This window comes from Leptodactylus fuscus, chromosome 2 (assembly GCF_031893055.1).
Source record: "Leptodactylus fuscus isolate aLepFus1 chromosome 2, aLepFus1.hap2, whole genome shotgun sequence".
In the NCBI taxonomy this organism is placed as follows: domain Eukaryota; kingdom Metazoa; phylum Chordata; class Amphibia; order Anura; family Leptodactylidae; genus Leptodactylus; species Leptodactylus fuscus.
This window is the reverse complement of record NC_134266.1, coordinates 111,598,662-111,670,750: the sequence shown is the minus strand read 5'-3', so window position 1 is coordinate 111,670,750 and position 72,089 is coordinate 111,598,662. Positions and strand designations below refer to the sequence as shown.

At 43.8% G+C, this 72,089-nt stretch overlaps 1 protein-coding gene across 2 annotated transcripts; it reads left to right on the top strand.

Moving 5' to 3' along the window:
- The first annotated feature begins 25,845 nt into the window (after window positions 1-25,845).
- Window positions 25,846-66,882, top strand: ABHD10 (abhydrolase domain containing 10, depalmitoylase). Of its 2 annotated transcripts, XM_075264397.1 has the most exons (7): window positions 25,846-25,938; window positions 37,879-38,023; window positions 38,930-39,049; window positions 54,084-54,267; window positions 56,167-56,278; window positions 61,304-61,441; window positions 65,835-66,882. In XM_075264397.1, the coding sequence occupies exons 1-7, from the start codon at window positions 25,846-25,848 to the stop codon at window positions 66,174-66,176; spliced, it is 1,134 nt and encodes a 377-aa protein (XP_075120498.1). In that variant the 3' UTR covers window positions 66,177-66,882. The 2 variants fall into 2 exon arrangements, with proteins under 2 accessions (XP_075120498.1, XP_075120499.1); XM_075264398.1 differs by lacking the exons at window positions 25,846-25,938; window positions 37,879-38,023; window positions 38,930-39,049 and adding an exon at window positions 45,673-45,803 and having other exon boundaries at window positions 65,835-66,878.
- The last annotated feature ends 5,207 nt before the right edge of the window (window positions 66,883-72,089 follow it).

Here is a 72,089-nt window from a genome sequence, read left to right as displayed (position 1 = left end):
AATATATTGGGGTTACGTGCACCCACAATTTTTACTACTGGTATACAGTGCCATTGTCTGACTGGGAATTCAAAGAATATATTGGGGTTATAAATACCCTCATTTCTTGCTACTGCCATATAGTGCCAGTTTCTGACTGGTAATTCAAAGAATATATTGGGGTTACGTGCACCCACAATTTTTACTACTGGTATACAGTGCCATTGTCTGACTGGGAATTCAAAGAATATATTGGGAATACAAATACCCTCATTTCTTGCTACTGCCATATAGTGCCAGTGTCTGACTGGGAATTCAAAGAATATATTGGGAATACAAATACCCTCATTTCTTGCTACTGCCATATAGTGCCAGTTTCTGACTGGTAATTCAAAGAATATATTGGGGTTACGTGCACCCACAATTTTTACTACTGGTATACAGTGCCATTGTCTGACTGGGAATTCAAAGAATATATTGGGGTTATAAATACCCTCATTTCTTGCTACTGCCATATAGTGCCAGTTTCTGACTGGTAATTCAAAGAATATATTGTGGTTACGTGCACCCACAATTTTTACTACTGGTATACAGTGCCATTGTCTGACTGGGAATTCAGAGAATATATTGGGGTTATAAATACCCTCATTTCTTGCTACTGCCATATAGTGCCAGTTTCTGACTGGTAATTCAAAGAATATATTGGGGTTACGTGCACCCACAATTTTTACTACTGGTATACAGTGCCATTGTCTGACTGGGAATTCAAAGAATATATTGGGAATACAAATACCCTCATTTCTTGCTACTGCCATATAGTGCCAGTTTCTGACTGGTAATTCAAAGAATATATTGGGGTTACGTGCACTCACAATTTTTACTACTGGTATACAGTGCCATTGTCTGACTGGGAATTCAAAGAATATATTGGGAATACAAATACCCTCATTTCTTGCTACTGCCATATAGTGCCAGTGTCTGACTGGTAATTCAAAGAATATATTGGGGTTACGTGCACCCACAATTTTTACTACTGGTATACAGTGCCATTGTCTGACTGGGAATTCAAAGAATATATTGGGAATACAAATACCCTCATTTCTTGCTACTGCCATATAGTGCCAGTGTCTGACTGGGAATTCAAAGAATATATTGGGGTTACGTGCACCCACAATTTTTACTACTGGTATACAGTGCCATTGTCTGACTGGGAATTCAAAGAATATATTGGGAATACAAATACCCTCATTTCTTGCTACTGCCATATAGTGCCAGTGTCTGACTGGGAATTCAAAGAATATATTGGGGTTACGTGCACCCACAATTTTTACTACTGGTATACAGTGCCATTGTCTGACTGGGAATTCAAAGAATATATTGGGAATACAAATACCCTCATTTCTTGCTACTGCCATATAGTGCCAGTGTCTGACTGGGAATTCAAAGAATATATTGGGGTTACGTGCACCCACAATTTTTACTACTGGTATACAGTGCCATTGTCTGACTGGGAATTCAAAGAATATATTGGGGTTATAAATACCCTCATTTCTTGCTACTGCCATATAGTGCCAGTTTCTGACTGGTAATTCAAAGAATATATTGGGGTTACGTGCACCCACAATTTTTACTACTGGTATACAGTGCCATTGTCTGACTGGGAATTCAAAGAATATATTGGGAATACAAATACCCTCATTTCTTGCTACTGCCATATAGTGCCAGTGTCTGACTGGGAATTCAAAGAATATATTGGGAATACAAATACCCTCATTTCTTGCTACTGCCATATAGTGCCAGTTTCTGACTGGTAATTCAAAGAATATATTGGGGTTACGTGCACCCACAATTTTTACTACTGGTATACAGTGCCATTGTCTGACTGGGAATTCAAAGAATATATTGGGAATACAAATACCCTCATTTCTTGCTACTGCCATATAGTGCCAGTTTCTGACTGGTAATTCAAAGAATATATTGGGGTTACGTGCACTCACAATTTTTACTACTGGTATACAGTGCCATTGTCTGACTGGGAATTCAAAGAGTATATTGGGAATACAAATACCCTCATTTCTTGCTACTGCCATATAGTGCCAGTGTCTGACTGGGAATTCAAAGAATATATTGGGGTTACGTGCACCCACAATTTTTACTACTGGTATACAGTGCCATTGTCTGACTGGGAATTCAAAGAATATATTGGGGTTATAAATACCCTCATTTCTTGCTACTGCCATATAGTGCCAGTTTCTGACTGGTAATTCAAAGAATATATTGTGGTTACGTGCACCCACAATTTTTACTACTGGTATACAGTGCCATTGTCTGACTGGGAATTCAAAGAATATATTGGGGTTATAAATACCCTCATTTCTTGCTACTGCCATATAGTGCCAGTTTCTGACTGGTAATTCAAAGAATATATTGGGGTTACGTGCACCCACAATTTTTACTACTGGTATACAGTGCCATTGTCTGACTGGGAATTCAAAGAGTATATTGGGAATACAAATACCCTCATTTCTTGCTACTGCCATATAGTGCCAGTGTCTGACTGGGAATTCAAAGAATATATTGGGGTTACGTGCACCCACAATTTTTACTACTGGTATACAGTGCCATTGTCTGACTGGGAATTCAAAGAATATATTGGGGTTATAAATACCCTCATTTCTTGCTACTGCCATATAGTGCCAGTTTCTGACTGGTAATTCAAAGAATATATTGTGGTTACGTGCACCCACAATTTTTACTACTGGTATACAGTGCCATTGTCTGACTGGGAATTCAAAGACTATATTGGGGTTATAAATACCCTCATTTCTTGCTACTGCCATATAGTGCCAGTTTCTGACTGGTAATTCAAAGAATATATTGGGGTTACGTGCACCCACAATTTTTACTACTGGTATACAGTGCCATTGTCTGACTGGGAATTCAAAGAGTATATTGGGAGTACAAATACCCTCATTTCTTGCTACTGCCATATAGTGCCAGTGTCTGACTGGGAATTCAAAGAATATATTGGGGTTACGTGCACCCACAATTTTTACTACTGGTATACAGTGCCATTGTCTGACTGGGAATTCAAAGAATATATTGGGGTTATAAATACCCTCATTTCTTGCTACTGCCATATAGTGCCAGTTTCTGACTGGTAATTCAAAGAATATATTGGGGTTACGTGCACCCACAATTTTTACTACTGGTATACAGTGCCATTGTCTGACTGGGAATTCAAAGAATATATTGGGAATACAAATACCCTCATTTCTTGCTACTGCCATATAGTGCCAGTGTCTGACTGGGAATTCAAAGAATATATTGGGGTTACGTGCACCCACAATTTTTACTACTGGTATACAGTGCCAATTTCTAACTAGGAATTCAAAATGCGCAAGGCTCCCGGAAAGGGACGTGGACGAGGCCGTGGGCGAGGTCGGGGGAATGGTTCTGGGGAGCAAGGTAGCAGTGAAGCCACAGGGCGTCCCGTGCCTACTCCTGTGGGGCAGCAAGCATTGCGCCACTCCACAGTGCCAGGGTTGCTTGCCACATTAACTAAACTGCAGGGTACAAACCTTAGTAGGCCCGAGAACCAGGAACAGGTCTTGCAATGGCTGTCAGAGAACGCTTACAGCACATTGTCCAGCAGCCAGTCAGACTCTGCCTCCTCTCCTCCTATTACCCAACAGTCTTGTCTTCCTTCCTCCCAAAATTCCGAAGCTTTACAGAACAATAACCCAAACTGTCCCTGCTCCCCAGAGCTGTTCTCCGCTCCTTTCATTGTCCCTCAACCTGCCTCTCCACGTCACGATTCCACGAACCTAACAGAGGAGCATCTGTGTCCAGATGCTCAAACAATAGAGTCTCCTCCATCTCCGTTCGATTTGGTGGTGGATGACCAGCAACCCACCCTCATCGACGATGATGTGACGCAGTTGCCGTCAGGGCATCCAGTTGACCGGCGCATTGTGCGGGAGGAGGAGATGAGACAGGAGTTGGAAGAGGAAGTGGTGGATGATGAGGACACTGACCCGACCTGGACAGGGGGGATGTCAAGCGGGGAAAGTAGTGTGGATGTTGAGGCAGGTGCAGCACCAAAAAGGGTAGCTAGAGGCAGAGGCAGAGGTCAGCAGCTTAGGCGAAGCCAGGCCACACCCGGAATCTCCCAAGATGTTCCAGTTCGTACCCAGCCCCGAAAAACTCCCACCTCGAGGGCACGTTTCTCGAAGGTGTGGAGTTTTTTCAAGGAATGCGCCGAGGACAGATATAGTGTTGTCTGCACAATTTGCCTCTCGAAATTGATTAGGGGCTCTGAGAAGAGCAACCTGTCCACCACTTCAATGCGCCGTCATTTGGAATCCAAGCACTGGAATCAGTGGCAGGCAGCAACGGCAGGACAAAGGCCGCCTGCCGTTCACGCCACTGCCACTGCCTCTGCCACTGCCTCTGCCTCTGCCACTGCCACTGCTGACTGTGCTGGCGATGCACTCCAGAGGACGAGCCAGGACACCACTTCATCTGCCTCCGCCACTTTGTTGACTTCTACCTCATCCTCCCCTGGTCCTGTCTTATCTCCTTCTCCTGCACCATCAAAGGCACCATCAGGCGTTTCTTTACAACAACCCACCATCTCTCAGACATTGGAGCGGCGGCAGAAATACACTGCTAACCACCCACACGCGCAAGCCTTGAACGCCAACATCGCTAAACTGCTGGCCCAGGAGATGTTGGCGTTCCGGCTTGTTGAAACTCCCGCCTTCCTGGACCTGATGGCAACTGCGGCACCTCGCTATGCCGTCCCTAGCCGTCACTACTTCTCCCGGTGTGCCGTCCCCGCCTTGCACCAGCACGTGTCACTCAACATCAGGCGGGCCCTTAGTTCCGCGCTTTGCACAAAGGTCCACTTGACCACCGACGCGTGGACAAGTGCATGCGGACAGGGACGCTACATTTCACTGACGGCACACTGGGTGAATGTAGTTGAGGCTGGGACTGCTTCCCAAACTGGCCCGGTGTACCTCGTCTCCCCGCCTAACATTCCTGGCAGGGACACGAGAAGAACACCCCCCTCCTCCTCCTCCTCTACCGCCTCCTCCTCCGCCACCGCCTCCTCCTCCGCCACCGCCTCCTCCTCCGCTGTTAGATTGACCCCAGCTACGAGTTGGAAACGTTGCAGCACTGGCGTTGGTAGACGTCAGCAGGCTGTGCTGAAGCTGATCAGCTTGGGAGACAGACAGCACACTGCCTCCGAGGTGAGGGATGCCCTCCTCGATGAGACGGCAATATGGTTTGAGCCGCTGCACCTGGGCCCAGGCATGGTCGTTTGTGATAACGGCCGGAACCTGGTAGCAGCTCTGGAGCTTGCCGGACTCCAACATGTTCCATGCCTGGCCCACGTCTTCAACCTAGTGGTGCAACGTTTCCTAAAGAGCTACCCCAATGTTCCAGAGCTACTGGTGAAAGTGCGGCGCATGTGCGCCCACTTTCGCAAGTCGACAGTAGCCGCTGCTAGCTTAAAATCTCTCCAGCAACGCCTGCATGTGCCACAACACCGGCTTTTGTGCGACGTCCCCACATGCTGGAACTCAACGTTTCAGATGTTGAATAGAGTGGTTGAGCAGCAGAGACCTTTGATGGAATACCAGCTACAAAACCCTAGGGTGCCACAAAGTCAGCTGCCTCAGTTTCACATCCATGAGTGGCCATGGATGAGAGACCTTTGTGACATCCTACGGGTCTTTGAGGAGTCCACAAGGAGGGTGAGCTCTGAGGATGCGATGGTGAGCCTTACAATCCCGCTCTTGTGTGTTCTGAGAGAATCCCTGATTGACATCAGGGATAACTCAGATCACACAGAGGAGTTAGGGATAGCATCCGATCCGTCACAGCTGGAGAGTAGGTCCACACATCTGTCCGCTTCACTGCGTTTAATGGAGGAGGAGGAGGAGGAGGAGGAGGAGGAGGAGGAAGAAGAGTTGTCCGATGATGTGATGGTGATACAGGAGGCTTCCGGGCAACTTCGAATCGTCCCATTGTTGCAGCGCGGATGGGTAGACATGGAGGATGAGGAGGAAATGGAGATTGAACTTTCCGGTGGGGCCAGAGGAGTCATGCCAACTAACACTGTGGCAGACATGGCTGAGTTCATGTTGGGGTGCTTTACAACCGACAAGCGTATTGTCAAAATCATGGAGGACAACCAGTACTGGATCTTTGCTATCCTTGACCCCCGGTATAAAAACAACATCTCGTCTTTTATTCCGGTAGAGGGGAGGGCCAATCGCATCAATGCTTGCCACAGGCAATTGGTGCAGAATATGATGGAGATGTTTCCAGCATGTGACGTTGGCGGCAGGGAGGGCAGTTCCTCCAGTAGGCAACCAAGTTCTCACCGGTCCACACAAACGAGGGGCACACTGTCTAAGGTCTGGGACACCTTGATGGCACCCCCTCGCCAAAGTGCCGCCACGGAGGGTCCTAGTGTCACCAGGCGTGAGAAGTATAGGCGCATGTTGCGGGAATACCTTTCCGACCACAGCCCTGTCCTCTCCGACCCCTCTGCGCCCTACACGTATTGGGTGTCGAAGTTGGACCTGTGGCTTGAACTTGCCCTATATGCCTTGGAGGTGCTGTCCTGTCCTGCCGCCAGCGTCCTATCTGAGAGGGTGTTCAGTGCAGCCGGTGGCATCATCACTGACAAGCGCACCCGTCTGTCAGCTGAGAGTGCCGACCGGCTCACTTTGATAAAAATGAACCACCACTGGATAGAGCCTTCATTTTTGTGCCCACCTGTGTAAAGCACCCCAACATGAAACTCCATGTCTGTACTCAACCTCTCCAATTCCTCCGCATCCTCATACTCATCCACCATAAGCGTTGCACAATTCTGCTAATACTAGGCTCCCTCCAACATGATTTCCCCCAACTCTGCTGGTTAGAGGCTCCCTCCACCCTGATTTCCACCAACTCTGCTGGTTAGAGGCTCCCTCCACCCTGCTTTCCCACAACTCTGCTGGTTAGAGGCTCCCTCCACCATGAATTTGCCCAAACTGGGCTGTTTAGAGGCTCCCTCCACCATGAATTGGTCCAAACTGGGCTGTTTAGAGGCTCCCTCCACCATGAATTTGCCCAAACTGGGCTGTTTAGCGGCTCCCTCCACCATTAATTGGTCCAAACTGGGCTGGTTAGAGGCTCCCTCCACCATGAATTTGCCCAAACTGGGCTGTTTAGAGGCTCCCTCCACCATGAATTTGCCCAAACTGGGCTGGTTAGAGGCTCCCTCCACCATGAATTGGTCCAAACTGGGGTTTTTAGAGGCTCCCTCCACCATGAATTGGTCCAAACTTGGCTGTTTAGAGGCTCCCTCCACCATGAATTGGTCCAAACTGGGGTGGTTAGAGGCTCCCTCCACCATTAATTGGTCCAAACTGGGTTTTTTAGAGGCTCCCTCCACCATGAATTGGTCCAAACTGGGGTTTTTAGAGGCTCCCTCCACCATGAATTGGTCCAAACTGGGCTGTTTAGCGGCTCCCTCCACCATTAATTGGTCCAAACTGGGCTGGTTAGAGGCTCCCTCCACCATGAATTTGCCCAAACTGGGCTGTTTAGAGGCTCCCTCCACCATGAATTTGCCCAAACTGGGCTGGTTAGAGGCTCCCTCCACCATGAATTGGTCCAAACTGGGGTTTTTAGAGGCTCCCTCCACCATGAATTGGTCCAAACTTGGCTGTTTAGAGGCTCCCTCCACCATGAATTGGTCCAAACTGGGTTTTTTAGAGGCTCCCTCCACCATGAATTTGCCCAAACTGGGCTGTTTAGAGGCTCCCTCCACCATGAATTGGTCCAAACTGGGCTGGTTAGAGGCTCCCTCCACCATGAATTTCCCAAAACTTGGCTGTTTAGAGGCTCCCTCCACCATTAATTGGTCCAAACTGGGCTGGTTAGAGGCTCCCTCCACCATGAATTTGCCCAAACTGGGCTGTTTAGAGGCTCCCTCCACCATGAATTTGCCCAAACTGGGCTGGTTAGAGGCTCCCTCCACCATGAATTGGTCCAAACTGGGTTTTTTAGAGGCTCCCTCCACCATGAATTGGTCCAAACTGGGCTGTTTAGAGGCTCCCTCCACCATGAATTTGCCCAAACTGGGCTGTTTAGCGGCTCCCTCCACCATTAATTGGTCCAAACTGGGCTGGTTAGAGGCTCCCTCCACCATGAATTTGCCCAAACTGGGCTGTTTAGAGGCTCCCTCCACCATGAATTTGCCCAAACTGGGCTGGTTAGAGGCTCCCTCCACCATGAATTGGTCCAAACTGGGGTTTTTAGAGGCTCCCTCCACCATGAATTGGTCCAAACTTGGCTGTTTAGAGGCTCCCTCCACCATGAATTGGTCCAAACTGGGGTGGTTAGAGGCTCCCTCCACCATTAATTGGTCCAAACTGGGCTGGTTAGAGGCTCCCTCCACCATTAATTGGTCCAAACTGGGCTGGTTAGAGGCTCCCTCCACCATTAATTGGTCCAAACTGGGCTGGTTAGAGGCTCCCTCCACCATGAATTTGCCCAAACTGGGCTGGTTAGAGGCTCCCTCCACCATGAATTGGTCCAAACTGGGGTTTTTAGAGGCTCCCTCCACCATGAATTTGCCCAAACTGGGGTGTTTAGAGGCTCCCTCCACCATGAATTTGCCCAAACTCTGCTGGTTAGAGGCTCAATCCACCCTGATTTTCAAAACAAATGTTGGTGCCAACCTCAACTTACTACAAGGGCCAAATTCACTGCTGGTGACAAGCTCTCCTCACTGCAAGTGCCAAATACACATGTTTCAAGGTGTTTTCCTACTGTCAGAGAGGTGGTATTGAGTGTGTAAAGTGTGTAGTTGTTAGGCTGTGATGTTGGGGTAATAGAGGGTCTTTGGTGTGTTAGATGCCCCCAGACATGCTTCCCCTGCTGTCCCAGTGTCATTCCAGAGGTGTTGGCATCATTTCCTGGGGTGTCATAGTGGACTTGGTGACCCTCCAGACACGGATTTGGGTTTCCCCCTTAACGAGTATCTGTTCCCCATAGACTATAATGGGGTTCGAAACCCGTTCGAACACACGAACATTGAGCGGCTGTTCGAATCGAATTTCGAACCTCGAACATTTTAGTGTTCGCTCATCTCTATTAATAATGTCATTTCTTAGTACTCGATATTCTGGGTAATTTTGTGTATATGTATTTATGACGAATTTCTGTATGTTCATTTTGATCACAAATAGACCATGTTTCAGTTATAAATCATAATGACCTTACTCTTTTTTTTTTTTTGTCTTTCAGCTCCACAAGGTAAGTGTAATTTGTGAATTTTTACCAATGAAATTGTTTTGGTGAAGTAAATATGTTGTGAATACTACATTTTGCTATTGTATACGTGCAGATTTTTTTTTTTTCTGCTGTACCTACATGCAGATTTCACATGCACTACACTCTTCTGCACATGGATTCCATACTGAAAATCTGCAACAAATATACCATGCAATAAAAAAGGACATACATAACCATATTCATATATATCGCTCACATCTGTACTCCATAAATTTTACATATCTGTATCCATATATTACAGATATCTACACTTTACATAAATCTATACTCGTATACTTAAGCAGTAGAACTTGGGTGCAAGAAAACAACTTGGTCCAAGGTTTCCTGTATATGACTATATTAACCCCTTCCTGATGGTGTCATTTTTCCTGCAACATAAAAAGTATGGACTGGTGGGCTGTTTTTTTTTTGTTTTTTTTTTTGGGGGGGAGTTTGTACTTTGAGGGGCTACTATTAACAGCAATGCCTGCAATCACAGTGAACTCTGATTGCGGAAATTAGCTCTGGGTCTCCGCTGTACATTACAGCAGAAACCCAGTGGCTATCAAGCCCACCATCTTTAAAGGCTCGGCAACTGCCATAATATTATGATAGTTATTGGGAAGCTCAGAGGTGCTATGCTCTTTACTTCTGCTTTCTATTAAATATGCCTCTAGAGCTAGGACATTTTGCAATATGTATCTGTAGCTCAATGAGCACATTGTACACACTGCAAAACAGGTGCATTTGCAGTTACTGGTCTGGCAACTACACAGAGCTGTCTGCTTCCTGCTCTATTCTCTGTGTATCAACTGGTAAGAACAAATGTTCACTGGGGTGTCTGTTGTCAGACCCTCAACAATCTGATACTTCTACTCATATCTTTTAAAATGTATATTTTTGTGCACTCTGTATTGATTCGTGGAGGTGCTTTGTGTCAGACCCCTACTGACATGATACTAATGACTTCTTCTTAGAATAGGTCATCAGTATTTTTAGCCCACAAAACAACTTTCAAATTATTTCATTTCCTTATGTAAAATAAGAATTCAAGGCAGCCCTAGAAATAATTTGAAATATGGAATGGGAAGTTAGAAATATGACCTAAAGGACTCTATACTTCATAGTCATATATTGATAAGAATGCCAAGAGTATCTTAGCTTGTTTGTTTGATTGTTGCTTCTGTTTCCATAGACATTTTGTGCTCCAGTTGCTTTTATAAGCAGTGCACTGGAGACAGCTGCTCTTGTAGTGTGGATGAGAACGGGAGCGGATTAGAACCTTGTGTTAATGATGACAACTGTCTTCTTCCTGAGTCACCATGCTGCGCTACAGGTCTGAGGTTTAACAATGATACCAAGTGCTGTTACGGTAAGAACTCTTTGTCCTAGGAATCAAAATATACACATCTCTTCATGTGACTCTCAGCAGATTTATATCACAGATAACCAGTAAAACAGTGAAAAAGTAGATATTCCCATTTGTAATGGTATCTATGTGCTGTCCATGATTTCCACAAACCCAAAGACATACATGGCCAAATGGGCATCTTAGGAAGATATATATTGATATTTAGGGTTTTTTTGGGAAAAAAATGGATGTGTGCCTTTGTCTTTAAAAATCCATGGGAACATGTGCTATCTATGATTAACACAGGCAGCATACATCCATTATAAGGCCTGGTTCATATCTGCATTCGATATTCCGTTCGGGGAGTCCACATGGGGAGCCCCTGAACGGAATACCGAACACATTGACAAGCGGTGAGCTTATGAAAGTACACGGACCCCATAGACTATAATGGCGTCCGTGTGTTTTCCACGCAGTTTCCACACAGAACATGCGGAGAAAAAAGTGCTTCATGAAATATGAGTACTTTCCTCTCCGCTTGACTCATGCGGAAAACACACGGACCCCATTATAGTCTATGGGGGCCGTGTGCTTTCACTGCTCAGTGCTTGTCAATGCGTTTGGTATTCCATTCGGGAGGTCCCCATGCGGACTCCCTGAATGGAATACCGAATGAAGATGAGAACCAGGCCTATATGGACATGTCAAAAAGACATAAGGTCATGTTACAAGAAACACCACTTCAGCAGCAGCAGCAAGGATTATAATAATAGAAATGTTTATCAAATGCTCAAAAAAAAATCAATTTTTTTTAAACCCCAGATTGGCTGATGTTATAGAAATCATTACTTGTAAAAGAGGCTTTAAAAGAGGACCTTTTACCACTTCTGCCAAGTCCAGCTCTTTACATCATTTACGCCTATGATTCTGGTGCAGTTGGAATTTTTTCTCTGCTTCCCACTGTTCCCAAGCAATCAGCGCTGTTACTTTCGGTGTCTGATATGCTATTTAGTCTCTGTACTGTCAGAAGGGTGATGTCAGGCAGGAGCAGGTAAGCAGTGTGATTCTGAGCAATGGCTGCCTCTGATTGAAGATCTGAATCACGCCTCCTGCCCGACACCACCCTTCTAACCTTAGGGTCCATTCACACGGAGGAAAATGGTGAGGAATTTGGTGTGGAATTTCAGCGCTGAAAAAAAAAGCCTCCCATTGACTGGTTGAGCGCATATTATATGCGAGAATGAACTGTGCTTTTTATTTGTTCCATTTTGGGTTATATATGACTATATGATCACTTTTTATTTCCTTATTTTGTAAGGAGAGATGGCAAAGAATCATTACTTCTAGAAGTATTTACAGTTCTTTTTGTCTATGATTGTTGGTTCAGTATTAGGGACTCTAAGGGCCCATGCATACGGAGTTTACGTGCGCACATTTTAGCATAATACACGTGTATACAGTACACGTGTAAAAATAGCAGTCCCATTGACTTGAATGGAATTCTATACACATGTATTATGCTGAAATGCATGCACGTAAACTCCGTATGCACGGGCCCTAAGACAATTGCAGACTCAGGGACATGCAATAGGTCACAAGCTGCTGAAAAATCATCACAATTCTCCCTGAATATGGGGTGAGAGGGTAGGGCTTAAAATTATGTAAGGAGTTGTTAGGGTCCATTCACATGGAGGAAAATGGCGCTTTATTTGGTGCAGAATTTTCAGCACTGAAAAAGAAAGCCTTCCATTGATTTCATTGGGTTCTGCTAGTGAATAAAAAAGCTAGCGGCACCCATTGACGTCAATGGGAGGCTTTTTTTTTCAGCGCTGAAAATTCAGCGCCAAATAGAGCGCCATTTTCCTCTGTGTGAATGGACCCTAAAGGGCAACCCCTTAGATTCTGCAGTCATGATTGATCATAGCATCTAATAGGTTAACACCCAAGATTGGCACTCAGCTCCTGCTGCAGGTGTTACAGGTGGGTGTCAGCTGTTTCATACAGCTCTCATTTTCTTCATATATGATGAACCAGCTTTAGTTGTTAAAACCTGAATGTAAAACCTTTAATGTATGTTCAATTTCTTTTCAGCACAAGTGACCAGCAACTCTCCAAGAATCTTCTTAACAAACAAAGGTAGCAGTTTTGTAACAATGTACAACAAGAATACAAACCCATAAAATTAAATTTATCTATACCCAAACATTACACATCACTACTTTATAGCACTCAACATGATTATACATTGCACTCAACATGATTATAACCAGTACATTGACACCTCTTCAGCAGACCACCTCTTTGAGTTGACCTTATTCACACTAGAATTGCTAAAACAGATTTTCATTCCCAATTTGTTATGCACAGAAGCCATAATCTTTGAAAAGGTCACCTCAATAAAAGACCCCACTTCATCATAGTATTAGATGGTTAGCTCCTCTATATGTACACCTACATCTAATCTACATCATGGCATGCTTTAATGGGGAAAAGGGTACAATCTAGACGGCATTGTGAGACTGATCCTGCAGTTCTGTAAAATCTTCCTCCTCCTGTGCACTGATACTCCATTAGATGTTCAAGAGAATAAGTAGAGAATCCTTTTCGTGGCTCTTGCTGTTGCAAAAATGGCTCCCTTCCCTTAAATAGTTGAAGAGGACCTTTCCTTTCCTCGGGCACCCACGGTATTATACACTGCTGGAAAGCTGACAGTGCATTGAATACAGGTGGCGGAGATGTCAGTGCAGTTAGTTTTGGCACCGATATGCCTTGTTCAGCCTGGCGCTAGCTAGATGTTCCAAGAAGAGGTATGGTTATACATATTTTCACTACACAACAACATGTATCAATACTACTATGCATATTTATCAAAAGATTATACATATGTAATTTTATTATGTTTATTTCTTATTTTTCATAGGATTATTCAGCCTTCTTCTTATTTGGAATTTACTATGGTAGATTGCGGGCAAAATAGTACAACTCATGGTGGCAACATGAATATTATACTGCACTAAAGCTGACGATGGGATGGATGCCAAACTACAGAAAATGTATATTCGTTTACCAATACTTTTCAATATTTGATTAGATTTTTAAAGAAACACAATAAAAACCAGAGCAGCCTTCTTCTCATCCACTGGATTCTTCTTTTCACTTTCTGTACCTTCCACCCACTATTAACTTCCGAGGATATGTGTATGACTATGTAAAACAAAGCAGTGCTGATCAGCAGATCATTTAGAGGATGGGATGTCTACACTGGAATTGTATCTCAGAACCTTATTTTAGCATGTGAACTTATATGAAGTCTCTGCAATTGTGCACCCTAGTTTTGGAGTAAAGTTAAGTGAGCCTATTAGCTATATTCACATGACTGATATTTTGACAGATTGTTGTAATGAACTGGCAAAATATAGGTAATGCTCTTATTTTACTCATTTTCACAGATCCATCCATACACTGCAATACATGAGCCCCTGGGGTGCAAAATTGCTGTGAAAATTGGCTAAAACTGCAGTGAAAAACTTCCATCGTTCCAGTCTTAATGTTTATCTAGACACAGCAGTTTTCCATGCATGTGGCTGTGTTTGGTGCTATAGTTTAGCGTAATTCATTCTAATGATCACTAGGAATCCCTGTATATGAAAGGGTATCCTTGGAAAACTTATAATAAAAAGGGACTCTGTGTCCGGTTTAAAATAAAACGGTTTCGCCGCGGAGAGCGTAAAACGCTCACCAGGCACTCACGGCTGGACTCGGTCTAACAGGTTTCCGTCTTCTGCTGGCAGAACACAGAAACCTGATACGGAGACCCGAATGCTGGTATGAACCCAGTGTAAATGTACAATAACTTTGTAATGGATGTCGATTGGCTGTATTGCCAGTGGCTGTATTGCTTTACACACTGTCCATAGTTTATGCCTTATGGCTGGGCTGTACACATTTCTTATTCACTCAGCTTAGTCCCTATCCCAAGTGCAGCTTGTGTTTGTTAATGTTATTATCGCTGGTAATGTTCCATATGGATATTACAGACAGGTGGGTATGTATAGGGCTGCTCTACAAAACTGATTCTTATGCTGGAAATGGTAAATTTTTATCATTTTTATTTTAATTGGAGTTGATTAATTTCTACTGACTCAACCTCTGAGCCCACTTGGGGATCTATGTTAAAAAAAAAAAAAAAAGGAAATCTATATATAATTTTTCAACAAAAAAGTATGGAATACTATGGTTTTTGTGTCTGTCCACAAAAAAATATTAAAATATAAAGGACAGAAACAGTTTGTAAATCCTTTTGCATCTGTTAAACGGATCTTCCAAACGGATATAAAAATTGTGATCTGAATAGAACCTTATAGACAGGTTTCAAGATGTGCTTCGCGCGGCAGACATGAAAACTGATGGTGTAAGAATAAGGCAGACAGAAACATGATATTGGAGTATTAGGGCTAGTTCACACAGGGCATGGGATGGCATATTTTGGTCTTGATTTTGACGCCTTCTGCAGCTTCCGACAGTCGCGGCTTTCCGCTCCGGAGTAGGCCCAAATGAATGGGCCTAGTCCGGAGGGTGCTGCTGCGAGGCGGACGCTGCAGCTGAATCAGCCACGGAATCCGCCTGAAGAAAGGGCAGCTCACTTCTTTTTTCCGTGAGCGGTATGTTCGCTCGTAAGCTAGTGGTCTACATAGACCTCTATTGTGAGGGGGCGGATTCTGATGTGCATTCAACACCAAAATCCGCCCCCTCTTGCCCCGTGTGAACGAGTCCTTTGATATTTTGTTTTGGGGTATAATGTTCGCTGTATACTATTTACATGACACACTATACAGTTTACAGTGTCATGGAGTTGGACATCTGAATTACTACAGTCCTTTACTCCCCCCCTGCTCAGATATACTGTATTTATGAATATGTCAGGCAAAGAGCATGTTCCTTCAGTGTGTAGCTGTGTTTTATTGGCTAGTATGCTGACCCATTATTTATTCCTTTGTGTTATCAAGAAGGCCGGGTAGGACAGATCCTATTTCTGTCTGTTTTGCGCTCTGGTCTCACTACATAAAATGAACGGGTCCTGGAGGGCACATGTGTGCACCACAGAGGTGGTGTGTATATGTGAACACAAAGAGAAAAGCAGGGCAGGTGGATGTGCTGAGCAGTTAGGGCCCCTTCACACGGAGTTTACGCTCCGCTCATTCAGACACATATACACGAGCGCTTCAAAACACATCCCATTCACTTCAATGGGAGCGTGCGTAAAGCCAGCCAACAGGCAATTTATCCTATACATTGCAGCCTTCCACTGAAGGCATATGTCCAGTGGAAGGCTGTAAATGAGATATAAAAATAGCTAAAACCAGTAAAAAGATGTTATTCTTCACCGGAAGGATTCTTTAATAAGTACATTCACTCTCCTGAGCTAACCATATACACACTGTGGGAAATTTATTAATACTTCTAGCGTATGTAGGCGCATCTGGTTGCAGCTATACAACAGATTTGTGTTATAATTCATAACAATTTTCTGGTGTGAGTTTATAGTAAATCTGGTAGCCTGGGATGTTCCTGACCCACAAAGACTCATGCCCTACACACTGTTTAAAAAAGTGGCAAGCGGGGCACAAGGCTGAGATGCCACAAATTTGGCAAGTTTAGGCCACTTTCCAGGTGAATCCACATGCAGACTTATATGAAAAAACAAAACGTGGGTTGGAGCACTATTACTGTAATCGTGCCCTTCATAGGTAATAGTCTTCCCTCACATACTGTTACTATAATTGTAACTACATTACATATAGGGTATGGGGGCACTCGTCCACATTAGGGAGAGTGTTCGCCTACATAGGCAGTACGGAGACTTACAAGTCATTCCTGCTCCGCTAGGGATTATGGGTAAAAAATATGCAAATCTAGTCTCCTGGATGGAATTAGGAGAACAGAGTGCACTCTGTACACCACCCTATAGAGGGCAGCATCCTTAACATCATGAACGACTCAGTTATAAAGTCTTTTAATCATAATGTGGATTTAATTGCTAAATCAGTATTTCTGTCCCAAAAGGAACAGATTCCCAGCTATGGACAGCGCTGTTTTGGCCTATTGGGCCATCCTCACTTGTAAGTCTCCATACTGCCTATGTAGGCGAACACTCTCCCTAATGTGGACGAGTGCCCCCATACCCTTGTCTATAGTCTCTCACCATGCTAAATCAGTATCCCTACACTATGCTGAGGATGGCCCAATAGGCCGAAACAGCGCTGTCCATAGTTGGGAATCTGTTCCTTTTGGGACAGAAATACTGATTTAGCAATTAAATCCACATTATGATTAAAAGACTTTATAACTGAGTCGTTCATGATGTTAAGGATGCCGCCCTCTATAGGGTGGTGTACAGAGTGCACTCTGTTCTCCTAATTCCATCCAGGAGACTAGATTTGCATATTTTTTACATTACATATACATCTTCTGTTCTGCTTCCAGGTCCCATAGACACCATAGTGTAGGTTTCGGGAGCAGTATAGAAGATGCAATCATCCTGTGTACAAGAATAGGTCCCAGAAGCTGAATTAATAACCAGGTATGTGATCTGGTGTTAGGTTATAGAGGACAATATCCAGGACATCCCGGTACCAAGTGATCCATGACCTGGTACTGGTCTAAGGCTTGGACATTGGAGACCTCTGACATACACTATATAATGTTTTGTGGGCTTGAAAACAAGGCATTGCAGTGATGGTGGATGTGCAGGTAAATCAGACACAAAAAAGAACAGTTTACCCTTTAATTACCAATTATTTAATTTTGTCCAAGTATGTTGTGCATAAGAGTAGTTTCATTTGTCTACAGAGTGTTTAAAGGGAGTCTGCCAGCAGGAAAAAGGATCTCAAACTAATGACACTAAATTGTAGAGCAGCTTTCAAAAGTTGTTTTTCCTATTTTGTATTGCAGCTCTATTTTCATGAAAATCTCCATTTTATTCCTATGCAAATTAGATAGAAAGGGATTTCGGGGTATTTCCTCTCCGGGTCAGGGCTTTGCCCTCCACTCTAGGTAGATTACCATAACTGCAGACAAAGTGTGACAAAGTGGGAGATATCACTCATGCAAAGTGGGCAAAGGTGGGTAGAAGTTAGAGCAAGCTCAGGGTGCTAGAGTAAGGCCCCAATCCTATAGCAGACATCAAAAAGAACTCAGCACTCCCATAAAGCAATGCAGTCAGGTATTTTATTTCTAGGAGAAAATCCACAGACAAAATTACAAGTGACATTTCAGCCCTCTGGACCTTCAGCAGACACAGTAACAGGATATTACATACTTCATCACAATATACAAAATGCATCATACTAAAAATATCACAATATACTAAATAATAAGCAATGCATCTGTGTATAGAGTGTATTACCGGAAACAGAATGTGAATGAATCAGTAACGTTCAGACTTTATGGCAAGTAGACCCATTATGATGACCAAGTAGATGTAAGAGGTAAGTATCATCGTGAGGAGGTAGGTCCCTTCTGGCTATGTGGATAAAAGCTGAAAGAGTATCACAATCTGTTTAGAGTAGTCGAGTACAGTTAAGGAAACATGCATAAGAATCATGTGGTTACATTCACTATACAAACATGCATAAAATATTGTCATAGTGGCATGACTATGATGGCATGACAGCTACAGTAACCTGGTCATAGGTAATAGTATACGACAGAAAAAGTAGAATTGGAAAACAAGGGAAAAAAAAAAGAAAGAAAAGAAAACAACAGTGTTACGTCCCAAATAAAGGGGCATGGTGTAAAGTAGGTATGGAGGAGAGTTGGTCTTACCACATGCTGTGTAATGTCTGGGAATTTGGTGCTAGAAAGGGTAAGTGGCGCTCTCAGGATGGGGTAAGTGGCGATCTATAAATATGCCCTAAGGAGGCATTTCTGGGGCGTGTTGGTCTGTTACCTGTGTAGTCATGTGTTGAATAGACGTGCCAGAAGACTGAATAGTGTGATAGGCCCTATTTGACTGCTTAGTAATTCATAGTAAATCTGGACCAACTCCACCCGCTGTCTAAAAAAGTGGTTAGTGAGTTGCATAGGGGGATGAGATATCGCCATAATCGTACCGACCCACAGATTAAAGGCCACATGTTTCTTATACTGTACGCTGCATGGCGAAAAATTTAAAAGGTAAAACGCAATACCAGAATTGATTTTTTTTTTTTTGTTAAATCCAGCAAAAAAGAGGTGTAGGCACCTCAAAATGGTGGCATTACAAAATGTATCTCATCCTGCAAACAACAAGCCCTTATATGGCCACGTCACCAGAAAAATAAAAAAATATAGCATCTAGCAATGTGAAAACAAAAATCCGCAAAAATCGCCAAATTATTAGAACACAACTGGCTGTGTCAGGAAGGGAATACAGTGGGGCAAAAAAGTATTTAGTCAGTCACCAATATTGCAAGTTCCACCACTTAATAAGATGAGAGGCGTCTGTAATTTACATCATAGGTAGAACTCAACTATGAGAGACAAAATGAGAAAACAAATCCAGAAAATCACATTCTCTGATTTTGTAAGAATTTATTTGCAAATTATGGTGGAAAATAAGTATTTGGTCACCTACAAACAATCAAGATTTCTGGCTCTCACAGACCTGTAACTTCTTCTTTAAGAGTCTCCTCTTTCCTCCACTCATTACCTGTAGTAATGGCACCTGTTTAAACTTGTTATCAGTATAAATAGACACCTGTGCACACCCTCAAACAGCCAGACTCCAAACTCCACTATGGAGTAGACCAAAGAGCTGTCAAAGGACACCAGAAACAAAATTGTAGCCCTGCACCAGCCTGGGAAGACTGAATCTGCAATAGGCAACCAGCTTGGATTGAAGAAATCAACTGTGGGAGCAATAATTAGAAAATGGAAGACATACAAGACCACTGATAATCTCCCTCGATCTGGTGCTCCACGCAAAATCTCACCCCGTGGGGTCAAAATGATCACAAGAACGGCGAGCAAAAATCCCAGAACCACGCGGGGGGACCTAGTGAATGAACTGCAGAGAGCTGGGACCAATGTAACAAAGCCTACCATCAGTAACACACTACGCCGCCAGGGACTCAGATCCTGCAGTGTCAGACGTGTCCCACTGCTTAAGCCAGTACATGTCCGGGCCCATCTGAAGTTTGCTAGAGAGCACTTGGATGATCCAGAAGAGTATTGGGAGGATGTCCTATGGTCTGATGAAACCAAACTGGAACTGTTTGGTAGAAACACAACTTTTCATGTTTGGAGGAAAAAGAATACTGAGTTGCATCCATCAAACACCATACCTACTGTAAAGCATGGGGGTGGAAACATCATGCTTTGGGGCTGTTTCTCTGCAAAGGGACCAGGACGACTGATCCGGGTACATGAAAGAATGAATGGGGCCATGTATCGTGAGATTTTGAGTGCAAACCTCCTTCCATCACAAAGGGCATTGAAGATGAAACGTGGCTGGGTCTTTCAACATAACAATGATCCAAAGCACACCGCCAGGGCAATGAAGGAGTGGCTTTGCAAGAAGCATTTCAAGGTCCTGGAGTGGCCTAGCCAGTATCCAGATCTCAACCCTATAGAAAACCTTTGGAGGGAGTTGAAAGTCCGTGTTGCCAAGCGACAGCCCCAAAACATCACTGCTCTAGAGGAGATCTGCATGGAGGAATGGGCCAACATACCAACAACAGTGTGTGCCAACCTTGTGAAGACTTACAGAAAACGTTTGACCTCTGTCATTGCCAACAAAGGATATATAACAAAGTATTGAGATGAAATTTTGTTACTGACCAAATACTTATTTTCCACCATAATTTGCAAAAAAATTCTTACAAAATCAGACAATGTGATTTTCTGGATTTGTTTTCTCATTTTGTCTCGCATAGTTGAGGTCTACCTATGATGTAAATTACAGACGCCTCTCATCTTTTTAAGTGGTGGAACTTGCACTATTGGTGACTGACTAAATACTTTTTTGCCCCACTGTATATAAGCTGTGTGGGTGTATATCAGGGGACACCCCATATCTAGAGCTTATGAGGGAAAAGACACCAGAAGTGACCCCAAAGTGACTCCCCCATTCATAGGAGCTACTGGGACATAGTAGGGAATTTGGTGTTTCCAATGTACTCCGCACAGTTTATATATTCACTCTTCGCCATCCGCTGGGCAGTCACGTCTGGGATACTAATACTCACTACGCCCCCTGATAAATTCTTTGAGGGGTGCAGTTTTCAAAATGAGTTCACTCTTTTGGGGAATCCACTTTTCTGGTACCTTACAGGCTGTACAAACATGACATGGCGTCCAGATACCAAACATCTGAATCTGTACTCCAAAAACCACATAGCTCTCCTTCCCTTCTGCGCCCTGCTGTGTGCCCAAACTGCAGTTTATGCCACAGGTACAGTGGGGCAAAAAAGTATTTAGTCAGTCACCAATAGTGCAAGTTCCACCACTTAAAAAGATGAGAGGCGTCTGTAATTTACATCATAGGTAGACCTCAACTATGAGAGACAAAATGTGAAAACAAATCCAGAAAATCACATTGTCTGATTTTGTAAGAATTTATTTGCAAATTATGGTGGAAAATAAGTATTTGGTCAGTAACAAAATTTCATCTCAATACTTTGTTATATATCCTTTGTTGGCAATGACAGAGGTCAAACGTTTTCTGTAAGCCATTGTTACTCACCTATCCTGCACTCTGGTGTTGCATTATACTGTGTACAGGGGGGCCGCTATGGGACATCACACTGTCTGGAGGCTACTAAGAGACATTATAGTGTGTGTAAATGGGGCATTATACTGTGTGGGGGCCAGGAAAGGGTTGCTATGCCATGGGGTGCAAGTCAAAAGTTTGCTGTGGGGCCCAGTCTTTGCTAGTTATGCCCCTGCATCTTATGCATGAGGTAGTGATTAATCCACAAGCTGTCACATGTAATACACATGGATTTTCAGTTTTTATTGTGACCTTATATATGAATGAGTGGCAATATATGTTAATAATGTCCTTTCTTATTATTCGATATTCTTGGTAATTTTGTGTATATGTATTTATGACGAATTTCTGTATGTTAATTTTGATCACAAATAGACCATGTTTCAGTTATAAATCATAATGACCTTACTCTTTATTTTTATTTTTTTCAGCTCCACAAGGTAAGTGTAATTTGTGAATTTTTCCCAATGAAATTGTTTTGGTGAAGTAAATATGTTGTGAATACTACATCTTGCTATTGTATACGTGCAGATTTTTTTTCTGCTGTACCTACATGCAGATTTCACATGCACTACACTCTTCTGCACATGGATTCCATACTGAAAATCTGCAACAAATATACCATGCAATAAAAAAGGACATACATACTGTATGACACTGGTGTACCAGTGTACGTACGTAATGTCATATATGGGTATAAACTGATATTAGGGCACAGCCAGACACAGAAGGGAAGAAGGAAAGAAGGCTTATTTGGTTTTTGGAGCACAGACTTAGATGGTTTGTTTTTTGGATGCCATGACACTGCAGAGACCCTAAAATTGCCCTTACAAAATGGGGTCACTTCTTGGGGAATTCCAGTTTACTGTCACCACCAGGGCTCTGCAAAAACAACATGGCATCCAGAAAGTCCCTCTAAATCTGTACCTCAAAAGCTAAAAAGTGCAGTGCTCCTTCCCTTCTGAGCCCTGCTGTGTGCCCAAGCAGCAGTTTATACCCACATATATAAATTTTTTGACCCCCGGGATGGCCCCTTAATAGTTTTAGGAGTGTAGGTCTTCGACAACACAAAGTGGGTGCAACATGTTGGGCACCGAAATGGCATATTTCTTTAAAAATTTAAATTTTTGGGAAGAATTTTTAGTCTCAAAATGATAATACCCCTTGATACATTCCTTGACGGGTGTAGTTTCTAAAATGGGGTCACTTTTGAGGGGTTTCCATTGTATTGATACTTTAGGAGCTCAGTAAATGCGACATGGCACCTCAAAACTATTCCAGCAACATCTGCCCTCCAAAAGCCAAATAGCGCTCTTTCCATTCTGGGCCCCATCATGTTCCCATACAGCAGATTACCGTGTTTCCCTGAAAGTATGACACCCCCTGAAAGTAAGGCATGCGGGGGTTTCTGTTGAATAGCCTAATATAAGGCATCCCCCGAAAAAAAGGCATGCCCGGCAGTGGTGTGCGGGGTTTCGGGGGCGGGGCTTAGCGAGCTCCACTTCACTGACACAGCAGCCATGCTCTGTGCTCCGTGTACACAGCAAAGCCGGCTGCTGCCTCTGCTGTTGTAGGATGAGCTCTCCCAGCTCATCCCAGAGGCAGAGACAGCAGCTTCCATACAGAAGAGGCAGCAGCCGGCTTTCCTGTGCACACGGAGCACAGAGCACGGCTGCTGTGTCAGTGAAGTGGATCTTGCAAAGCTCCGCTAAGCCCCACCCCCCGAAGCCTAGCTAAGCCCCGCCCCCCGAAGCCTAGCTAAGCCTTGCTCACCACTTCCAGGACGAACAGCAGAACCAGCGCTGCTAGGAAGAAGGGAAAGGTAAGTATGATACCTTCCCCCCTCCCCTACACTACCTACAACCGGCAGTCATGCTGACGCTCCACTAAGGAAGTGCCGGCATGACTGCCGGTTGTAATAAGGCACCCCCCGAAAATAAGACAGGTCCTATATTTAGAGTGACAATTTAATATAAGACACTGTCTTATTTTTGAGGAAACACGGTATGTTCACATATGGAGTATTGACGTGTTCAGGAGAAATTGTGTAACAAACTCTGGGGGGCTTTTAATTCTTTAACTACTTGCAAAAATTTAAAATATGGCGCTAAATGGACAATTTATTGGAAAAAAAAAGTAATTTTTTATTTTTACGTCCCAATTAGAGATGAGCGAGTACTGTTCGGATCAGCCGATCCGAACAGCACGCACGCATTGAAATGAATGGAAGCACCTGGTACTTCCACTTTGACGCCGGCCGGCAGCTTAACCCCCCCCGCGTGCCGGCTACGTCCATTCATTTCAATGTGTGCGTGCTGTTCGGATCGGCTGATCCGAACAGTACTCGCTCATCTCTAGTCCCAATGTTAATAAAATCTGTGAAACAACTGTAGGGTCAAAGTGCTCACTATACCCCTTGATAAATTCTGTGAGGGGTGTAGTTTCCAAAATAGGGTTACTTTTAGGGGGTTTCCACTGTATTGGTACTCTAGGGGCTCTGCAAATGTAACATGGCACCTAAAAATATTCCAGCAACATCTGCCCTCCAAAACCCAAACAGCGCTCTGTCCATGGGGTATTGCCGTGTTCAGGAGAAATTTTTTAACTACCTGTGGGGGGCTTTTTCTCCTTTAACCCCTTGTGAAAATGAAAACTTTAGGGATAAAGTAACATTTTAGTCATTTTTAATTTACACATTCCAATGTTAAAATGTGAAACAGCTGAAGGGCCTGTGTGTCATCAAAGGTCCTCAAACAACACTATATGCACAATATTGGACTATGAAGTACAGGCAGCAACTCCATTCTGTGTTACATACAGAGACTGCCTGTCTCTGCAATAATGAACACAATTGAATTAGCTAGCCTAACAGAAGAAATTAAAGCCGCTCCTCTCCCCTATCTGATAGCAGGGATCTAGGTCACGTGGTGTAGACACAGGAATAGCTAGATACACAGGCTTGCTCCCTGCACTTAGCCCCTCCTCCCTCCTGAGAGCAGCAGATACATCACTTGACTTTTGAGCAGATAAGTCAAGGGCTGTGTCAACAAAGAATTGAATAAAGTAAGATAGTGGACAAACAAAGCAGTTTTGCTGAAGCAGTGTATTTAGGAAAAGTCTTACATCCACATTAACAAGCAGTATAGATAGGATCCTTGTGATGGGTCAATTTCATTTGCCCCAAGTTTTATATTCCCCCATCAATTTACCCCCACAGTTTAGCATAAAAAGAAACTGATACCTCTCCTCGCTCCCCTGTCACTGTGTCGGCAGTCTCTTCTCTCGGAGTGTTCTAGGAGCTGTAGGCACGATGTGAGTAACATCATGAGTTGAATACATAGGCGATTAAGGCAGGAGCTGTCACAGCTCAGCTCCTGCTTTAACGCTGCTCTCCGACTCCTGCATATGTAGGCGCGATGTGATGACGTCACATCGCATCTACAACTATGTGAGTGAGAGAGACTGCAGAGAGAGCGGCGGGGGAGCATTGGAAGAGTGAGTATAAGTGTTTTTTTGGTTAAACATTGAGGGGAACATAATGTAGGGGGGCCATGAAACTGGCTGCAAATGAAGGGGGGGACGGCTTGACACTGTGGCAGATGAAGTGGGGGGGAATGGCATGAAACTGGGGGCAGAGATGGGGGGGACATGAAACTGGGTACAGATATGGAGTTTGGACATAAAACTGTGGGCAGAGATGAGGCGACATGAAACTGTTGGCAGAGATGGAAGGGTGACATGAAACGGGGCAGATGAAAGAGTTATGTGAAATTGGGGGAGAGATGGAGGGGGGGACATGAAAATAGAAGGAGAAAGGGCGAAGTCAACATAAAAGTGAGCGGAGCTAAATTTGCCGCGGCCCACTGCACATTTTGTCCCTCTTCCTGCTCTTCAAAATTTGGGAGGTATGCACTAGTAAGGACCTTGTCATAATATAGCAGGAGGATTTAGCCAAATCACTGCCAGCTGAATGCGATTTCAGTTCAGAACCTGACCACTAGGGGGCAAAAAGGTAAAGGGGATATACGGTGGACACAGACAGTGGGCGGGCCATTTACTATACCAGGTCCATACGGAGTAAATATTTAGTCCCAGACCATTTACATTGAACTGTTCATAAGGATGTTTCTGACACTAACCTCATACACACTTTCTTAAGAAATACGAACAGGGTTACAAATCACCTCTATTCAAATTCTACACAGCAACTTCAATTGTCCTATTACACGTACTTGTGTCCCTCAAACCATCCGGCACAATCCCTAATAAAACAGGCAGCAGGCAATGACGTGGCCAGCTGCAGTCACCGCAGCGCAGGCAGTACGTAGGACAGCACTGCAAGGACCCGGCGCGGGAAATTAGAAAGTGCATAGCAAAGGCAGCAGATCATACAGGCGGCGGTAGTTCTGCGGTATCGGAGATGAAGAACAAAAAACGCACCCGCCATGTGCCGCAGCCGGAAGAGTGTGGGGTCTGGCTAGACGCATCGCAGCTTAAAAAGAAAGCTCATCAGGTGATCAGGACGTTTCTTTCCAATGTGAATAGTGCTGTGGCTATATTTGGGGTGATGTCTTATTGTAATGATACGTGTATGGGGAGATACAAAAGCAAGACTTAGAGGGGTATGGGGCTAGTTGTGTGGTATGGAAAGAGACCCTCTATATTCCCCCCTCTGCCACTTATAGGGATATGTGTGTGCATATTGTTTTCAATGCAGAAGAGTGAGGCTGACCGATGGCAGGTAAAGCTTGGCGTGGCTAATAATGCTGCCCACTAAACTTCCATACTGGCAATCTTGAGGAGATGTAGATGCACCGTCACTTGGCTCTCATTACAATGGGGAGGGACAGCACTTACTTATGTCACCACTTTTCTAATAGGGTCCCTTCATTGGCGGTGGTAAAACAAAAAAACCTGCTGATAGACCTCATCTACAAAAAGTACATATTAAATGTGGACCACAGCACCAGATTATGTGATGCAAAAATTTTAGATCATTTTTAGACCAAGGACCCATGTGGCAAACTGCAGCTTTAAACATCGCAGATAATAAGCTTGTGTTTTTCACTGGCTTTGCAACTTTGCTTCCCCCATATAAATCTATGGGGAAATTGCAGTGATTCGACATGTAACATTAAAGGGGTTGTCTGGGATAAATAGAAATCCCTAATCTAAAAACCCCTCCTACTTTCTAAATCACATAATTAATCAAAAATGTATATTTACCCATGTCATGTGACCCCCATGGACATTTTCTGATTATCTGGTGACGATTAGAGATGAGCGAACAGTGTTCTATCGAACTCATGTTCGATCGGATATTAGGCTGTTCGGCATGTTCGAATCGAAACGAACACCGCGTGGTAAAGTGCGCCATTACTCGATTCCCCTCCCACCTTCCCTGGCGCCTTTTTTGCTCCAATAACAGCGCAGGGTAGGTGGGACAGGAACTACGACACCGGTGACGTTGAGAAAAGTAGGCAAAACCCATTGGCTGCCGAAAACATGTGACCTCTAATTTAAAAGAACAGCGCCGCCCAGGTTCGCGTCATTCTGAGCTTGCAATTCACCGAGGACGGAGGTTTCCGTCCAGCTAGCTAGGGGTTAGATTCTGGGTAGGCAGGGACAGGCTAGGATAGGAAGGAGAAGACAACCAACAGCTCTTATAAGAGCTAAATTCCAGGGAGAAGTTTGTCAGTGTAACGTGGCACTAACGGGCTCAATCGCGCAACCCAGCTTTCCCAGGATCCTGAATGGAATACACTGTCAGTGTATTCCCGTATACCCGATATATACCCCGATACCCGTTCCAACGGTGTGCCCCCCCCCACCTTCACCCCAGAAATACCCTGCAAGTCCCCTAGCAATAGAATTGGGGCTATATACACCCACTATTTTTGCTACTGCCATATAGTGCCATTGTCTGACTGGGAATTCAAAGAATATATTGGGGTTACGTGCACCCACAATTTTTACTACTGGTATACAGTGCCAGTTTCTGACTGGGAATTCAAAGAATATATTGGGGTTATAAATACCCTCATTTCTTGCTACTGGTATATAGTGCCATTGTCTGACTGGGAATTCAAAGAATATATTGGGGTTACGTGCACCCACAATTTTTACTACTGGTATACAGTGCCAGTTTCTGACTGGGAATTCAAAGAATATATTGGGGTTACAAATACCCTCATTTCTTGCTACTGCCATATAGTGCCAGTTTCTGACTGGTAATTCAAAGAATATATTGTGGTTACGTGCACCCACAATTTTTACTACTGGTATACAGTGCCAGTTTCTGACTGGGAATTCAAAGAATATATTGGGGTTACGTGCACCCACAATTTTTACTACTGGTATACAGTGCCAGTTTCTGACTGGGAATTCAAAGAATATATTGGGGTTACGTGCACCCACAATTTTTACTACTGGTATACAGTGCCAGTTTCTGACTGGGAATTCAAAGAATATATTGGGGTTACGTGCACCCACAATTTTTACTACTGGTATACAGTGCCAGTTTCTGACTGGGAATTCAAAGAATATATTGGGGTTACGTGCACCCACAATTTTTACTACTGGTATACAGTGCCAGTTTCTGACTGGGAATTCAAAGAATATATTGGGGTTACGTGCACCCACAATTTTCACTACTGGTATACAGTGCCAGTTTCTGACTGGGAATTCAAAGAATATATTGGGGTTATAAATACCCTCATTTCTTGCTACTGCCAAATAGTGCCAGTTTCTGACTGGGAATTCAAAGAATATATTGGGGTTACGTGCACCCACAATTTTTACTACTGGTATACAGTGCCAGTTTCTGACTGGGAATTCAAAGAATATATTGGGGTTACGTGCACCCACAATTTTTACTACTGGTATACAGTGCCAGTTTCTGACTGGGAATTCAAAGAATATATTGGGGTTACGTGCACCCACAATTTTTACTACTGGTATACAGTGCCATTGTCTGACTGGGAATTCAAAGAATATATTGGGGTTATAAATACCCTCATTTCTTGCTACTGCCATATAGTGCCAGTTTCTGACTGGGAATTCAAAGAATATATTGGGGTTACGTGCACCCACAATTTTTACTACTGGTATACAGTGCCAGTTTCTGACTGGGAATTCAAAGAATATATTGGGGTTACGTGCACCCACAATTTTTACTACTGGTATACAGTGCCAGTTTCTGACTGGGAATTCAAAGAATATATTGGGGTTATAAATACCCTCATTTCTTGCTACTGCCATATAGTGCCAGTTTCTGACTGGGAATTCAAAGAATATATTGGGGTTACGTGCACCCACAATTTTTACTACTGGTATACAGTGCCAGTTTCTGACTGGGAATTCAAAGAATATATTGGGGTTATAAATACCCTCATTTCTTGCTACTGCCATATAGTGCCAGTTTCTGACTGGGAATTCAAAGAATATATTGGGGTTACGTGCACCCACAATTTTTACTACTGGTATACAGTGCCAGTTTCTGACTGGGAATTCAAAGAATATATTGGGGTTACGTGCACCCACAATTTTTACTACTGGTATACAGTGCCATTGTCTGACTGGGAATTCAAAGAATATATTGGGGTTATAAATACCCTCATTTCTTGCTACTGGTATATAGTGCCATTGTCTGACTGCGAATTCAAAGAATATATTGGGGTTACGTGCACCCACAATTTTTACTACTGGTATACAGTGCCAGTTTCTGACTGGGAATTCAAAGAATATATTGGGGTTATAAATACCCTCATTTCTTGCTACTGGTATATAGTGCCATTGTCTGACTGGGAATTCAAAGAATATATTGGGGTTACGTGCACCCACAATTTTTACTACTGGTATACAGTGCCAGTTTCTGACTGGGAATTCAAAGAATATATTGGGGTTACGTGCACCCACAATTTTTACTACTGGTATACAGTGCCAGTTTCTGACTGGGAATTCAAAGAATATATTGGGGTTATAAATACCCTCATTTCTTGCTACTGCCATATAGTGCCAGTTTCTGACTGGGAATTCAAAGAATATATTGGGGTTACGTGCACCCACAATTTTTACTACTGGTATACAGTGCCAGTTTCTGACTGGGAATTCAAAGAATATATTGGGGTTACGTGCACCCACAATTTTTACTACTGGTATACAGTGCCAGTTTCTGACTGGGAATTCAAAGAATATATTGGGGTTACGTGCACCCACAATTTTTACTACTGGTATACAGTGCCAGTTTCTGACTGGGAATTCAAAGAATATATTGGGGTTACGTGCACCCACAATTTTTACTACTGGTATACAGTGCCATTGTCTGACTGGGAATTCAAAGAATATATTGGGGTTATAAATACCCTCATTTCTTGCTACTGGTATATAGTGCCATTGTCTGACTGGGAATTCAAAGAATATATTGGGGTTACGTGCACCCACAATTTTTACTACTGGTATACAGTGCCAGTTTCTGACTGGGAATTCAAAGAATATATTGGGGTTATAAATACCCTCATTTCTTGCTACTGGTATATAGTGCCATTGTCTGACTGGGAATTCAAAGAATATATTGGGGTTACGTGCACCCACAATTTTTACTACTGGTATACAGTGCCAGTTTCTGACTGGGAATTCAAAGAATATATTGGGGTTATAAATACCCTCATTTCTTGCTACTGCCATATAGTGCCAGTTTCTGACTGGGAATTCAAAGAATATATTGGGGTTACGTGCACCCACAATTTTTACTACTGGTATACAGTGCCAGTTTCTGACTGGGAATTCAAAGAATATATTGGGGTTACGTGCACCCACAATTTTTACTACTGGTATACAGTGCCATTGTCTGACTGGGAATTCAAAGAATATATTGGGGTTATAAATACCCTCATTTCTTGCTACTGCCATATAGTGCCAGTTTCTGACTGGGAATTCAAAGAATATATTGGGGTTACGTGCACCCACAATTTTTACTACTGGTATACAGTGCCATTGTCTGACTGGGAATTCAAAGAATATATTGGGGTTATAAATACCCTCATTTCTTGCTACTGCCATATAGTTCCAGTTTCTGACTGGTAATTCAAAGAATATATTGGGGTTATAAATACCCTCATTTCTTGCTACTGGTATATAGTGCCATTGTCTGACTGGGAATTTAAAGAATATATTGGGGTTACGTGCACCCACAATTTTTGCTACTGGTATATAGTGCCAATTTCTAACTGGGAATTCAAAATGCGCAAGGCTCCCGGAAAGGGACGTGGACGAGGCCGTGGGTGAGGTCGGGGGAATGGTTCTGGGGAGCAAGGTAGCAGTGAAACCACAGGGCGTCCCGTGCCTACTCCTGTGGGGCAGCAAGCATTGCGCCACTCCACAGTGCCAGGGTTGCTTGCCACATTAACTAAACTGCAGGGTACAAACCTTAGTAGGCCCGAGAACCAGGAACAGGTCTTGCAATGGCTGTCAGAGAACGCTTACAGCACATTGTCCAGCAGCCAGTCAGACTCTGCCTCCTCTCCTCCTATTACCCAACAGTCTTGTCCTCCTTCCTCCCAAAATTCCCAAGCTTCACAGAACAATAACCCCAACTGTTCCTGCTCCCCAGAGCTGTTCTCCGCTCCTTTCATTGTCCCTCAACCTGCCTCTCCACGTCACGATTCCACGAACCTAACAGAGGAGCATCTGTGTCCAGATGCTCAAACACTAGAATCTCCTCCATCTCCGTTCGATCTGGTGGTGGATGACCAGCAACCCACCCTCATCGACGATGATGTGACGCAGTTGCCGTCAGGGCATCCAGTTGACCGGCGCATTGTGCGGGAGGAGGAGATGAGACAGGAGTTGGAAGAGGAAGTGGTGGATGATGAGGACACTGACCCGACCTGGACAGGGGGGATGTCAAGCGGGGAAAGTAGTGTGGATGTTGAGGCAAGTGCAGCACCAAAAAGGGTAGCTAGAGGCAGAGGTCAGCAGCTTAGGCGAAGCCAGGCCACACCCGGAATCTCCCAAGATGTTCCAGTTCGTACCCAGCCCCGAAAAACTCCCACCTCGAGGGCACGTTTCTCGAAGGTGTGGAGTTTTTTCAAGGAATGCGCCGAGGACAGATATAGTGTTGTCTGCACAATTTGCCTCTCGAAATTGATTAGGGGCTCTGAGAAGAGCAACCTGTCCACCACTTCAATGCGCCGTCATTTGGAATCCAAGCACTGGAATCAGTGGCAGGCAGCAACGGCAGGACAAAGGCCGCCTGCCGTTCACGCCACTGCCTCTGCCACTGCCTCTGCCACTGCCACTGCTGACTGTGCTGGCGATGCACTCCAGAGGACGAGCCAGGACACCACTTCATCTGCCTCCGCCACTTTGTTGACTTCTCCCTCATCCTCCCCTGTTCCTGTCTTATCTCCTTCTCCTGCACCATCAAAGGCACCATCAGGCGCTTCTTTACAACAACCCACCATCTCTCAGACATTGGAGCGGCGGCAGAAATACACTGCTAACCACCCACACGCGCAAGCCTTGAACGCCAACATCGCTAAACTGCTGGCCCAGGAGATGTTGGCGTTCCGGCTTGTTGAAACTCCCGCCTTCTTGGACCTGATGGCAACTGCGGCACCTCGCTATGCCGTCCCTAGCCGTCACTACTTCTCCCGGTGTGCCGTCCCCGCCTTGCACCAGCACGTGTCACTCAACATCAGGCGGGCCCTTAGTTCCGCGCTTTGCACAAAGGTCCACTTGACCACCGACGCGTGGACTAGTGCATGCGGACAGGGACGCTACATTTCACTGACGGCACACTGGGTGAATGTAGTTGAGGCTGGGACTGCTTCCCAAACTGGCCCGGTGTACCTCGTCTCCCCGCCTAACATTCCTGGCAGGGACACGAGAAGAACACCCCCCTCCTCCTCCTCCTCTACCGCCTCCTCCTCCGCCACCGCCTCCTCCTCCGCCACCGCCTCCTCCTCCGCTGTTAGATTGACCCCAGCTACGAGTTGGAAACGTTGCAGCACTGGCGTTGGTAGACGTCAGCAGGCTGTGCTGAAGCTGATCAGCTTGGGGGACAGACAGCACACTGCCTCCGAGGTGAGGGATGCCCTCCTCGATGAGACGGCAATATGGTTTGAGCCGCTGCACCTGGGCCCAGGCATGGTCGTTTGTGATAACGGCCGGAACCTGGTAGCAGCTCTGGAGCTTGCCGGACTCCAACATGTTCCATGCCTGGCCCACGTCTTCAACCTAGTGGTGCAACGTTTCCTAAAGAGCTACCCCAATGTTCCAGAGCTACTGGTGAAAGTGCGGCGCATGTGCGCCCACTTTCGCAAGTCGACAGTAGCCGCTGCTAGCTTAAAATCTCTCCAGCAACGCCTGCATGTGCCACAACACCGGCTTTTGTGCGACGTCCCCACACGCTGGAACTCAACGTTTCAGATGTTGAATAGAGTGGTTGAGCAGCAGAGACCTTTGATGGAATACCAGCTACAAAACCCTAGGGTGCCACAAAGTCAGCTGCCTCAGTTTCTCATCCATGAGTGGCCATGGATGAGAGACCTTTGTGACATCCTACGGGTGTTTGAGGAGTCCACAAGGAGGGTGAGCTCTGAGGATGCGATGGTGAGCCTTACAATCCCGGTCTTGTGTGTTCTGAGAGAATCCCTGATTGACATCAGGGATAACTCAGATCACACAGAGGAGTCAGGGATAGCATCCGATCCGTCACAGCTGGAGAGTAGGTCCACACATCTGTCCGCTTCATCGCGTTTAATGGAGGAGGAGGAAGAAGAGTTGTCCGATGATGTGATGGTGATACAGGAGGCTTCCGGGCAACTTCGAATCGTCCCATTGTTGCAGCGCGGATGGGTAGACATGGAGGATGAGGAGGAAATGGAGATTGAACTTTCCGGTGGGGCCAGAGGAGTCATGCCAACTAACACTGTGGCAGACAAGGCTGAGTTCATGTTGGGGTGCTTTACAACCGACAAGCGTATTGTCAAAATCATGGAGGACAACCAGTACTGGATCTTTGCTATCCTTGACCCCCGGTATAAAAACAACATCTCGTCTTTTATTCCGGTAGAGGGGAGGGCCAATCGCATCAATGCTTGCCACAGGCAATTGGTGCAGAATATGATGGAGATGTTTCCAGCATGTGACGTTGGCGGCAGGGAGGACAGTTCCTCCAGTAGGCGACCAAGTTCTCACCGGTCCACACAAACGAGGGGCACACTGTCTAAGGTCTGGGACACCTTGATGGCACCCCCTCGCCAAAGTGCCGCCACAGAGGGTCCTAGTGTCACCAGGCGTGAGAAGTATAGGCGCATGTTGCGGGAATAGCTTTCCGACCACAGCCCTGTCCTCTCCGACCCCTCTGCGCCCTACACGTATTGGGTGTCGAAGTTGGACCTGTGGCTTGAACTTGCCCTATATGCCTTGGAGGTGCTGTCCTGTCCTGCCGCCAGCGTCCTATCTGAGAGGGTGTTCAGTGCAGCCGGTGGCATCATCACTGACAAGCGCACCCGTCTGTCAGCTGAGAGTGCCGACCGGCTCACTTTGATAAAAATGAACCACCACTGGATAGAGCCTTCATTTTTGTGCCCACCTGTGTAAAGCACCCCAACATGAAACTCCATGTCTGTACTCAACCTCTCCAATTCCTCCGCATCCTCATACTCATCCACCATAAGCGTTGCACAATTCTGCTAATACTAGGCTCCCTCCAACATGATTTCCCCCAACTCTGCTGGTTAGAGGCTCCCTCCACCCTGATTTCCACCAACTCTGCTGGTTAGAGGCTCCCTCCACCCTGCTTTCCCACAACTCTGCTGGTTAGAGGCTCCCTCCACCATGAATTTGCCCAAACTGGGCTGGTTAGAGGCTCCCTCCACCATGAATTGGTCCAAATTGGGGTTTTTAGAGGCTCCCTCCACCATGAATTGGTCCAAACTGGGGTTTTTAGAGGCTCCCTCCACCATGAATTTGCCCAAACTGGGCTGTTTAGAGGCTCCCTCCACCATGAATTGGTCCAAACTGGGTTTTTTAGAGGCTCCCTCCACCATGAATTGGTCCAAACTGGGGTTTTTAGAGGCTCCCTCCACCATGAATTGGTCCAAACTGGGGTTTTTAGAGGCTCCCTCCACCATGAATTTGCCCAAACTGGGCTGGTTAGAGGCTCCCTCCACCATGAATTGGTCCAAACTGGGCTGGTTAGAGGCTCCCTCCACCATGAATTGGTCCAAATTGGGGTTTTTAGAGGCTCCCTCCACCATGAATTGGTCCAAACTGGGCTGTTTAGAGGCTCCCTCCACCATGAATTGGTCCAAACTGGGGTTTTTAGAGGCTCCCTCCACCATGAATTGGTCCAAACTGGGGTTTTTAGAGGCTCCCTCCACCATGAATTGGTCCAAACTGGGGTTTTTAGAGGCTCCCTCCACCATGAATTGGTCCAAACTGGGGTTTTTAGAGGCTCCCTCCACCATGAATTGGTCCAAACTGGGGTTTTTAGAGGCTCCCTCCACCATGAATTTGCCCAAACTGGGCTGTTTAGAGGCTCCCTCCACCATGAATTGGTCCAAACTGGGTTTTTTAGAGGCTCCCTCCACCATGAATTGGTCCAAACTGGGGTTTTTAGAGGCTCCCTCCACCATGAATTGGTCCAAACTGGGGTTTTTAGAGGCTCCCTCCACCATGAATTTGCCCAAACTGGGCTGTTTAGAGGCTCCCTCCACCATGAATTGGTCCAAACTGGGCTGTTTAGAGGCTCCCTCCACCATGAATTGGTCCAAACTGGGGTTTTTAGAGGCTCCCTCCACCATGAATTGGTCCAAACTGGGGTTTTTAGAGGCTCCCTCCACCATGAATTGGTCCAAACTGGGGTTTTTAGAGGCTCCCTCCACCATGAATTGGTCCAAACTGGGGTTTTTAGAGGCTCCCTCCACCATGAATTTGCCCAAACTGGGCTGTTTAGAGGCTCCCTCCACCATGAATTGGTCCAAACTGGGTTTTTTAGAGGCTCCCTCCACCATGAATTGGTCCAAACTGGGGTTTTTAGAGGCTCCCTCCACCATGAATTGGTCCAAACTGGGGTTTTTAGAGGCTCCCTCCACCATGAATTGGTCCAAACTGGGGTTTTTAGAGGCTCCCTCCACCATGAATTGGTCCAAACTGGGGTTTTTAGAGGCTCCCTCCACCATGAATTTGCCCAAACTGGGCTGTTTAGAGGCTCCCTCCACCATGAATTGGTCCAAATTGGGGTTTTTAGAGGCTCCCTCCACCATGAATTGGTCCAAATTGGGGTTTTTAGAGGCTCCCTCCACCATGAATTTGCCCAAACTGGGGTTTTTAGAGGCTCCCTCCACCATGAATTGGTCCAAACTGGGCTGTTTAGAGGCTCCCTCCACCATGAATTGGTCCAAACTGGGGTTTTTAGAGGCTCCCTCCACCATGAATTGGTCCAAACTGGGCTGGTTAGAGGCTCCCTCCACCATGAATTGGTCCAAACTGGGCTGGTTAGAGGCTCCCTCCACCATGAATTGGTCCAAATTGGGGTTTTTAGAGGCTCCCTCCACCATGAATTGGTCCAAACTGGGCTGTTTAGAGGCTCCCTCCACCCTGCTTTCCCACAACTCTGCTGGTTAGAGGCTCCCTCCACCATGAATTGGTCCAAACTGGGGTTTTTAGAGGCTCCCTCCACCATGAATTGGTCCAAACTGGGGTTTTTAGAGGCTCCCTCCACCATGAATTTGCCCAAACTCTGCTGGTTAGAGGCTCAATCCACCCTGATTTTCAAAACAAATGTTGGTGCCAACCTCAACTTACTACAAGGGCCAAATTCACTGCTGGTGACAAGCTCTCCTCACTGCAAGTGCCAAATACACATGTTTCAAGGTGTTTTCCTACTGTCAGAGAGGTGGTATTGAGTGTGTAAAGTGTGTAGTTGTTAGGCTGTGATGTTGGGGTAATAGAGGGTCTTTGGTGTGTTAGATGCCCCTAGACATGCTTCCCCTGCTGTCCCAGTGTCATTCCAGAGGTGTTGGCATCATTTCCTGTGGTGTCATAGTGGACTTGGTGACCCTCCAGACACGGATTTGGGTTTCCCCCTTAACGAGTTTATGTTCCCCATAGACTATAATGGGGTTCGAAACCCGTTCGAACACACGAACAGTGAGCGGCTGTTCGATTCGAATTTCGAACCTCGAACATTTTAGTGTTCGCTCATCTCTAGTGACGATCAGTTTCCAGAAACGGAACATCACTATTACACCCCCATCCACTCCATCATTACATATTATTCTTCCTGTCTAGGCTTCCTTCTGTGGGGAATGGCTCCTCCTCCCTTGAAGTCAGCCCGTGCATGTGCAAAAGAGCCGGAGTTCTGGCTTTGTGCTGACTCTATTGGACAAGCATGGGAGCCTGCGCAATAGAGATGTAGTGAAAGCTACAGTGCTGGGACTGCTGCACGCTGGCAGTCTCAAGAGGAGGAGCCATTCCCGAAAGGAATCGAAGACAGGTAAAGTATAATAGGGTACAAGGTTGCGAAGGGCTTGCAGTGGGCAGAATTGCTAGGAGGCCGCATCAGAATCCTGTCCAAAAAATGGCATCCAGTCATGGCATTCTGCTTCGGATTAGGCCCAAATGAATGAGCCTAGTCGGGAGGGAGTGTCGTGCCACGGCAGATTCAGCCGCGGAATGCGCGGCAAGAATGGTCATGTCGTTTCTTTTTTCCGCTACTAGGTAGCAGCAAAAAGAAGCGAGTGGCTCCCATTGAAGTCAATGGGAGCCGGTTTAAAGGCAGCGAATTTTGAAGAGGATTCCATGACAAAATTCACTGCCAAAAAACCCTGTGTGTACTTGCCATTAGTGAGCAAGGGTCAGTATCTCTACTGCTTGTCCAGCGTTCGGCTCTGTGTTGTTTGGATCTGCAAAGAGAACTTGAATGACAGAGAACCTGTCCGCTAAAAAAGTGGTTACTCATGGACCCTATAAACTATAATGGGATGTCTATTGGGTTTCCGATGGTTCAATACTGAAACTGTTGGAGAGAAAAGTCCTCCATGCAGGACTTTTCTCTCTGCCAATTTTAGACAGAATCTGTGGCAGAGACTCTAACGTAGATGTTACCCTAGTCTTGCAAGCTGTTCTACTTTGCAGGGACTGTTATCCCTATATCCACAGAATATGACATAAATGCCTGATAGATGGACGTCCCACCTCTAGGATCCTCACCTATCTCCTGAACAGTGGATTTTGGACCCCCAGCCTGATGAGGTGGTCGTTCACTGCAACATCCAAGAGGAGAATGAGGTGGTTGCATGTGTTCTATGAGAGTTCCTTGACTTTCATAAAAGCGAATGTAGAGAGATGGGGCCCACATCTATTTTGTGGCTATGCTATAAATGCTCAAGGCTGTATGTATATCCTTTAAAGTGTCTATAAATGTTTTTTTTTTTTTTTATAGGCCGTGATCCCCTGCACAACCTCAAGATTTAATCCACTTTTGAGAAGACAACCTACCGATTCTGTGTTGGTTGAGTTTACCCAAACAAAATCGCCTCAGCTTTGCACCAAGCAGACATCAATGTATTCCTTCTTCTCCCCAGCTGGTAATGACCTCTCATTGACGCTACCATAATAAGGCCACTGGCTAAAGAGAACTGACAAGATTTCTGAACAATCTGCCACTATATATAGTGCTTAGTTTAAATTGTAATGTACATAGTGTCTATTTACTTTTTATACCTTCAAAAGATAACTTCTAGTTCCTGAATTAAATCTCTATTTCCTGTTAGCTATATCTCATTGTATAAGTGTGTTCACACTACTGTTAGTAGTGTCCATTGCTAGCATCTGTTACAAAATGTTAACTGACACTAACAGATTACAATGGGATTTGATCTGTTGTCCGTTTTCACCAAATCCATCAAGTTTTTTTTTAGCAAATGTAATAATGTGGGGTGCATGACTTTTGTGTCTGTTCAAAATAACATTCTTATGACAGACCCATTTTTTTTTTTTTTTTAACTTAAAAGGGAGTCTATCACCGCCATCAGCTCCCATAGTGCTGTAGTTGCAGTTAGCAGAATAAAAACCTTACTTTTCCTAAGTTTCTGAGCCCCAGGGATATGGAAAAACACTTTTTTTTTTTTTATTCAAATGAGGATCTTTGAGCACAGGGGGAGTTTTCTTCTATTACTGAGCACTGCTTCATCACCACTGAACACGCCCATCTGGCATTCAGCTCCTTCCCCTGGGCAGTGTGAGAACACTGTGCAGAGACAGTTATAGACTCCCTTTACTGTCTCTGGCTAACTGACTGTTATGGACGGTCATCTGTTATACTGTCCAGTATTACCGTTTTGTTTTTTTTATGGACACGATCAGAACGGACATCCAACAGTAGTGTAAACACCTCCTAAGGAAATGATGACTGTGTATTCAAATATGCCTTCTCTAGATTGAATGTTTTGCTTCTCAGTAGTTTTCTCTACAGAATCTGTTGTCTTTTCCAGGTAATAAGAGTAAAGAATTTTGTATTACTGATATTAATACGTTGACTCGTGAAGCCTCTCCAAAGCGTGAGAAAAGAACTGCTCAAGAAACCCCAAGTGTAATGAAACTTTCACCCATTGGTAAGTGGCCTGTATTAAACACAAGTAAATAATCTACCTACCTGTTGTTTTGCCAGTTAGTTACTTAGTTTTGATATCTGGGAGATACAGATTTCAACAGAAACGGCCGCGCTAATAGGAGTTGAATGGAAAGAAGTCCTTTTTCCAACTAGTGGAATAGTATAAACCTGTTTAGCGCCCTATTGTTAGGGTGGGCGTAATCAGGTCTTTTTAGTCACCGTCTAAATATGGCAGCGTCTTCGGTCATTCGACACTCTGGTCGAGAACAATATGAAGATTATAACTGGGGGATATACCCTCAGGTTGGATGACCTACTCCGCGCTCTTTACAGTGAAATGAAGAATCGTTTTTGGTATTATTAAACACCAATTTATTAAAGATGACGCGTTTCGGGGTTTTCTAGTACTTCACGTGTACCACCCCTTCATCAGATCTCTATTCTTCTATTTGCAATTTCTTGGGCAAGAAATCTTTAATAAATTGGTGTTTAATAATACCAAAAACGATTCTTCATTTCACCGTAAAGAGCGCGGAGTAGGTCATCCAACCTGAGGGTATATCCCCCCGTTATAATCTTCATAGTTTTGATATCTGTTAAAAAAAAAAAAATGTTTAAAATTACCAAAACTGCGACTAGATATTGCACTTGTGATTGGCAATTTATGGATTCCCAGAGCAGTAGACTTCATGGTTTAGGCCAGTTGTAAAAGCCAATGTATATATTAACCCCTTAAGGACACAGCCCAAATGTATGTTAAGGACCAGGCCTATTTTTTCAAAATTGACATGTCACTTTAAATGGCAATAATTTTGAGACGCTTTTAAGTGATTTTGGGATTATTTTCTCGTAACACATTATACTTCATGTTAGTGGTAAACACTAATCAATATTTTTGTATTTACTTATTAAAAAAATAGGAAATTTGATGGAAATTTGGAAAAAATTGCAATTTTCAAAATGTGAAATTCTCTGTTTTTCAGGCAGATAGTTATACCACCCAAATACAGTAATAAATATTATCTCCCATATCTCTGCTTTATATCGGCATCATCTTTTGATTGTATTTTAATTTTGTTTTGGACGTTATAAGGCTTACAAGTGTAACAGCGATTTTCCAGATTTACAAGAAATGTAACTGTTTGGTTTTTTTTGTTTTACACTTTTTTTTTTTTTAAAAAAAACTTTTTTACATTGTTTTATTTGTGCTGCAAGCACACTAGAACCAGTGATCAGAGAGGATCGCTGGTTCTATACTAACTACAGACTGCAATACACGTGTATTGCAGTCTATAGAGGAAGCTAGCTATGCAGATGCATAGACTAGCTTCCCCTCGTCCTGGCATCCAAGGGGTTAACCCTCCCCCCATCGGAGCTCGCTCCGATGGGGGGAGGGATTAAGGAGCAGCGTGTAGCTGTAAATTACAGCTCACACAGACTCCTGCTGCCGGCAACATGATTTATAGCCCGGCCAAACCCCTAGGGTGCCATGATCACTATGGATCATGGCACCTTAAGGGTTAAACAGCGGGGGTCGGTGCAATCACCGTCCTTGCTGCTACAAGGGAAGCCTGGCTGTCAGATACAGCCGGCCTCCCATGGAGATCGCACGGGCTCTGCTTCTGAACCCGTGCGATCTCTATCACGTACAGGTACGTGGGAATGCGGGAACTAACCACATTCCCTGACGTACAGGTACGTGATTTAGCGTTAAGGGGTTAACCTGGTAAAAAAAATTTTTCCTAATGATCTCTGGGGAAAAACAGTGGGTTGATAGACGTTCATTCTCCAAATCAAGGAATAAGTCATAAGAATCTTATTGATGGGGATGAGATGCCTGGACCCTCCCACCAATGAAGCATGACTGAAGAAGCAACGCTTTGGCTGGTTATCTTTATAGATCAGAAAGCAATACCTACTCACTAACTTTGCAGTTGCCTTGGGTGTCTGATTTTTGCCTGTCCCTTAAGGGTCCGTTCACCCGGTGTTACCTGGCGTTGATTCTGACACGTAAACTTGTATCAGTCAGTGCTGTAAAACAGAATCCCACTAACTTCAATGGGTTCTGTTTAACGCACGTAACAAATTGAAATCAATGGGTTAAAAAGCCTCCCATTGATTTCAATGTGTTACGCTTGCTAAATGGAATCCATTGAAGTCAATGGGATTCTGTTTTGCATTGCTGACTGATACGAGTTAACGTGTCAGAATCAACGCCGTGTTACATCGTGTGAACGAACCCTAAAACATGCAAGTAACCTTGTTTTGACGTTTGATTTTTATGTATGTATTTTTATTCTCACCAGGATCTTCTCCCGTTATGAAGCAAATTTATAGTGATCGTGAGACTGCTAACAATCAGGAGGACATCAAATTGTATAACATGAACAGAAATACAGAAAAGTTTGTAAATTCAAGACAAAATGAAAACTTTGAGAAGAGTTGTGACTTGGGGAAACCAGGTAACCATGTTGGTTACATGTTCAATGACTCTATATGTAGTGCTCAACAGAACTCTCTGAACAGTCCTATGACTTGCCGGACCACTGGATTTGATTCCAAGTACCAGTATAACTTGTATGACTCTGAATGTGCTCAGGACAATTATAATAAACCGAACAATTTTCCTCCACATCAGTGTGAAAGCCAGCTGTTTACACAGGATACACAGGGGAACAAAGTCATACGTCACAGGTTCACAAGTGATCGATGTACGAAGGTACTGCATGACAGAACTAATGTCAATTGGCACACAGGAAGTCCGGTGAAAGAAAATCTACAGACCGTGAGTGATGAAGATTCCCTCTGCAAAATGTTCACCCAAGATTCTGAAGGAAATATGGTCATTAAACATTAGTCATTTACTTTCAGCTCCATCTTCGTAAAACACAAACACTGAAATGGATTGTTGATTATCTTACAACTCAACAATGCAGACTCCACCACAACAGCTTGAAAATATGATTTATTTATTTTTATATAGCTGGCCATGAATTAAAAAAGTGAGTGGCACACGGGGATGTCGCCTGTGCACGGGCCTTGCTTCTGCGGCCCCTTTCATTAAATGAATAGATGCCACGGAAGCAAAGGCTGCAATAGCACAGGAATAGGACCTGTTCTGTATTTTGCAGCCTGGACTGTCGACCCGCACACGGGACTGTGTAATTCACAATTGTGTATGGACCCATAGAAATGAATGGGTCAGTGTGCTATCCGTGAAATACATGGGTTGCATACTGAACACGGCCACAGTCATCTGCAGCTGGTCCCATGTTGTGGAAAAGCAGCTTTTTTTTGTTACAACTATTGTTACAGTTTTGTGACTCAAAGCCACAAGTAGGCTATAAAAGAAATAGGAAATATAAATGAAGTTCTTATACTTCCCCCTTCTGTTCAAACTACTCCTGACTTTGGCTCAAAAAAACAAAAAAAACCCAGCAAACTCTACAACCAAAACAGCTAATTTTCCTTGAGTGGAGCCTTAGCCTCAGGGTCTATTCACACAGAGGAAAATGGTGTTGAATTTTTCACGCTGAAAATAAATCCTCCCATTGATCTCAATGGGTTCTGCTAGGTTTTTTTTTTTTTTCCACTAGTGGAATTTTCTGCTAGTGGAAAAAAAGGGGACCCTAAGGCTGCTTTCACACAGTCAGTGTTTAGTCAGTAAGGGTGCATTCACACTGAGTAAACGCTAGCTTATTCTGAACGTAAAACACGTTCAGAATAAGCGGCGTCTAAAGCAGCTCCATTCATTTCTATGGGAGCGGGGATACGAGCGCTCCCCATAGAAATGAATGGGCTGCTTCTTTCACTCCGAGCAGTCCCATTGAAGTGAATGGGGAGTGCCGGCATGTACGCTCCGGCATGAGCAGAGCTTGCCGTATACGCCGGCACTCCCCATTCACTTCAATGGGACTGCTCGGAGTGAAAAAAGCAGCCCATTCATTTCTATGGGGAGCGCTCATATGCCGGCTCCCATAGAGATGAATGGAGCTGCTTTAGACGCTGCTTATTCTGAACGTGTTTTACGTTCAGAATAAGCTAGCGTTTACTCGGTGTGAATGCATCCTAATTGTGTGCCAAAACTAGGAATGGGTTATAAACACAGAACAGGTACAAGTATTTCTATTATACCTGATTTCTGTGTAGTTTCCTAATTTTGGCTCACAATCACTGACCAAACACTGATGTGTGAAAGCAGCCTAAGGGAGCCTTCACACGGAGTTTATGCTCCGCTCATTCAACAGATCCCATTTCTATGGGTACTGGCATACACGCTCTACCCATTGAAATCAATGGGAGGCTTTTTTTTTTTTTTAACCTATTGCTTTCAATGTGATATGCACATATCGCATTGAAAGCAATAGGTAAAAAAGCCTCCCATTGATTTCAATGGGTAGTGTGCGTATGGCAACACCCATAGAAATCAATGGGATCTGTTTTATTGCCACTCATTCTGAACGAGTTTATGTTAAGAATGAGCGGAGCGTAAACTCTGTGTGAAGGCTCCCTAAGGTTGCATTGGCACAGCCGAGTCCAGTCCAGGAAACTTAGTCTATGTGTGGGCCTTATTTCCCACAATCAACACTGTTGTGTGAATGGGGCTCACTGCATAATAGTTATTATACAGTGATATTTCAAACACCCAGAGTAGAACTGTATCGAAGTAACAGCTTTATGTTTATTTAGTACTGTAGAGATCCAGTTGTTTTGGGAGCTCACTGCATCATGACTTACTACAGTTCAGAAAATATGCTCTGTGTTTCCTAAATAGGACTTAGTTAGCTGCATACGCCCTAAGCCTGGAGACACACCGTGCTTACTCCTAGTAGGTTAGTCATTTGTAAGATTGGAAGGTTTTTGTTTTTTTTTTTAAATCTGATTTTTTTTTTTTTTCTTAGAACAAATAAAATATCTTTCTATTTACAATGTCGTATATTTATGAACTTATCAGGGTTTCGCAGCACGAGAAAAAATTCTAGGTGCTTCTTGTACCTTACTACAGGCCAGTCTACTTGTCTCCATTATTGCTACAATACTTACCCAGTGTAGAAACACAAAATGAGAAACTAATATACCGTATATATCGAGTGCTGAAAAAGTCCACTTCGGCTTATACTCGAGTCAGGGAGAGATGACTTGGGGTGGCCCTGGAGACAGCGCTGCTGTCTCCAGGGCCGCCAAGTCCTCTCTCCCTGACTCCAGTGGCCGCCTCCACAAAACACTGGGATGGCGCTTCAGACCCCTGGTTCAAATTACCGTAACTCCCAATATTGCAACTGCACGCGCTGTTCCGTTAAAGCACACGGATCCCATAGACTATAATGGGGTCCGTGTGCTTTAACTGAACAGAGCGTGCAGTTGCGATTATATTCCGTCTGGGGGGGTCCTCATGCGGACTCCTTCAGACTGAATACATCGCAGTAAGATGATGATCATCCTTACTTACCCCTGGTCCTGCTGCTCACCTTCAGCTTGGCTCCTCCTCCGCTCACCACCATCTCCAGAATGAGAGTGGCTGACAGTGCAACCTAGGCCACTAGAACCCATAGCAAACCATGCCCCTTGCACTATGATAGGATCCCATCCAAGCGAGGGAGGAGCTTGTGGTTGCTTTGGATACCTACTGGTCGGATAGCAGAAGTACCGGTATGCTTCTGCATTTTGTAAATGCAATGTGTGGTACATTGTTATTGATGGGGGTTTGGGGTGCAGTAGGTGCTGGGGAAGGGGTGGCGTTTTGTTTGTCTAATTGCCCCTTTCCTGAGACTGGGTTCCCCCCAATTGGAATTCAGCCTGACTACAGCTAGGCTGAATATAGGGTATCTGTATTGCTCCTATTCCGTCAGGAAGGGGTTAATAGGAGCACTCCAGATACCCTATATTCAGCCAATTTCAAGTGTGTGTGTGTGGGGGGGGTGTTATAAAATATACAATATAACCCCCACATAATGAATAATGCCCCCAAGTGCATCTTTAAATTAATAACTTTTAAAAAAAAGTATGAAACAGAAGCGGAAGAAACGGCTCCTGGAAAAAAAAAGACCTGAGTGGCTCCCATTGATTTCAATGGCAGCCGTCTTTTTGGTCAGGGTTTTGAGGGTTTTGAACTTACTCTAACAGTTGGGTGATACTAGTGTCAATCTCATGTATGCGATATCGCAAAAATTTCTGTGACTGCCCCACTCATGAAAATTGAGCTTGCACAAACCTATGTGCATACTGGCAAAGCAACCCTATTCAAGTATCTGCAGCAAATCTGCTATGTGAGCACTTCTTATAATGGCAAGTTCTACCGTAAAGCGTATGCCGAAAAGAATGTGTACAGATGAACAATGATACAGGATTAGCTACTGTTGGAAATCTAGCTCTTATAGGAGAAACTACAACTCCCAACATGCTCCATCAACTGTAGGGAGTAGCTGCGGCTGTGATTTGTAGTTCCACAAACACTGACGTATGGAAGGTAACGTGTAGAAGTCCCTGTCTATACTGACATATAAGCTCACTACGTTACATGTACATGCCGCCACCCATATGTCACGTGTTACTCCAGACACCGTGACCCACCACAGAGAGGGGTTGCATCGGCTTCCGGGTACGTCACTGTGGGCGGCGCTTAGGGGGCCTGTCGGTGCACTAGGAACGAGAAACTATGGCATGTAGAGCACTGGGCGGACATCGCACCTGGTTGCTGCGACTATGCAAGCATGGAGAGGCTATCCTGCAGCCCAGAGTCTCCGTACTGCCCCCAGGTGAGTGCGGCCGCCAGGAGGAGCGCAGCCTGCACTGACACATAGCTGAGAGTAGCTCTAGTGCTGCACATAGCTGGCAGGTGCTAGTGGAGCCCGCACCGATCAGCAGCCCCTGCTCTTATTAACTGTCTATATGACTATACGGGGTCTAGAGATGTACACAGACAGTGGTCAGTCAGTGACCTTGTAACACTACATGTAGAGCTAATCCCAACAATCTGGGTCACTAACCATCCCATAGCCAGCATTGTTCACAGGCAGAAGATTTGTTGCTATAAAATATATCAGAGGTGTAGCTAGGGGTTCAGCACGCGGGACGAACATATCCAAGTGGGCCCCCAAATTGGACATGTTTTTGTATACTGATACAGTACTATCAGTATACAGTGAGCCTACACTGGTATATTCGCTCTGCAGACAATTTAGGTGAATACAGTACAGTAACATTTAGTGACCTACAGGTGACGTCTCTGACTAATCATTCACATTCCCTATCTCTTTCATCTGGACTGCCATCACCAATTCTTCCAGCCTCTAAAGTTTGCAGCACAGACATCTTTGGCTTCTTACTTTTCTAGGCACCTGACCCACATTGTCCTCACCTACACAAAGTCCCCATCCTGCTGCTACCCCCGGTTATAAAATATACAATATAACCCCCACATAATAAATACCCTCAAGTGCATCTTTAAATTAATAACTTCTTTGTGCACACCCATAAATAGAGCCCCTTATTAATAATGCCCCAGGTGTTTCCTAATTAAAAGGTGAAATCAAAAAAGTAAAAGTAAAAAAAAATTATTGGGGTTCCAATACCCGGCTCCCCAGGATCAGCTGTTTGACTGAACTGTGGTACCTGTGTAAGTGCCGTGACCCTTTCTCTGTTTACACATTCACCTCATAACAGCCATGTAATGTAACTACAGCCTGGTAGTATACACATCTATGTGACAAGGCTGGAATTACATCACACGGTCACTATGAACAGACAACGTGTGATAAACATGCAAATATCCAACATTCACTATAATAGTATTGTGTGGGAAAAAAAGACAGAAGCTTTCTTCTGATGGAAGAATAAGTCCAGCTTTTTTTTTTTTCTTCTGTTGCAAGAGTAAACAAACCCAATGGGAGAACGTGTCTTTCATGTTTTTTTACATTATAGTCAAAGGAAATAGACATAGACGGAGAGGGGATTATTAGGAGATCATAGTAGTCAAACTGCCGTTTTGTTTCCCCCAAAAAAATTGAATAAAAATTGATCAAGACATAAAAATTCTCCAGAACGGTATAAATAAAAATATACTAGAGTATAAGCCGAATTTTTCAGCACACTTATTGTGCAGTTTTTTTCTTTGTTTGTTTGTTTTTTTTGGGGGGGGAGGGGGGGTCTATGACAAGCCGCAATAGTAATGTATAGAATCTCCCATAAAATAGTGAAAAAAAAAAAAGCTTTAAAGGGGCTCTATCAGCAAAATCATGCTGATAGAGCCCCATATATGCGTGAATAGCCTTTAAAAAGGCCATTCAGGCATTGCTAATGTTATAATAAACTACACCCAGTTTTAAAATAATACCCTAAAAAAGAATGTGATCCACTTACGCATCGTGCACGCTGGGCGGGCATTCAGGGTGCGCCGTCTTCTTCATCCACGCCTCCTCTTCCTCCGATGTCCTTGGGTCCCGGCCTCCTCCGGCACTCGCGAACTGACATTGATATAAAAAAAATGGCCTGGGCGCATGTGCAGTAGCATAAGGCTTCTACTGCGCATGTGCCCAGGCCATTTTTTTTTTTTTTTTTATCAATGTCAGCTCGTGAGCACCGAAGGAAGACGGGACCCGAGGACATCGGAGGAAGAGGAGGCGTGGATGAACAAGACGGTGCACCCTGAATGCCCGCCCACAGTGCACGATCCGTAAGTAGATCATATTCTTTTTTAGGGTTTTATTTTAAAACTAGGGGGTAGTTTAATATAACTTTAGCGGTGCCTGAATAGCCTTTTTAACCCCTTCCCGCCGTTTTTCGTTTTTGACTCCCCTCCTTCTAAACCCCATAACTTTTTTATTTCTCCGCTCCCAGAGTCATATGAGGTCTTAATTTTTGCGGGACAATTTTTTCTTCATGATGCCACCATTAATTATTCTATATAATGTACTGGGAAGCAGGAAAAAAATTCAGAATGGGTGGATTTGAAGAAAAAATGCATTTCTGCGACTTTCTTACGGGCTTTGGTTTTACGGCGTTCACTGTGCAGCCAAAATGACATGTCCCCTGTATTCTGTGTTTCGGTACGGTTCCAGGGATACCAAATTTATATGGTTTTATTTACATTTTGACCCCTAAAAAAAATTCCAAAACGGTGTTAAAAAATTTTTTTTCTAAAAGTCGCCATATTCCGACGGCCGTAACTTTTTTATACATAGGTGTACGGGGATGCATAGGGCGTCTTTTTTTGCGGGGCCGAGTGTACTTTTTAGTTCTACCATTTTCGGGAAATGTTATTGCTTTGATCACTTTTTATTCAAATTTTTATCAGAATTAAAACAGTGAAAAAACGGCGGTTTGGCACTTTTGACTATTTTTCTTGCTACGGCGTTTACCGAACAGGAAAAATATTTTTATAGATTTGTAGAGCGGGCGATTTCGGACGCGGGGATACCTAACATGTATATGTTTCACAGTTTTTAACTACTTTTATATTTGTTCTAGGGAAAGGGGGGTGATTTGAACTTTTAATACTTTTTATATTTTTTTATATTTTTTTTTACTTTTTTTTTTGTTTTGCATTTATTAGACCCCCTAGGGGTGTTGAACCCCAGGGGGTCTGATCACTAATGCAATGCATTACAATGCTAATGCATTGCAATGCATTGCAAAAAATCATCATCTCTTTTGCAGGCTGTATACACCAGCCTGCAAAAGAGAGAATTTGCAGACCGGCTGGGAGCCTTTAACAAGGCTCCCGGCTGTCATGGCAACGGGGGGTCGGCCCTGGAGCATGCTCCAGGAGCCGGCGATCCCTGCCAAAATGGCGGTGCCCATGCGCCGCCGGGAAGATGGCGCCTCCGGCGCCTTTGACAGCAGCGCCGGAGGGGTTAATGCCTCCGATCGGTCCGGGGACCGATCGGAGGCATTAGAGCCGGTTGTCTACTGCTTAAAGCAGTAGACACCCGGCGGCTATGACGGCCGCCCGGCTCCTGGGCGGTCGCCATAGTTACAGACCCGACACGCGCCGTACTATTACGGCGCATGTCAGGAAGGGGTTAAAGGTTATTCACGCATATGTGGGGGCTCTATCAGCATGATTTTGCTGATAGAGCCCCTTTAAAAAAATAAAGTAAATAAAAGTTCTAAATCCCTCCTTTCCCTAGAATACATATAAAAGTAGAAAATTACTGTGAAACACATACACATTAGGTATCCCTGTGTCTGAAAGTGCCCGGTCTATTGAATATAGGGTATCTGCAGTGCTCCTCTTCCATCAGGAAGGGGTTAATAGGGGTACAGCAGATACCCTATATTCAGCCAGACTGAATTCCAAGTGGGGGGGAAAAAAAACTCAGTCCTCAAGCTCAGGGAAGGGGCAGACAGACAATCAAAACACCCCCTCCCCTTTCCCAGCACCCAGCAACTACTGCATCCAAAAACTCCAGCCATTTTAATTTTTGAAGTTTTCCAGTAGCTGCTGCATTTCCTCCCTAGGCTTATACTTGAGTCAATAAGTTTCCCAGTTTTTTGTGGTAAAATTAGGGGCCTCGGCTTATATTTGGGTCGGCTTATACTCGAGTATATACGGTACATCTTGGGCTGCAAAAAAAATGTCTTACACAGATTCATATACAGACACATAAAAAGGGGATGAGTATCTGAAAAATAAAATAATTTTGGCCAAATTTTTAGATTTTTCGAAAGGTATTAAAATATGACAAACTGTATAAATTCGTTGTGGTCATGAGGAACACATTACTACACATTGAGCATCATAAAAACAAACCCCCTAAATTTGCTATATATACAGTGTGTGTGTGTGTACATACAGTCCTATGAAAAAGTTTGGGCACCCCTATTAATTTTAATCATTTTTAGTTCTAAATATTTTGGTGTTTGCAGCAGCCATTTCAGTTTGATATATCTAATAACTGATGGACACAGTAATATTTCAGGATTGAAATGAGGTTTATTGTACTAACAGAAAATGCGCAATATGCATTAAACCAAAATTTGACCGGTGCAAAAGTATGGGCACCTCAACAGAAAAATGACATTAATATTTAGTACATCCTCCTTTTGCAAAGATAACAGCCTCTAGTCGCTTCCTGTAGCTTTTAATCAGTTCCTGGATCCTGGATGAAGGTATTTTGGACCATTTCTTTCTACAAAACAATTCAAGTTCAGTTAAGTTAGATGGTCGCCGAACATGGACAGCCCGCTCTCAAATGATCTGAAAACAAAGATTGTTCAACATAGTTGTTCAGGGGAAGGATACAAAACGTTGTCTCAGAGATTTAACCTGTCAGTTTCCACTGTGAGGAACATAGTAAGGAAATGGAAGACCACAGGGACAGTTCTTGTTAAGCCCAGAAGTGGCAGGCCAAGAAAAATATCAGAAAGGCAGAGAAGAAGAATGGTGAGAACAGTCAAGGACAATCCACAGACCACCTCCAAAGAGCTGCAGCATCATCTTGCTGCAGATGGTGTCACTGTGCATCAGTCAGCAATACAGCGCACTTTGCACAAGGAGAAGCTGTATGGGAGATTGATGAGAAAGAAGCCATTTCTGCAAGCACGCCACAAACAGAGTCGCCTGAGGTATGCAAAAGCACATTTGGATAAGCCAGCTTCATTTTGGAAACAAAGATTGAGTTGTTTGGTCATACAAAAAGGCGTTATGCATGGCGTCCAAAAAGAAACAGCATTCCAAGAAAAACACTTGCTACCCACTGTAAAATTTGGTGGAGGTTCCATCATGCTTTGGGGCTGTGTGGCCAATGCCGGCACCGGGAATCTTGTTAAAGTTGAGGGTCGCATGGATTCCACTCAGTATCAGCAGATTCTTGAGAATAATGTTCAAGAATCAGTGACGAAGTTGAAGTTACGCCGGGGATGGATATTTCAGCAAGACAATGATCCAAAACACCGCTCCAAATCCTCAGGCATTCATGCAGAGGAACAATTACAATGTTCTGGAATGGCCATCCCAGTCCCCAGACCTGAATATCATTGAACATCTGTGGGATGATTTGAAGCAGGCTGTCCATGCTCGGCGACCATCTAACTTAACTGAACTTGAATTGTTTGTCCAAAATACCTTTATCCAGGATCCAGGAACTGATTAAAAGCTACAGGAAGCGACTAGAGGCTGTTATCTTTGCAAAAGGAGGATCTACTAAATATTAATGTCACTTTTCTGTTGAGGTGCCCATACTTTTGCACCGGTCAAATTTTGGTTTAATGCATATTGCACATTTTCTGTTAGTACAATAAACCTCATTTCAATCCTGAAATATTACTGTGTCCATCAGTTATTAGATATATCAAACTGAAATGGCTGCTGCAAACACCAAAATATTTAGAACTAAAAATGATGAAGATTAATAGGGGTGCCCAAACTTTTTCATAGGACTGTATAATATACTTATACTGCATATTAATATACTTCAAACTGCTCCTCCTTGGTGTAATGTTCTCCTCAAAATAAGAGGAGTAATTTTAATCTTCAGGAAAAAATCTAGTGGGTCCTCTAACTTCTTTTTTTTAACTAATTACCTGTCCCTGGTGCTCTGGAGTCCGCCCAGCGCGGTCCGGTCTTTCTGCTGTGCTGTCTTCTCAAAGTAAAACTGCACACCGGTTTTGACGTTCCAGAGTCCTTCCGCTAAAGCCTCTGATTTGCCTCAGCATCACATGACCACTGAAGGCAATCAGCGGCCCCAGGAAGAGACGCTGGGATGTCACAGGTAGTGATATTATGTACCTTTTGCTGAGGCCGCTGATTGGCCTCTGTTTATGTGTGGTGGGGACTTCCACTAGAAGATAACAATGAACCGGGCGGACCGGGCCACACTGGGAGAAATCTGGAAAAGCTGAGTTTGATTTGTTTTATTTATTTATTTTTTTTACCTCCCCCGGCCTATTTAACATATAAACATTTTGCCTGGACAGCCCCTCGAAGGTCTATTATGATCTTATGGCGAGCATGATATCAAATAAATACCATATCACAGGTTCTAGCCCTGCCACCAGCAACACAACACTACATAACAGTTACTGTAACAGAGAGAGAAAAGCATTTCAAAAAGTGAAACATGAAACATTTTCCCAAATAAAAAAAATTTAAATATTAAAATAAACCCCTGAAAAGAGACACAAATTATTTATTTGATTAACCCGAATGAAAAAAAATTGTAGCCCTCAAAGCCACATGTACAAAAATACCTGAAAATATGTCTGATCCTGAAACAGGGAAAAGGGCCCAGTCCAGAAGTGGTCAAGTTTGGTGTCACAAGTGACTTTATAAGAGGCTGAGGCCCCATGTTTTTTGAGCCAAAGTCAATAATGGCCACAACTGTAGTATTCAGAAAATTTGCTGTTGCAAAAGTCATGGGTCACCGTCTTCATCTTCATGAAAGTTTATCACATGCTCTTTGCTTTGTAACTTTAAACTGAATATTGTCATTACACAAGGAAACCGCAGTATTGCATCTCTCTATGAATTTGTGACAGCCATTATTGTGCCTGTGGCTACACTGTGTCCCAGATTGATGTAGTTGATATTTTTAGTTGCTATACTGCTTAGTCAAACAACAGAGGAAACGTACCGCTATATAATGAATAATGCAAACATTCCAAGGATCAAACAAAGAAGTACATTAGAGAAGCTGACAGACTCACTTGTGTCATGATATTTGGACACATTATGTTTAACACAGTGAAACACTTTATTAGCAATCTATGGTATGGTAAAATAAAATCCAAATATCTAATATACAGCGCTTAGTATATACAGTGTAACAATGGCAGAATAAAAACACCAACAAAAAGATGAAAAAAGTTAGTTTTATTAATAAATAAAGCTCCCAAAATGCCTCTTCCCATATAAAGTATTTGATTTGAGCAGTGGACGTAGCTGCCCGTACACTAAAACTAAAATATTCACCCACATGGTGAACTTTGCAACAGATGTTCCAGAAACAATTGTTTTTGCAATCTTGCCTCTCAAAACATGCAATAAAAAAAATAATCAAAAGTCATGTGAAGCCAAAGGGCTACTAATAAAAAGCAGAGATCATTCTGCAAAAAATTAGACCTCACCCAGCTCTGTCAACAGAAATAAAACATTATCAGACTCAGGATAATAATGCATAAAAAATATATACCATAGATTAGGTATCGCTGTAATTGTAACACATGGTGCTACGTCATAGCACCATACTGTTATGGCCGTACCTCCCAACTGTCCCAGATTCCGGGTCCTGTTCCACTGTCCAGGTCAGAGGGGGTATGTCCCGGTATCAACTCAACCTGGAGGACGCAGATGAGTTAAATACAATGGTGAAGCAGGAGCCACTCTCAGACAGATTCTGCTTCAATGCACTGTGTGAAACACCTCCCTGTGTGCTTGGGTCCCTGGAGCTGTAGGTGCCCTCCAAACCGCTTTCCATACTGATAGGTCATACACATGTGATCTGTTGGGTTCCAGCTCCTGGATCCTGCACAGTTCAATTGTTGCAGCAGCCTCCATGTTATAGAAGCTGCTAGTGGGTGGGGAGAGTGTGCAGCGATGCTCCCATTCAAGTATTAGGAGCAGTCTAGCAGCCCCCTCCATTGCATAGCAGTGCTTCTGGGGAACTACAGCCCTGCTCCTATTTCTTGAATAGGATCCGCGCTGCACACTCTTCCCATCCACTTGCAGCTTCCATCAGCCAGAGAACCATGTGCAGGATAGATCATCAGTATGAGGAAAAACTTTTTGAGCATGGAAATCGCCTTTTACGTATGGTCAATATAATGTAAACAGGTTACAGGGGTGACCTAAAAAGAAACCTATACTTTCCTATGCAGTCCATGGTCAGTTTCTATTTATTGTCCCTGCAGTGATGACATGGTGTCTATGCATGTGGCCATTGCCTCAGAAGTCACGTGCCATACATTCTAGCTTAGTCCAGTCATTGGCTGTAGGAGTGACCACTGCAATACTATTACACGGAGATTGTCAGAGACCATATTCTATGCATGTTCACATTCTTTTTTTTAATTTCTGTATTTCTGTTGTTTCTTCTCAGCTTGCAGGCTTAAATCATCTATACAGTACTTGGCACGTAAAGATTTGCCCAAGTTAGCTTATCAGAAACTAAAAGGCAAAAGCCCTGGAGTCATTTTTTTGCCTGGTTTTGCATCAGATATGAATGGTAAGAAAGCGGTGGCCCTTGAAGAATTCTGCAAATCTCTTGGACACTCATTTATACGGTAAATACCAAGTTTGAAAGAAACTAAGACTTAGAACTGATAAAGGCTGGGGCCCCATCACTGCAAAGTGGATTCTAGTGAATCCCATCCACACATTGCAGAGAAATACCCGCAGTGTAAACGCTGCGATTTCTAAAACCGTTTCAGTTGCATTATACCCTATAGCAGTGATGGCAAACCTTTTAGAGACCGAGTGCCCAAACTGCAACCCAAAACCCACAAAATTTTCGCGGAGTGCCAACACGACAATATAGACTTAATACTATGCGGATCCACAATTGCGGACAGTTACTAACCAAAAATTACAGTCATGTGGGGCTTTACAGAGCTTTCAATAATACAAACAACGTTGTACTGAAATGTAAAGGTCTCGGCATTTGGTACTTTGAACAATTAATTTTCACTATTTACATCGCACAGGATCTGTTTTATAGTTACCGTGTAATATTCTTACATCCTGTACTAATATCACGTCTGCTATAAAACAGATACTGTGTGATATAAATAGTGAGGGGACCCCAGACAGTATTATATGCTCTGCAGTGGGCCCACCACACAATATTATATTCTCCACAGTACCACAGTAGCCCCCCAGTGTTATATGCTCCGCAGTAGGTGTCCCCCCCCCCCCCACAGGATTATATGCTCCACAGTGGCATCCACACACAGTATTGTGTGCTTATAAATAGGCCCCCCCCCAGTATTATATGCTCTTTAGTACACCCCCCCAGTATTATAAGCCCCCCCAGTATTATACACTCCCCCCAGTATTATAAGCCCCCTCAGTATTATACACTCCCCCCAGTATTATACACTCCCCCCAGTATTATACACCCCACCCAGTATTATAAGCCCCCCCAGTATTATACACTCCCCCCCAGTATCATACACCCCACCAAGTATTATAAGCGCTCCCCCCAACATCATATACACAGTGAGCCACTCTCATACTCACCCCTGAAGAGCCGCCGGCATCCACCTTCTTGTCACTGGCGGCGCTGATGACGTCATCGCGCCCGCGTCGGGGCAGAGGTCAAACTCTGCAGCCAGTGTAGGCCGCGGTCGCGCGATCCGCGGCCTACCCTGACAGCTTTCAGCTGTATGTGCATTTGCACATACAACTGAAGGCAGTGATCGCTCATCAACGGGGAATCCTGTACCGGATTCCCTGTTGGTGAGCGATCCGGGCGACCGCACGCGTGCCAGCATGGAGGGCTCTGCGTGCCCTCTCTGGCACGCGTGCCATAGGTTCGCCATCACTGCCCTATAGGTATAATGGAAGCAGAAAGTCCTCAGAGGAAACCTGGCTATTTAAAGGGGTTGTCCAGGCAAAAATGGAAAACCCGTTTAATGTTTAAATCAGCTAGGGGCAGTAAAAAAAAAAAAAAAAGCATACTCCCCTACCCTGTTGCTCCGGTGTCCTCCCACGCATCCCTATTCTTCTGCTCCAGCTGCGTCATCCGGAGTTCCGATGAAACCGCTGATTGGCCTCAGCGGTCATATGAAGGGCCTGCAATGTCACTACCTGTGACATCATAGGTCCTCTTCCTGAGGCCGCTGATTGAAGGGAAATGTCTAAGAACTTCTTTTATATTTTCTGTTCTTTTTCAAGCCACTCCTGACTTTGATTTAAAAAAATGGAACAAAATCTACTACAAAAATGTTTCCGTAAAGTAAAACCCCCTTGCAGATGACCGTATGACTGGTCAGTGTGCTATCCAGGTTTTTCTATGCGCCCATACACGTGACCGTGAATTACACGGTCACATGTGCAGGCCGAAAGGTATTTGCAATTGAAAAAAAATGTACTAAGTAGTAACAGAAGGAAATGAGCTTTATTTATCGGAACTGAAATAACACTATAAAGAAAATGTCTATAACAACATTCTCTGTCTTCAGGTTTGACTACACTGGATGTGGAAGCTCTGAGGGAAATATGAAAGAGTGTACGATTGGAAAATGGAAGAAAGATGTACTTTCAATTCTGGATGATGTGTCTGAAGGGCCACAGGTTAATTTTCTGACTATTTTATCATTACTACTTTTAACCAAATTATTAGGGTAGATTACTATTGAAAATGTGACAGTAGTCTGGCTCAATTTACACCAAAAACTGATGTATATTCTTTATGTTTTAGACACACTGACGGTTTTTGTGCCTTGTACGACAGTTGGACAGAGCTTGTCAGAAAGGGTCAGTTCACACGTGAAAACCGCCTAGCTTATTTGTGCGAGGTAAAAAACCTCGAGGAGTTTTTTTGACGCTGTTTTTTGCATTCCATGCGGTTTTTGACGAGGTTTTTGACGCGGTTTTCGCTAGCAGTTTTCGCTAGGGTTTTTTTTTCCTATATGTGCTATAGAAACTGCAGGCGAAAACCGCGCGGTTTTTTTTGCAAAAAACCACGCGGTTTTGTGTGTAAAAAAAACGCGCGGTTTTTTTACCGCGCGGTTTTCGCCTCCCATTCACTTCTATGCAATTCTTCAGGCGTTTTCCGCCTGAAGAAAGGTCATGTTGCTTCTTCAGGCGGAAAACGCTAGGAGGAAAAAAAAAGCTAGTCGTCTACATAGACCACCATGTTAAAGGAGAGGTTTTTGAAGCGAATTCCGCTGTCAAAAACCTCCCCTTTGCCCACGTGTGAACTAGCCCAAAGAGGGTGGGCTTTAGATGTGATGCTATGTATCAAAAGTGTGTTAGAATTTTTGGCAAGAAACTAGAAAAGCTAACTCCTATATGGTGCTAACTTAGACTGGACAATGTAACAGAATTATCCAGCATCAGTCAAGTCTTTGCAGATCTTGTGCACTAAGACACTCATTTGCAAATGGAATAAAAGTTTCTCGGTAGCACTTTGACACAAGGTTCACTATGTCTCTTTCCTCCCATAGTAAAACATATAAGTTATGTAGAAGCTATTCTGATAGTGGTAGACTAAAGGTAAGTTTGTACTGTATTAATAAATCTGCTCCATTATACATGAGTCCCCCTGCGAATTTCCGGTTGACGCATGCGCAATGGAAGGGCGGCAAGAAAACTTCCGGTTCCTTAGTGAATTAACCAGGGCTGGGTATGTACTTCAGGGTATGGTCCTCGGGTTACGACGAGCCTGCTGCAGAACCTCATTTTCTGAATGCTATACAGTGTATAGCATTCGGCAAATGAAGGCTGATTGTGTAGCAGGCTCGTCCTTGCTACGAGCAGGTAAGTATGCTGTTACCAGTTGACTTTTTTTCATTGAAATGAATAGACCAGCGTTGATTGGCCAGTGGCCAGTGATTTGGCCAATCAACGCTGGTTCTGCCAGAGGCTCGTCTGAGGAGGCAGAGTCTAACATCGGACTATTCATTCCAATGAGAAAAACTCTTGCCTGCCCGTAGCAAGGACGTGCCTGCTGCAGAATCAGTGTTCATTTGCCGAATGCTATACATATATATAGCATTCGGCAAATGAATATATATACTGTATAGCATTCAGCAAATGAGGTTCTGCAGCAGGCTCGTCGTAACCACGAAACAGTATGCCTATACCCCTGCTAGACATGGCAAACTCTCAAAACCGGAAAGAGATCTTCGACCGGAAATAGGAAGGGCGGGACATAATCCTTTGTTATTGTTGTCAAAGGGGGACTCATGTATATGTCTACAATGAAATCTCCTTGATGTCACCCCACCAGTTCCTTCTCTGCACCATGTTCCACTGTTACTATGACATAGTGCACAGCAGCAACAGGGCCAGAGAGGGAAGGGGGAGTCCTAAGAATGATGGGCAATGAGAATCATACTTGTTGATCACTCCCTAGGTCATGTACTGTGTGGGGGCTGAGCAAGTGATATTTTACTGTGTGGAGGGTAAGCTGGGGACATTGCTCTGTGTGCTGGGTATAAAAGTGTATGATATTGTGTGGGGGGCATAAGAGACATTATACCTTGGGGCACACATGTTGACATTATACTGTGCATACTAAAGGTGATATTATACTATGTGAAGGGCATAATACCATATAGAGGACACAAAGGGCACATTATACTGTGTGGGAGCTCCATTAGGGCATTATGCTGTTTGTAGGGAGCTCTTAAAATTATTTTAACCCCTTAATCCAAAATGACGTACTGGTAGGTGTATCTTCGTGCAAAATGACGTGCCGAAAAGTTTCTAAAATGTGGTTGCCTTTAAGATTTCCATTGTATTGGCACTTTAGGGCCTCTGCAAATAAAATATGGCACCAGAAAACTATTCCAGCCAAATAGCGCTCTTTGAATTCCGAGCTCTTCCATGTATCCATACTACATTTTACAACCGCATATGGAGTATTCCTGTGTTCAGAAGAAATTGTGTAACAAACTGTTACTGGGTGCTTATTATCTTCTTGTAAAGTTGAAAAATTTGTGGCTAAATGGACAGTTTATTGAGGGGGGGGGGGAGGTAATTTTTCATTTTTATGTCACAATGCTAATAAAATCTGTGAAACAGCTGTGGGGTCAAAATGTTCACTATACACCTTGAAATGTAAAGTTAGAGAGTCCTCAGTAATTGATACATTTTTTAATGGCTAACAAAAAATGATGACAGATTACAAGCTTTTCAGACTACACAGGTCTATTCATTAGGCTGGCATAACACAATATCTGAAGGCAATTACATTTACATAGGATACTGTATAAATGCTCAGTGTATATATATATATATATATATATATATATATATATATATATATATATATGTATATATATATATATATATGTATATATAATCTCCTACTAATATTATAAATGTGAAAGTTTGTGTGTTTGGATCACGCTAAAACGCCTGGACGAATTTGCGTGCAATTTTCCACAAACATAGTTTTCCCTCAGGATTGAGTCATAGGCTACTTTTGGTGCCACTAAACAACATGGCTTCCTAGCAGGAGACTCACAAAAGCAGGACTCCTAGCCCCAGCTATAGACACACACACTGCCTGGCATTTCCTGCCTCAACCTGCCTGCACACTCCTTACTGTCACCTCAGGGGTAGCCCTCACTCTACTAATTCACATTTACATATAGCTTTTCACTATATACCAGATCACATTGTCTGTATTACTACATACACAATATAACAGATCACATTGTCTGTATCACTACATACACAATATAACACATTGTCTGTATTACTACATACACAATATAACACATCACATTGTCTGTATTACTACATACACAATATAACAGATCACATTGTCTGTATCACTACATACACAATATAACACATCACATTGTCTTTATTACTACATACACAATATAACACATCACATTGTCTGTATTACTACATACACAATATAACACATCACATTGTATGTATTACTACATACACAATATAACACATCACATTGTATGTATTACTACATACACAATATAACACATCACATTGTCTGTATTACTACATACACAATATAACACATCACATTTGCTATCCCACCAAACTTTTTAAAGCACTTTTACAGTTTCACACATCTGTGTCCGCCCAATTCTCAAATCACCGCATATATATATATACTGTATAAATGTGCTTGCCTTCAGATATTGTGGTATACCAGCCTGATGAAGAGACCTGCGTAGTCTGAAAAGCTTGCAATCTGTCTTCATTTTTTGTTAGCCATTAAAAAAAGGTATCAACTACGGAGGACTCTCAATCTTTACATTTCATATCCACTGCCTAATATGGTACAAAGATAAAAAAATTTCTTATACACCTTGAGAAATTCCTTGAAGGGTGTAGTTTCTGAAAACTGAAAACTGTTCCAGTAAAATCTGCCCTCAAAATGCCAAATAGTGCTTTTTCTATTTTGATCTCCACCATGTGCTCATACAGCAGTTTACAACCATATATGGTTTCACCTCCATATTGTTTTAATTTCTGTGAAATGCTTAAAGGGTTAACAAACTTCCCAAATCCCGTTTTGAATTATTTGAGGGGTGCAGTTTTGAAAATTGGGTAATTTATGGTGGGTTTCTAATATATAGACTTATATAATCCCCTTCAGAATAGAAGTGGTCCCTTACAAATGGGTTTTGGAAATTTTCTTGTAAATCTGTAAAATCGCTTGCAAATTTATAATGTCCAAAGTAAATAAGGCAGATTAGAAAATTACGGCAATATAAAGCAGATGGCAGATATTTATTAATATATATTTGAGTGGTTTGAATATCTGTCCAAAAAGCAGAACATTTCACATTTTGAAAACTGTATATTTTTCAAATTCCCATTTAATTTCCTATTTCTTTTATCAAAAACACAAAAAATATTGATCAATGTTTACCACTTACATGAAGCCCTAGTGTTTCATGAGAAAAAGCTGTCTCAGAATCACTTGTGTAAGTTAAAGCGTCTCAAAGTTATTGCCATATAAAGTGACACATGTCAGTTTTGAAAAATGAGGCCTGGTCTGTAAAGGGTTAATAAGAACAAACGGTGAGGAAATCAAGTCTATAACCACTTTTTTTGTGACAAGTTTATTCCAAAACTAACAAATTAATAAATCTGTCCCACCGAACTTAGAAACGCAATTTATTCATATGTTGTTGGGATATTGCACACTTCTCTTACGCTGGGTTCACACCTGCGTTCATGTGTCCGTCCTATGGTTTCCGTCTTCTGCATGGCAGAAGACGGAAACCATAGACCGGGTCCGGCCGTGCGCGGCGGTGAGCGTTTTAGGCTCTCCGCCGCGAAACCGAATTTTTTTATCCGGACACAGAGTACTGCATGTCCGACTCTGTGTCCGGATTATAAAACCCGGTTTCGCGGCGGAGAGCGCAAAACGCTCACTGCCGCGCACGGCCGGACAGCTTTCTCACCCATTCAAATGAATGGGTGAGAAAGTCTCCTGCAGGTTTCCGTCTCCTGCATCTGTTTTATGCAGGAAACGGAAACCTGCAATAAGAACCCATGAACGCAGATGTGAACGAGCCCTTACTAGTCTCTTCTGCCATTACTGTATATATGCACTTTGCTTTCTTTTCAGTTGACCTTTATTATCCTGTTTGTATGTCCCATCAGATATTAGTTGGATCCAGCATGGGAGGATGGCTTATGCTAGTTGCTGGACTTGCCCGGCCAGAGAAGATTGCAGCTCTTGTTGGTGTTGCCCCGGCTACAGACCATTTTGTTACACTATTTAACCAACTTCCATCAGAGGTACATATACAGATTTCTGTATTGTTTCTGCTTTGTCTGGTCATATTCTTACAGAAACTTTTTGTATGATTTTTTTTGTTGCAATATCAGTTTAGAAACCTATAGATACAGTCCTATGAAAAAGTTTGGGCACCCCTATTAATCTTAATAATTTTTAGTTCTAAATATTTTGGTGTTTGCAACAGCCATTTCAGTTTGATATACCGTATATACTCGAGTATAAGCCGAATTTTTCAGCACAGTTTTTGTGCTGAAAAAGCCCCCTTCGGCTTATACTTGAGTCAAGCAAAAAAAAATAATTTTTTTTTTTTTTTGGGGGGGGTGTGTGTGTGTGTGTCTATGACCAGCCACAATAGTAATGTATAAAATCTCCCATAAAATAGTGGGGGAAAAAAAGAAGCTTTTTAAAAAAAATATAATAAAAAAATAAAATAAATGAAAGTTGTAAGTCCCTCCTTTCCCTAGAATACATATAAATGTAGAAAATGACTGTGAAACACAAACACATTAAGTATCCCTGTGTCTGACAGTGCCCGGTCTACTGAATACAGGGGATCTGCAGTGCTCCTGTTCTATCGGAAGGGGTTAATAGGAGCACTGCAGATACCCTATAGTCAGCCAGGCTGAATTCCAAGTGGGGGGAAAAAAAAAACAGTCCTCAAGCTCAGGGAAGGGGCAGACAGACAACCAAACACCCCCTCCCCTTCCCCAGCACCCAGCAACTACTGCACCGAAAAACTCCGACCATTTTAATTTTTGAAATTTTCCAGTAGCTCCTGCATTTCCCCCCCAGGCTTATACTCGAGTCAATAAGTTTTCCCAGTTTTTTTTGTGGTAAAATTAGGGGCCTCGACTTATATTCGGGTCGGCTTATACTCGAGTATATACGGTATCTAATAACTGATGGGCACAGTAATATTTCAGGATTGAAATGAGGTTTATTGTACTAACAGAAAATGTGCAATATGCATTAAACTAAAATTTGACCGGTGCAAAAGTATGGGCACCTCAACAGAAAAGTGACATTAATATTTAGTAGATCCTCCTTTTGCAAAGATAACAGCCTCTAGTCGCTTCCTGTAGCTTTTCATCAGTTCCATGCTTGGCGACCATCAAACTTAACTGAACTTGAATTGTTTTGTAAAGAGGAATGATCCAAAATACCTTCATCCAGGATCCAGGAACTGATTAAAAGCTACAGGAAGCGACTAGAGGCTGTTATCTTTGCAAAAGGAGGATCTACTAAATATTAATGTCACTTTTCTGTTGAGTTGCCCATACTTTTGCAACGGTCAAATTTTGGCTTAACCCCTTCCCGACATGCGCCGTAATAGTACGGCGCATGTCAGGTCTGTAACTATGGCGACCGCCCGGGAGCCGGGCGGCCGCCATAGCCGCCGGGTGTCTACTGCTTTTAGCAGTAGACAACCGGCTCTAATGCCTCCGATCAGTCCCCGGACCGATCGGAGGCATTAACCCCTCCGGCGCCGCGGTCAAAGGCGCTGGAGGCGCCATTTTCCCGGCGGTGCATGGGCGCCGCCATTTTGCCAGTGATCGCCGGCTCCTGGAGCATGCTCCAGGGCCGACGTCACGTTGCCATGACAGCCGGGAGCCTGTTCAAGGCTCCCAGGCTTGTCTGCAAATTGTCTCTTTTGCAGGCTGGTCTATGCAGCCTGCAAAAGAGAGGATGATTTTTTGCAATGCATTGTAATGCATTGCATTAGTGATCAGACCCCCTGGGGTTCAACACCCCTAGGGGGTCTAATAAATGCAAAAAAATTTTTTTAAAAAAATATATAGAGTATTAAAAATTCAAATCACCCCCCTTTCCCTAGAACACATATAAAAGTAGTTAAAAACTGTGAAACATATACATGTTAGGTATCCCCGCGTCCGAAATCGCCCGCTCTACAAATCTATAAAAATATTTTTCCTATTCGGTAAACGCCGTAGCGGGAAAAATAGTCAAAAGTGCCAAACCGCCGTTTTTTCACTGTTTTGATTCTGATAAAAATTTGAATAAAAAGTGATCAAAGCAAGAACATTTCCCGAAAATGGTAGAATTAAGAAGTACACCCAGCCCCGCAAAAAAAGACGCCCTATGCATCCCCGTACACTTACGTATAAAAAAGTTACGGCCGTCGGAATATGGCGACTTTTAGAAAAAAAATTTTTTAACACAGTTTTGGATTGTTTTTAAGGGGTCAAAATGTAAATAAAACCATATAAATTTGGTATCCCTGGAACCGTACCGAAACACAGAATACAGGGGAAATGTCATTTTGGCTGCACATTGAACGCCGTAAAACTGAAGCCCGTGAGAATGTCGCAGAAATGCATTTTTTTCTTCAAATCCACCCCATTCTGAATTTTTTTCCAGCTTCCCAGTACATTATATAGAATAATTAATGGTGGCATCATGAAGAAAAATTTGTCCCACAAAAATTAAGACCTCATAGGGCTTTGGGAGCGGAAATAAAAAAGTTATGGGGTTTAGAAGGAGGGGAGTCAAAAACAAAAAACGAAAATAAAAAAATGCCATCGGCGGGAAGCGGTTAACCACTTCCGGACTATATAGCTCATATATATATAGCCTATAGACTATATACGTCCGGATAGTGGTTGCCTAGTTCTGACATACCGGTACGTCCAGTCAGAACAAAGTAGCTGCACGGAGATCGTGCAGCTACTGAAGCTGGGAGCCGGCTGTAACTTCAGCCGGAGCTCCCACAGAGATGGCAGGGAAGATTTATTACCTCCCCTGCCTTCTCGATCGCTGTATACACAGCTATGGACGCTGCCATAATTCAGCTGCCCTCTGACCCAGCGGTCACGTGATCCGCTGGGAGCAGCGTCTTGCAAGAGCTGCTGGGTCCTACAGGACTCAGATCAGCTCTGCATACTGTGTATACAGAGTGCAGGAGGCTGGATTCCTCCTGCATCTGGGGTTAAATGTAGCAGCCCCAGTTATAGGAGAAATCAGCCTCCAGTACAAAAAAAAAAAAAAAGTGATCAGATGTCCCCAAAGGTCTCTTATCACCTTATGGGGTCACAATCTGAAAAAAAAATAAAAATATAATAAAGTTTTAAAAAAATGTAAATAAAATAAAAAAATTAATACGCCAATAAAACGCCGTTATTAAAGGTTATAGCCCCACCCCCGACTACACCATACAAAATAAAAATTACCGTAACGGAGAGGAAAAACTATATCATAAAGTTTTTCAGTGACCCTTTGTGTTATTAAAAAATAATAATAATAATTTGAAAACCAGACACAATTTCCCTCCTATTTTGTTTATATTTTCCCGGATATAAAAAAAATTAAAACACATTTGAAAATAAAAACAACATAAAAATAAAGCCCTATGTGTCCCCGAAAAAAACACACAAAAATTACTTGACTGAGACATACGGGAAAAATGTTACAGCCCTCAAAACCGCACATACAAAATAAACCTAAAATGTGTCTGGTCCTGGACCACAAATTGGCCCAGTACTGAAGTGGTTAATGCATATTGCACATTTTCTGTTAGTACAATAAACCTCATTTCAATCCTGAAATATTACTGTGTCCATCAGTTATTAGATATATCAAACTGAAATGGCTGTTGCAAACACCAAAATATTTAGAACTAAAAATGATTAAGATTAATAGGGGGGCCCAAACTTTTTCATAGGACTGTAGATGCAGTTAGTTCCACTGATGGACAACAGTACATTGCACATGTTTCCTTAACACTATAGACATATAGACTTTTTTTTAACCTTATTAAAGAGGACCTTTCACCATTTTGCACACAGGCAGTTCTATATACTGCCGGAAAGCTGACAGTGCGCTGAGTTCAGCGCACTGTCGGCTTTCCCGATGTGGGCCCAGTGTGAAGAGCTTACGGTCCCGGTACCGTAGCTCCTCTATGGTCAGAAACGCGTTTCTGACACTTAGCCAGAGACGTCCTTCTTGACAGCACAGCCAATCGCGCTGTGCTGTGAGAGCCGGGAGGAACTGCCCCCCCCCTCCCTCTGCTCGCAGTACTCGTCCATAGACGAGCATTATCAGGGAGGGGGGGGGGGCGTTCCTCCCAGCTCTCACAGTACAGCGCGATTGGCTGTGCTGTGAAGAAGGACGTCTCTGACTGAGTGTCAGAAACGCCCTTCTGACCATAGAAGAGCTAAGGTACCGGACCGTAAGCTCTTCACACCGGGCCCAGATCGAGAAAGCCGACAGTGCGCTGAACTCAGCGCACTGTCAGCTTTCCGGCAGTATATAGACCTGCCTGTGGGCAAAATGGTGAAAGGTCCTCTTTAAATATGGGATATGCACAAAAGCTATTTTTGGAAACAGATTTACAGAGTGTAATGGGAGAATGACGGTGAATGTTTCTATTTTCAGGAAAAGAAAGAAGTTGAGGAGAAAGGTGAATGGAAGCTTGCCTCAAAATACAGTGAAGATGGCTTTTATACTATACCTTATTCTTTTATCAAAGAGGCCGAGAACCATTGCTTGTTAAATAGCCCTATACCCATAACATCTCCTGTGAGACTCATTCATGGCATGAAAGATGAGCAAGTGCCATGGCATGTGTCCATGCAAATAGCTGACCGGGTACTCAGTACTGATGTAGATGTCATTCTCCGCAAACATGGACTACACCGGATGAGTGAAAAAGATGACATCAAGCTTCTCGTGTACACAATCGATGATTTGATTGATAAACTTACCACATTAGGGTAGCTGCCAATGATCTGCACAGTAACATACGCCTTCTCTTACCTGTGATGCTCCTTTTGAGGATTGCACATAGTTATGTTTACCTGAAAGAGACCTCCTTTATTTTTGCTAATTCACTTTAGTATTTCCTATGATGTTTCACATTTCCCACAAATACCGTTTTCTACTTTCCACAGTAAATGTGAATATCTTTCTTTAACTTGACGGGACTGAAAAGAAATCAATAGTGAAAACACTATAGCATGTAATTTTTATGCAGCATAAAGTATGTGTACAAACCTTACCTGTATGAAATGCATCAATGTCACCTTGTTGTGAGTGCAGTGATATTAATGTAATATGGAAGGGACTGCGTTGGTTCAGACATAGGTCATCCAACATAAAACCTTGTCAGGTACCTGCAGATCACATCTGGATGCCAAATCTAACAATGTATGGCTTAAAGGGGATGTTACAGATCAGAAAAAAAAATGTCTGTTCTTTCAGAAAAAATTGTCACACCCCTCCTTTCACTAGATGTTTTAGTACAACTCAAATCTATTCACTTCCATGGAGCTAAGCTGTTAATATGTTGGAAGTTTTGCACTGGTTACACCCCCCCCCCCCCCAATATAACCATTGAACATGAGTTTGTTGAAATATACCCAATGTTTTGTTTATCCAATGACCTGAGTCCCAGAAAAAGAATTTATGCTATAAACCTATTAAATGGTTTCTCCTGTTATCTTGGTAAACATTTCTTGACCACATACTGTCCATATACAATGAAAAAAAAAAAGTTTGGTAGGTCCTGGACCTCTGGTCTTGGCCGTAAGGTGTTCACTGGCAAGAAACTCCAGCTGGGGGCGCCAGAGCTGACCTCTTCACAGATGGAAACGGGGCATCTGAACTTTTGGCCGTGGGTATGGGCAGCACAATTTCCGATGGGGCTCATTAGTGGTCAGTAGTAGATTGAGGCCCTTGGCTTGCTCAAGAAGACTGGTAGTGGTTTTGTAAGCCATCCCACGTGGAACAGAGGGGGGAAGGGTAATATTGGTGTGTTTGTGGAAGTGGGGTCATACAGCCCGCCAGCTTTGAAAACACAGCACTTGCCCCTTGGGCCAGGAAAGACGACGCAGGTGTCAGGACTACAATAGCTTCTGAAAATGGAAGCAGGGCAGCGCACAAACTGTAGACTCCGGCACCCTCAACCCCATACCTGGTGGGGTAAGATGGGATGTATGCCCCATGCGGTTATGCGTACTATTTCTTATTTTGCTGATTGGTGCTTTTTCTGTTTGGATGTAACGGGCTCAAGGAGAAGGAGTAGTTGAAGTCTGTGCAAAAGGCCTTTTAGATCCAAACAAAGCGTTTATTTTTCAAGAAAAAGTTAGATGCATCTAACATGAAAAGTTTGTGTTAATCTTGCTTAGATAAAATCTTGACAACCATCAAAACAAAAAATATAAGCCACAACACAAATTCAAAATACCACAAAATATCAACAATACATAAATCTTTGTCATAGAAAACTATATTAAAAATACATAAAAAGTATCAAACAAATTACATGACAAACAATGTAAATAGATGACAAGCCACTCACTATGAAATTGATAACATGCTATAATACCCATGAACATATTGATTACAAAAATTAGTACCATGAATGATGGCATAGCTATAAATAGTATAACATGGGTATGACTGTTATACAATAGATTCCTCCACTAAAAAGTAAGAGCAGTTATTGTATATGTCTTAGGGTGCATTCACACTACTGCTCGGCATGAGCAGAGCTAGCCGTACACGCGGGCACTTTCCATTCACTTCAATGGGAGTGCTCGTAGTGAAAAAAACAGCCCATTCATTTCAATGGGGAGCGCTCGTATGCCGGCTCCCATTGAAATGAATGGGAACTGCTTTATACTCGCTGATTCTGAACGTGTTTTAATGTTCAGAATCAGGCAGCGTATCAATAGTGTGAATGCACTGTTAGGGAGCTTTCACACTACCGTCGGTGTCCGACAGCTAGTGTCCGCTGCTAATGTCCGTGCAAAATCTTGCGCGGACATTAGCATCGGACACTAACTGTGTCCATGACATTTTGCATTGATTTAAATGGAGATCGGGTGCGTTCTTTTACTGTCCGTGTCTGTCCTTAACTATCCGTTCCCAAAGATGTCCGACTTTTCAAGCAGATGGCAAAAACCTACATGATTAATATACTAGAATTGATAGGATACTTATTAAAGGGGTTGTCCAGGCAAAAATGGACAACCTTTTTAAGTCAGCTAGGGGAATGTGATGTCACTACCTGCGACATCAAGGGTCCTCTTCCTGAGACCACTGAGCAGAAGAACCAGGATGTGCGGGAAGACACCAGAGCATTGGGAAGTGTGTGTGCATTTTTATTTTTAACATTTTTTTTCACTGCCACTGACTGACTTAAGTTAAAGGGGTTGTCCAATTTTGCCAGGACAACCACTTTAATGCCTCATTGCTCCCTGACCATACCTACAACCGCCATGTCCCTCGACCATGGTTAGACCATGTCTGTTATTATTTATATTGCTTTTCAACCCTACTCTGCTCCTCTTGACACTTAAATGAATTCCTCCTGACCAATCCTGGTATGTGACAGTGGACTGGAGACGCCCTCCATAATTTCTTTACCCTTAGGTTAACTTCAGATGGAGTTTTTTGGACCGGAACCTGAGGCGGCCTCCGCCTCAGGTTCTGGTCCAAAAAACGGGCAGTCGCGACTGAAAGCCAGTGCACAGCACCGGCATCCAGCCTCACACTCCGCTCCGGATTACACCCAATGAATGGGCCTAGTTCGGAGGAGGGAGTGTCTTCAGGCCGAATCGCGAGGGGAAACGGCCTGAAGAATGAACACCTCTTGAGCGGCTCCCATTGATTTCAATGGGAGCCATCTTTTTGGTCACAATTTTGAGGTGTATACGGCTTCAAAATCCTGACCGAAAAACTGTCTGAACTTACCCTTAATTTGGATTTGGCAATAAACTGGGCAGCCCATAAGGTCACAATCCAGGGTTCCTTCATAGCGGAATCTTCTCGCTTAGAACGAGAAAGGAGCAAGGTTCAGTCAGACTTAGGGGGCGTTCACACTACCGTATGTGTCCGACAGGTAGTGTCCGCTCCTAGTGTTCGTTCAAAATCTGGCACGGACATTAGGAGCGGACACTAGCTGTGTCCGTGACACTTGTCATTTATTTAAATGGCGATCGGGTGCGTTTTTTTGCACTCCGTGCCCTTCCTTCACTGTCCGCTTGTAAAGATGTCCGACTTTTCTGTCCGCTTGTAAAGTCGGACATCTTTACATGCAGACAGTGAAGGAAGGGCTCAGAGTGCAAAAGAACGCACCCGATCGCCATTTAAATAAATGACAGGTGTCACGGACACAGCTAGTAGCTATAACGATCGGCGGACCGGGAGAGGTAAGGGAACCTAAAAAAATACTGTTACTTACTAGAGATGAGCGAACACTAAAATGTTCGAGGTTCGAAATTCGAATCGAACAGCCGCTCACTGTTCGTGTGTTCGAACGGGTTTCGAACCCCATTATAGTCTATGGGGAACATATACTCGTTAAGGGGGAAACCCAAATCCGTGTCTGGAGGGTCACCAAGTCCACTATGACACCCCAGGAAATGATGCCAACACCTCTGGAATGACACTGGGACAGCAGGGGAAGCATGTCTGGGGGCATCTAACACACCAAAGACCCTCTATTACCCCAACATCACAGCCTAACAACTACACACTTTACACACTCAATACCACCTCTCTGACAGTAGGAAAACACCTTGAAACATGTGTATTTGGCACTTGCAGTGAGGAGAGCTTGTCACCAGCAGTGAATTTGGCCCTTGTAGTAAGTTGAGGTTGGCACCAACATTTGTTTTGAAAATCAGGGTGGATTGAGCCTCTAACCAGCAGAGTTTGGGCAAATTCATGGTGGAGGGAGCCTCTAAAAACCCCAGTTTGGACCAATTCATGGTGGAGGGAGCCTCTAACCAGCCCAGTGTGGGCAAATTCATGGTGGAGGGAGCCTCTAAACAGCCCAGTTTGGACCAATTCATGGTGGAGGGAGCCTCTAAAAAACCCAGTTTGGACCAATTCATGGTGGAGGGAGCCTCTAAACAGCCCAGTTTGGACCAATTCATGGTGGAGGGAGCCTCTAAACAGCCCAGTTTGGGCAAATTCATGGTGGAGGGAGCCTCTAACCAGCCCAGTTTGGGCAAATTCATGGTGGAGGGAGCCTCTAAAAACCCCCGTTTGGACCAATTCATGGTGGAGGGAGCCTCTAAACAGCCCAGTTTGGGCAAATTCATGGTGGAGGGAGCCTCTAACCAGCCCAGTTTGGACCAATTCATGGTGGAGGGAGCCTCTAAAAACCCCAGTTTGGACCAATTCATGGTGGAGGGAGCCTCTAAAAACCCCATTTTGGACCAATTCATGGTGGAGGGAGCCTCTAAAAACCCCAGTTTGGACCAATTCATGCTGGAGGGAGCCTCTAAACAGCCCAGTTTGGGCAAATTCATGGTGGAGGGAGCCTCTAAAAACCCCAGTTTGGACCAATTCATGGTGGAGGGAGCCTCTAAAAACCCCAATTTGGACCAATTCATGGTGGAGGGAGCCTCTAAACAGCCCAGTTTGGGCAAATTCATGGTGGAGGGAGCCTCTAAAAACCCCAGTTTGGACCAATTCATGGTGGAGGGAGCCTCTAAAAACCCCAGTTTGGACCAATTCATGGTGGAGGGAGCCTCTAAAAAACCCAGTTTGGACCAATTCATGGTGGAGGGAGCCTCTAACCAGCCCAGTTTGGACCAATTCATGGTGGAGGGAGCCTCTAAAAACCCCAGTTTGGACCAATTCATGGTGGAGGGAGCCTCTAAACAGCCCAGTTTGGACCAATTCATGGTGGAGGGAGCCTCTAAAAACCCCAATTTGGACCAATTCATGGTGGAGGGAGCCTCTAACCAGCCCAGTTTGGACCAATTCATGGTGGAGGGAGCCTCTAACCAGCCCAGTTTGGGCAAATTCATGGTGGAGGGAGCCTCTAAAAACCCCAATTTGGACCAATTCATGGTGGAGGGAGCCTCTAAACAGCCCAGTTTGGGCAAATTCATGGTGGAGGGAGCCTCTAAAAACCCCAGTTTGGACCAATTCATGGTGGAGGGAGCCTCTAAAAAACCCAATTTGGACCAATTCATGGTGGAGGGAGCCTCTAACCAGCCCAGTTTGGACCAATTCATGGTGGAGGGAGCCTCTAAAAACCCCAGTTTGGACCAATTCATGGTGGAGGGAGCCTCTAAACAGCCCAGTTTGGACCAATTCATGGTGGAGGGAGCCTCTAAAAACCCCAGTTTGGACCAATTCATGGTGGAGGGAGCCTCTAAAAACCCCAGTTTGGACCAATTCATGGTGGAGGGAGCCTCTAAAAAACCCAGTTTGGACCAATTCATGGTGGAGGGAGCCTCTAAACAGCCCAGTTTGGACCAATTCATGGTGGAGGGAGCCTCTAAAAACCCCCGTTTGGACCAATTCATGGTGGAGGGAGCCTCTAAAAACCCCAGTTTGGACCAATTCATGGTGGAGGGAGCCTCTAAAAAACCCAGTTTGGACCAATTCATGGTGGAGGGAGCCTCTAAAAAACCCAGTTTGGACCAATTCATGGTGGAGGGAGCCTCTAAACAGCCCAGTTTGGACCAATTCATGGTGGAGGGAGCCTCTAACCAGCCCAGTTTGGACCAATTCATGGTGGAGGGAGCCTCTAAAAACCCCAGTTTGGACCAATTCATGGTGGAGGGAGCCTCTAACCAGCCCAGTTTGGACCAATTCATGGTGGAGGGAGCCTCTAAAAACCCCAATTTGGACCAATTCATGGTGGAGGGAGCCTCTAACCAGCCC

Coding starts and splice junctions, on each gene's coding strand:
- ABHD10 (XM_075264397.1), top strand. CDS start 25,846: ATGAAGAACAAAAAACGCACCCGCCATGTGCCGCAGCCGGAAGAGTGT. Junction 54,268..56,166: donor CTTGGACACTCATTTATACG/GTAAATACCAAG, acceptor CTCTGTCTTCAG/GTTTGACTACACTGGATGTG. Junction 61,442..65,834: donor TTAACCAACTTCCATCAGAG/GTACATATACAG, acceptor TTCTATTTTCAG/GAAAAGAAAGAAGTTGAGGA.